This window comes from Pleurodeles waltl, chromosome 6, assembly GCF_031143425.1.
Source record: "Pleurodeles waltl isolate 20211129_DDA chromosome 6, aPleWal1.hap1.20221129, whole genome shotgun sequence".
NCBI classification, from domain to species: Eukaryota; Metazoa; Chordata; class Amphibia; order Caudata; family Salamandridae; genus Pleurodeles; species Pleurodeles waltl.
This window is the reverse complement of record NC_090445.1, coordinates 342,376,989-342,447,850: the sequence shown is the minus strand read 5'-3', so window position 1 is coordinate 342,447,850 and position 70,862 is coordinate 342,376,989. Positions and strand designations below refer to the sequence as shown.

Here is a 70,862-nt window from a genome sequence, read left to right as displayed (position 1 = left end):
TGCATGTATACTTTTCAAGTTATTGACAAATAGCTGTTTTAAAAGTGGACACTTAGTGCAATTTTCACAGTTCCTGGGGGAGGTAAGTTTTTGTTAGTTTTACCAGGTAAGTAAGACACTTACAGGGTTCAGTTCTTGGTCCAAGGTAGCCCACCGTTGGGGGTTCAGAGCAACCCCAAAGTCACCACACCAGCAGCTCAGGGCCGGTCAGGTGCAGAGTTCAAAGTGGTGCCCAAAACACATAGGCTAGAATGGAGAGAAGGGGGTGCCCCGGTTCCGGTCTGCTTGCAGGTAAGTACCCGCGTCTTCAGAGGGCAGACCAGGGGGGGTTTTGTAGGGCACCGGGGGGGACACAAGCCCACACAGAAATTTCACCCTCAGCAGCGCGGGGGCGGCCGGGTGCAGTGTAGAAACAAGCGTCGGGATCGCAATGTTAGTCTATGAGAGATCTCGGGATCTCTTCAGCGCTGCAGGCAGGCAAGGGGGGGATTCCTCGGGGAAACCTCCACTTGGGTAAGGGAGAGGGACTCCTGGGGGTCACTTCTCCAGTGAAAGTCCGGTCCTTCAGGTCCTGGGGGCTGCGGGTGCAGGGCCTCTCCCAGGCGTCGGGACTTTAGGTCCAAAGAGTCGCGGTCAGGGGAAGCCTCGGGATTCCCTCTGCAGGCGGCGCTGTGGGGGCTCAGGGGGGACAGGTTTTGGTACTCACAGTATCAGAGTAGTCCTGGGGTCCCTCCTGAGGTGTTGGATCGCCACCAGCCGAGTCGGGGTCGCCGGGTGCAGTGTTGCAAGTCTCACGCCTGTTGCGGGGAGCTTGCAGGGTTCTTTAAAGCTGCTGGAAACAAAGTTGCAGCTTTTCTTGGAGCAGGTCCGCTGTCCTCGGGAGTTTCTTGTCTTTTCGAAGCAGGGGCAGTCCTCAGAGGATGTCGAGGTCGCTGGTCCCTTTGGGAGGCGTCGCTGGAGCAGGATCTTTGGAAGGCAGGAGACAGGCCGGTGAGTTTCTGGAGCCAAGGCAGTTGTCGTCTTCTGGTCTTCCTCTGCAGGGGGTTTTCAGCTAGGCAGTCCTTCTTCTTGTAGTTGCAGGAATCTAATTTTCTAGGGTTCAGGGTAGCCCTTAAATACTAAATTTAAGGGCGTGTTTAGGTCTGGGGGGTTAGTAGCCAATGGCTACTAGCCCTGAGGGTGGGTACACCCTCTTTGTGCCTCCTCCCAAGGGGAGGGGGTCACAATCCTAACCCTATTGGGGGAATCCTCCATCTGCAAGATGGAGGATTTCTAAAAGTTAGAGTCACCTCAGCTCAGGACACCTTAGGGGCTGTCCTGACTGGCCAGTGACTCCTCCTTGTTTTTCTCATTATTTTCTCCGGCCTTGCCGCCAAAAGTGGGGCCTGGCCGGAGGGGGCGGGCAACTCCACTAGCTGGAGTGTCCTGCTGGGTTGGCACAAAGGAGGTGAGCCTTTGAGGCTCACCGCCAGGTGTGACAATTCCTGCCTGGGGGAGGTGTTAGCATCTCCACCCAGTGCAGGCTTTGTTACTGGCCTCAGAGTGACAAAGGCACTCTCCCCATGGGGCCAGCAACATGTCTCGGTTTGTGGCAGGCTGCTAAAACTAGTCAGCCTACACAGATAGTCGGTTAAGTTTCAGGGGGCACCTCTAAGGTGCCCTCTGTGGTGTATTTTACAATAAAATGTACACTGGCATCAGTGTGCATTTATTGTGCTGAGAAGTTTGATACCAAACTTCCCAGTTTTCAGTGTAGCCATTATGGGGCTGTGGAGTTCGTGTTTGACAGACTCCCAGACCATATACTCTTATGGCTACCCTGCACTTACAATGTCTAAGGTTTTGTTTAGACACTGTAGGGGTACCATGCTCATGCACTGGTACCCTCACCTATGGTATAGTGCACCCTGCCTTAGGGCTGTAAGGCCTGCTAGAGGGGTGTCTTACCTATACTGCATAGGCAGTGAGAGGCTGGCATGGCACCCTGAGGGGAGTGCCATGTCGAATTACTCGTTTTGTCCTCACTAGCACACACAAGCTGGCAAGCAGTGTGTCTGTGCTGAGTGAGAGGTCTCCAGGGTGGCATAAGACATGCTGCAGCCCTTAGAGACCTTCCTTGGCATCAGGGCCCTTGGTACTAGCAGTACCAGTTACAAGGGACTTATCTGGATGCCAGGGTCTGCCAATTGTGGATACAAAAGTACAGGTTAGGGAAAGAACACTGGTGCTGGGGCCTGGTTAGCAGGCCTCAGCACACTTTCAATTGTAAACATAGCATCAGCAAAGGCAAAAAGTCAGGGGGCAACCATGCCAAGGAGGCATTTCCTTACACAACCCCCCCCCAAACGAAAGAGGATGAGACTAACCTTTCCCAAGAGAGTCTTCATTTTCTAAGTGGAAGAACCTGGAAAGGCCATCTGCATTGGCATGGGCAGTCCCAGGTCTGTGTTCCACTATAAAGTCCATTCCCTGTAGGGAGATGGACCATCTCAACAGTTTAGGATTTTCACCTTTCATTTGCATCAGCCATTTGAGAGGTCTGTGGTCAGTTTGAACTAGGAAGTGAGTCCCAAAGAGGTATGGTCTCAGCTTCTTCAGGGACCAAACCACAGCAAAGGCCTCCCTCTCAATGGCACTCCAACGCTGCTCCCTGGGGAGTAATCTCCTGCTAATGAAAGCAACAGGCTGGTCAAGGCCATCATCATTTGTTTGGGACAAAACTGCCCCTATCCCATGTTCAGAGGCATCAGTCTGCACAATGAACTGCTTAGAATAATCTGGAGCTTTGAGAACTGGTGCTGAGCACATTGCCTGTTTCAGGGTGTCAAAGGCCTGTTGGCATTCCACAGTCCAGTTTACTTTCTTGGGCATTTTCTTGGAGGTGAGTTCAGTGAGGGCTGTCACAATGGATCCATATCCCTTCACAAACCTCTTGTAGTACCCAGTCAAGCCAAGGAATGCCCTGACTTGAGTCTGGGTTTTTGGAGCTACCCAGTCCAGAATAGTCTGGATCTTGGGTTGGAGTGGCTGAACTTGGCCTCCACCTACAAGGTGTCCCAAGTAAACCACAGTTCCCTGCCCTATCTGGCATTTGGATGCCTTGATAGAGAGGCCTGCAGATTGCAGAGCCTTCAAAACCTTCCTCAGGTGGACCAGGTGATCCTGCCAGGTGGAGCTAAAGACAGCAATATCATCAAGATAAGCTGTGCTAAAGGACTCCAAGCCAGCAAGGACTTGATTCACCAACCTTTGGAAGGTGGCAGGGGCATTCTTTAAACCAAAGGGCATAACAGTAAACTGATAATGCCCATCAGGTGTGGAGAATGCTGTCTTTTCTTTTGCTCCAGGTGCCATTTTTATTTGCCAGTACCCTGCTGTCAAGTCAAAGGTACTTAGAAATTTGGCAGCACCTAATTTATCAATGAGCTCATCAGCTCTTGGAATTGGATGGGCATCTGTCTTGGTGACAGAATTGAGCCCTCTGTAGTCCACACAAAACCTCATCTCTTTCTTTCCATCTGTGGTGTGAGGTTTGGGGACTAAGACCACTGGGCTAGCCCAGGGGCTGTCAGAGCGCTCAATTACTCCCAATTCCAGCATCTTGTGGACTTCCACCTTGATGCTTTCTTTGACATGGTCAGATTGTCTAAAGATTTTGTTCTTGACAGGCATGCTGTCTCCTGTGTCCACATCATGGGTACACAGGTGTGTCTGACCAGGGGTCAAGGAGAAGAGTTCAGGAAACTGTTGTAGGACTCTCCTACAATCAGCTTGCTGTTGGCCAGAGAGGGTGTCTGAGTAGATCACTCCATCTACTGTGCCATCTTTTGGGTCTGATGACAGAAGATCAGGGAGAGGTTCACTCTCTGCCTCCTGATCCTCATCTGTTACCATCAACAGATTCACATCAGCCCTGTCATGGAAGAGCTTAAGGCGGTTCACATGGATCACCCTCTTGGGGCTCCTGCTTGTGCCCAGGTCCACCAGGTAGGTGACCTGACTCTTCCTCTCTAGCACTGGGTAAGGGCCACTCCATTTGTCCTGGAGTGCCCTGGGAGCCACAGGCTCCAGAACCCAGACCTTCTGCCCTGGTTGGAACTCAACCAGTGCAGCCTTTTGGTCATACCAAAACTTCTGGAGTTGTTGGCTGGCCTCAAGGTTTTTGGTTGCCTTTTCCATGTACTCTGCCATTCTAGAGCGAAGGCCAAGTACATAGTCCACTATGTCCTGTTTAGGCTCATGGAGAGGTCTCTCCCAGCCTTCTTTAACAAGGGCAAGTGGTCCCCTTACAGGATGACCAAACAGAAGTTCAAAGGGTGAGAATCCTACTCCCTTCTGTGGTACCTCCCTGTAAGCGAAAAGCAGACATGGCAGGAGGACATCCCATCTCCTTTTGAGTTTTTCTGGGAGCCCCATGATCATGCCTTTTAATGTCTTGTTGAATCTCTCAACTAAGCCATTAGTTTGTGGATGGTAGGGTGTAGTGAATTTATAAGTCACTCCACACTCATTCCACATGTGCTTTAGGTATGCTGACATGAAGTTGGTACCTCTGTCAGACACCACCTCCTTAGGGAAACCCACTCTGGTAAAGATACCAATGAGGGCCTTGGCTACTGCAGGGGCAGTAGTCGACCTAAGGGGAATAGCTTCAGGATACCTGGTAGCATGATCCACTACTACCAGGATATACATATTTCCTGAGGCTGTGGGAGGTTCTAGTGGACCAACTATGTCCACACCCACTCTTTCAAAGGGCACCCCCACCACAGGAAGTGGAATGAGGGGGGCCTTTGGATGCCCACCTGTCTTACCACTGGCTTGACAGGTGGGGCAGGAGAGGCAAAACTCCTTAACCATGTTGGACATATTGGGCCAGTAGAAGTGGTTGACTAACCTCTCCCACGTCTTGGTTTGTCCCAAATGTCCAGCAAGGGGAATGTCATGGGCCAATGTTAGGATGAACTCTCTGAACAGCTGAGGCACTACCACTCTCCTAGTGGCACCAGGTTTGGGGTCTCTGGCCTCAGTGTACAGGAGCCCATCTTCCCAATAGACCCTATGTGTTCCATTTTTCTTGCCTTTGGACTCTTCAGCAGCTTGCTGCCTAAGGCCTTCAAGAGAGGGACAGGTTTCTTGTCCCTTACACAGCTCTTCCCTTGAGGGTCCCCCTGGGCCCAAGAGCTCAACCTGATAAGGTTCAAGCTCCAAAGGCTCAGTTCCCTCAGAGGGCAGAACTTCTTCCTGAGAAGAGAGGTTCCCTTTCTTTTGCTGTGTTGCAGTTGGTTTCCCAACTGACTTTCCTTTTCTCTTGGTAGGCTGGGCCATTCTTCCAGACTCCAGCTCTACTTGTTCACCCTGTGCCTTGCATTGTGCTCTGGTTTTCACACACACCAGTTCAGGGATACCCAGCATTGCTGCATGGGTTTTTAGTTCTACCTCAGCCCATGCTGAGGACTCCAGGTCATTTCCAAGCAGACAGTCCACTGGGATATTTGAGGAGACCACCACCTGTTTCAGGCCATTGACCCCTCCCCATTCTAAAGTAACCATTGCCATGGGATGTACTTTTCTCTGATTGTCAGCGTTGGTGACTGTGTAAGTTTTTCCAGTCAGGTATTGGCCAGGGGAAACCAGTTTCTCTGTCACCATGGTGACACTGGCACCTGTATCCCTCAGGCCCTCTATTCTAGTCCCATTAATCACGAGTTGCTGTCTGTATTTTTGCATGTTAGGCGGCCAGACAGCTAGTGTGGCTAAATCCACCCCACCCTCAGAAACTAGAGTAGCTTCAGTGTGGACCCTGATTTGCTCTGGGCACACTGTTGATCCCACTTGGAGACTAGCCATACCAGTGTTACCTGGATGGGAGTTTGGAGTGGAACCTTTCTTGGGACAGGCCTTGTCTCCAGTTTGGTGTCCATGCTGTTTACAGCTATGACACCAGGCCTTTTTGGGATCAAAGTTTTTACCCTTGTACCCATTGTTTTGTGAAGAGGCTCTGGGCCCACCCTCCTGTGCAGGTTTTTGGGGGCCTGTAGAAGACTCTTTACTATTTTTAGTTTTGGTTGTCTCATCACCCTTCTGCTGGGGAGTCTTTGTGACCCCTTTCTTTTGGTCACCCCCTGTTGAAGTCTTGGACACCCTTGTCTTGACCCAATGGTCCGCCTTCTTTCCCAATTCTTGGGGAGAAATTGGTCCTAGGTCTACCAGATGCTGATGCAGTTTATCATTGAAACAATTACTTAACAGGTGTTCTTTCACAAATAAATTGTACAGCCCATCATAATTACTTACACCACTGCCTTGAATCCAACCATCTAGTGTTTTCACTGAGTAGTCAACAAAGTCAACCCAGGTCTGGCTCGAGGATTTTTGAGCCCCCCTGAACCTAATCCTGTACTCCTCAGTGGAGAATCCAAAGCCCTCAATCAGGGTACCCTTCATGAGGTCATAAGATTCTGCATCTTGTCCAGAGAGTGTGAGGAGTCTATCCCTACACTTTCCTGTGAACATTTCCCAAAGGAGAGCACCCCAGTGAGATCTGTTCACTTTTCTGGTTACACAAGCCCTCTCAAAAGCTGTGAACCATTTGGTGATGTCATCACCATCTTCATATTTAGTTACAATCCCTTTAGGGATTTTCAACATGTCAGGAGAATCTCTGACCCTATTTATGTTGCTGCCACCATTGATGGGTCCTAGGCCCATCTCTTGTCTTTCCCTCTCTATGGCTAGGATCTGTCTTTCCAAAGCCAATCTTTTGGCCATCCTGGCTAACTGGATGTCCTCTTCACTGGGGCTATCCTCAGTGATTTCAGAGGTGTTGGTCTCTCCTGTGAGGGAACCAGCATCTCTGACTATTATTTTTGGAGTCAGGGTTTGAGGGACCCTGTTCTCCCTAGATAGGACTGGTAGGGGGGAATTGTCCTCCAAGTCACTATCCTCTTCCTCTGAGTTGCCACCCTCAGAGGGGTTGGCCTTTTCAAACTCTGCCAAAAGCTCCTGGAGCTGTATTTTGGTAGGTTTGGGGCCCATTGTTATTTTCTTTATTTTACAGAGTGACCTTAGCTCCCTCATCTTAAGATGGAGGTAAGGTGTGGTGTCGAGTTCCACCACAGTCACATCTGTGCTAGACATTTTGTTTCTAAAAGTTGGAATACTTTTTAAGAATCTACAACTGTTTCTAGAATCTAATTTCAAACTTTTAACAAACTTTTAAACTCTAAAAGACAATGCTAAACAGGGACTTAACACACAAGGCCCTAGCAGGACTTTTAAGAATTTAGAAAAATTTCAAATTGCAAAAATCAATTTCTAATGACAATTTTGGAATTTGTCGTGTGATCAGGTATTGGCTGAGTAGTCCAGCAAATGCAAAGTCTTGTACCCCACCGCTGATCCACCAATGTAGGAAGTTGGCTCTGTATGTGCTATTTCAAAGTAAGGAATAGCATGCACAGAGTCCAAGGGTTCCCCTTAGAGGTAAAATAGTGGTAAAAATAGATAATACTAAGGCTCTATTTTGTGGTAGTGTGGTCGAGCAGTAGGCTTATCCAAGGAGTAGTGTTAAGCATTTGTTGTACATACACATAGACAATAAATGAGGTACACACACTCAGAGACAAATCCAGCCAATAGGTTTTGTATAGAAAAATATCTTTTCTTAGTTTATTTTAAGAACCACAGGTTCAAATTCTACATGTAATATCTCATTTGAAAGGTATTGCAGGTAAGTACTTTAGGAACTTTAAATCATAAAAATTGCATGTATACTTTTCAAGTTATTGACAAATAGCTGTTTTAAAAGTGGACACTTAGTGCAATTTTCACAGTTCCTGGGGGAGGTAAGTTTTTGTTAGTTTTACCAGGTAAGTAAGACACTTACAGGGTTCAGTTCTTGGTCCAAGGTAGCCCACCGTTGGGGGTTCAGAGCAACCCCAAAGTCACCACACCAGCAGCTCAGGGCCGGTCAGGTGCAGAGTTCAAAGTGGTGCCCAAAACACATAGGCTAGAATGGAGAGAAGGGGGTGCCCCGGTTCCGGTCTGCTTGCAGGTAAGTACCCGCGTCTTCGGAGGGCAGACCAGGGGGGGTTTTGTAGGGCACCGGGGGGGACACAAGCCCACACAGAAATTTCACCCTCAGCAGCGCGGGGGCGGCCGGGTGCAGTGTAGAAACAAGCGTCGGGATCGCAATGTTAGTCTATGAGAGATCTCGGGATCTCTTCAGCGCTGCAGGCAGGCAAGGGGGGGATTCCTCGGGGAAACCTCCACTTGGGTAAGGGAGAGGGACTCCTGGGGGTCACTTCTCCAGTGAAAGTCCGGTCCTTCAGGTCCTGGGGGCTGCGGGTGCAGGGCCTCTCCCAGGCGTCGGGACTTTAGGTCCAAAGAGTCGCGGTCAGGGGAAGCCTCGGGATTCCCTCTGCAGGCGGCGCTGTGGGGGCTCAGGGGGGACAGGTTTTGGTACTCACAGTATCAGAGTAGTCCTGGGGTCCCTCCTGAGGTGTTGGATCGCCACCAGCCGAGTCGGGGTCGCCGGGTGCAGTGTTGCAAGTCTCACGCCTGTTGCGGGGAGCTTGCAGGGTTCTTTAAAGCTGCTGGAAACAAAGTTGCAGCTTTTCTTGGAGCAGGTCCGCTGTCCTCGGGAGTTTCTTGTCTTTTCGAAGCAGGGGCAGTCCTCAGAGGATGTCGAGGTCGCTGGTCCCTTTGGGAGGCGTCGCTGGAGCAGGATCTTTGGAAGGCAGGAGACAGGCCGGTGAGTTTCTGGAGCCAAGGCAGTTGTCGTCTTCTGGTCTTCCTCTGCAGGGGTTTTTCAGCTAGGCAGTCCTTCTTCTTGTAGTTGCAGGAATCTAATTTTCTAGGGTTCAGGGTAGCCCTTAAATACTAAATTTAAGGGCGTGTTTAGGTCTGGGGGGTTAGTAGCCAATGGCTACTAGCCCTGAGGGTGGGTACACCCTCTTTGTGCCTCCTCCCAAGGGGAGGGGGTCACAATCCTAACCCTATTGGGGGAATCCTCCATCTGCAAGATGGAGGATTTCTAAAAGTTAGAGTCACCTCAGCTCAGGACACCTTAGGGGCTGTCCTGACTGGCCAGTGACTCCTCCTTGTTTTTCTCATTATTTTCTCCGGCCTTGCCGCCAAAAGTGGGGCCTGGCCGGAGGGGGCGGGCAACTCCACTAGCTGGAGTGTCCTGCTGGGTTGGCACAAAGGAGGTGAGCCTTTGAGGCTCACCGCCAGGTGTGACAATTCCTGCCTGGGGGAGGTGTTAGCATCTCCACCCAGTGCAGGCTTTGTTACTGGCCTCAGAGTGACAAAGGCACTCTCCCCATGGGGCCAGCAACATGTCTCGGTTTGTGGCAGGCTGCTAAAACTAGTCAGCCTACACAGATAGTCGGTTAAGTTTCAGGGGGCACCTCTAAGGTGCCCTCTGTGGTGTATTTTACAATAAAATGTACACTGGCATCAGTGTGCATTTATTGTGCTGAGAAGTTTGATACCAAACTTCCCAGTTTTCAGTGTAGCCATTATGGGGCTGTGGAGTTCGTGTTTGACAGACTCCCAGACCATATACTCTTATGGCTACCCTGCACTTACAATGTCTAAGGTTTTGTTTAGACACTGTAGGGGTACCATGCTCATGCACTGGTACCCTCACCTATGGTATAGTGCACCCTGCCTTAGGGCTGTAAGGCCTGCTAGAGGGGTGTCTTACCTATACTGCATAGGCAGTGAGAGGCTGGCATGGCACCCTGAGGGGAGTGCCATGTCGACTTACTCGTTTTGTCCTCACTAGCACACACAAGCTGGCAAGCAGTGTGTCTGTGCTGAGTGAGAGGTCTCCAGGGTGGCATAAGACATGCTGCAGCCCTTAGAGACCTTCCTTGGCATCAGGGCCCTTGGTACTAGCAGTACCAGTTACAAGGGACTTATCTGGATGCCAGGGTCTGCCAATTGTGGATACAAAAGTACAGGTTAGGGAAAGAACACTGGTGCTGGGGCCTGGTTAGCAGGCCTCAGCACACTTTCAATTGTAAACATAGCATCAGCAAAGGCAAAAAGTCAGGGGGCAACCATGCCAAGGAGGCATTTCCTTACAGATGGTGTCAAACAGATGGAGAAACTTCATATCTGCATACCTCAAGGCAATGTGGAATGAATGTTGAGTGATTTATATGTTCACCACCCCATATCACCACAAGAAAATGGTTCAGTTTAGAGATTCAACAAAATCATGAAGGGCATGATTGGATTGCAAGATTGCAAGACTTCTTGATAAACTCAGAAGGGGATAGGACATCCTGTTACCTTGTCTGCTTTTCGCCTGCAGAGAAGGGCCACAGAAGGGAGTAGGTTTCCCTCTTTTGATCTTTTCTTTGGACATCCTCTAGGGGACCATTGTGTCTAGTGAGGGAAGGCTGGGAGAGACCTCTCAAAAAGCCCAAGTAAGACATTGTGGTCTATGTGCGTGGTCTACATTTTAGGATGGGTGGGTTCATGGAAAAACATCCAAAAACCTTGAGGCCAGCCAACTGCTTCAAAAGCTCTGGTATGATCAAAAAGCTCCCATGGTGGAGTACCAAACAGGGCAGAAGGTGTGGTACTTGGGCCTGTGGCTTCCAGGGCACTCCAGGACAAATGAAGTGACCCTTACCCTATCCTTGAGAAGAAGAGTGAGGTCATCTATCTGGTTGACGTAGGCACTCCTTGGAACCCTCACAGGGTCATCCATGTGAACCGTCTAAAGCTCTTCCATGACAGAGCTGATGTGCCATGCTGATGGTCACTGATGAGAATCAGAAAGGAGAGAGTGAGTCTGCTCCTGACCTCCTCTCCCACAGCCCCAAAGATGGACAGTTGATGGAGTGGTATTTTCAGACACCCTTAGTGCCCAGCAGCAAGCTGACTAAATGCAAGTGCTACAGCAGTATGCTAAGGTCTTTTCCCCCTCCGCCGGTAAGACTAACTGGTGTGTCCATGATGTGTACACTGGCGATCATCTGCTTGTCAAAAGCAAAATGAATAGACAGTCTGACCAAGTGCACGATAGCATCAGAGCTCAAGTAAGCAAGATGCTGGCGTTAGGGGTGATAGAGCCCTCTGACAATCACTGGACCACCCAGTGGTTTTAGTCCCCAAACCTCATTCCAAGGGAGGTAAACCAGAGCAGGGTTTTGAATGAACTACAGAGGTCTCAATGCTGTCACCAAGACAGATGCACACTGTAGGAAAGCACCCTATGTTCACTTGGTTAGCCCCCACTTTTTGTGTGGTTTCTGATGTGGCTTTGACTCTTAGTGCACTGGGTTCTGCTAAACAGGTCATCCAGGTCATCCCCAGCCTGCTGGTGAGAGAAAAGACAACACCTACTGCAACAACTGCACCTGTAACCTTTGACGCCAGCTGAGGTGGGTCATTGATGCCAACGATGTCCCCTGTCTCCTGAGAGCTTAAGTCTACCCTGGGTTCACCCCTGGCAGACTCTCCCATGATGCCTCACTCACAGGACCCCCTGATTGCGAGTGCTCCCGGACACCCCTGCATCTGTTGCCCCTGGGCACAGGAGAAGAGGACCAACGGTGCACCTATTTCCCCGAGCGCCCCAAGTCTACTACTTACCTATTTGTTGACCCCGACTGGCTTTCCAGCCATAGCCTGCAGCCTGTTTGTCACAGGGTCAAACTCCCATAGGAAACCATCGGGCAGCCGATGCCTTACTGCACCTCTGAACCTCTGCACTCAGCTGCCCCAGTGCCAGCTGGTATGACCTGTTGGTGTGGTTCTGATCAGTGCCCAGTACTTACCTTAACTCCCTGAGATTGTCTTCAAAAGTCGCTGTTAACCCTGCGTTTCCTGAACATTGTTTTTCCTCCATAGGATAACATTGAGATAACTCTGAAAATTGCCCTGTCTATTTTTGAAATTGCAAAGTATTTATGCTTAAAAGCCTACTTACCTGATGACGTAGTTCTTGGGTTTGAAACATATAAAAATAATTGTTTTTCTAAACTGGTCTCAGATTTATTCTTTGAGTGTGTGTCTCATTTTTTGCCTCTGTGAGTACAACAAATGCTTAGCACTACCCTCTGATAAGCCTAACTGCTCGCCCACACTATCAGCGGTAGAGTCTGCGACTTTGCATGTGCTGATACCACTTGGTCAATAAGTGACTACATGAGTCAATTCAAAAATTGCCTTTAGTTAAATTGCATTTTTTGAATTGAGTATTTTCTAAATTCATAAAAGTACAGTTAGGGCCCTGGTAAGGTCCCTGTAGCCTCACCGTAAAAATCTTAAAAACTTACTTCAGTTAGGACTGCAAAAACTTGTTAAGATTTTTTCTCTAGCTCTAAAGGTCCTCACTTTAGTAAAATAATGAGTACCTCAGAGGACAGGGTTGTGGAGCTCAACATCACCCCTTACCTTCAGCTTTCCCACAAGCAGTTAAGGGCCCTCTGTAAGGGGCACAAAATAAAAACAGGCTCAAACCCTGTCAGTGCGAAGCTCCAGGAGCTACTGGCAGAGTATGAGCAGGACCATCCTATAGATGAAACTACTGACCCTGTAGATCAGGGCAGTATAGGTGAGGGGGAACTGAACCCCCACCTCTTGAAAGAGTGGACCCTGTATCCCAAGTGTCTAGGACACATCCCTTTAGTGAGGAGGACTCAGGTTCGTCACTGTCCAGAGAGACTCACTGAAGAAGAGATGCTTTTAGAGAGATTAGCTAGAGACCTACCCTGAAAGACAGAGTGCAGAGATAGACTCCTAAAACTGAATGAGAGAGATGCAAGGTCCCATGACCTCATGAAGTGTACCCTGATTGAGGGCTTTGGGCTTACTCCTGAGGAGTAGAGATTCAAAATCAGGGAGTCTTGAAAAATCCACAGTCAGTCCTGGGTTTATTTTATATACTTCTTAGTGAAGACACCAGGGGGCATATTTACAAGAAAGTGGCGCATCATAGATGATGCACCACTTTTTTTGCGTCCCTCCCCCACCAGCACCTAATGACACCATGGTTGCGCCACATTTACAATACAGCGCACCATGGCAGTTGTTAGCACAATAGCATCAAAACTTTTGATGCTATTGTGGCGCTTGGCTGCACTAGCATAACATTTTTTGATGCTAGTGCAGAAAAGCACAGAGAGGCCCATTGAATATAATGAGTGCATCATTTTAACTCCTGCTCTGAGCTGGCGTTAAAAATGATGGAAAAAATGGCGCAGTGAAATCTTGTACATTTCAATGCGCATTCTTTTTGGGCCTCCCTGCTCTGGAATGCTCTCTTGCATACATTATGCCTGAAACAGGCATAATGTGGCGCAGGGGGGTCGAAAAGTGGAGCAATGCATGCATTGCACCACTTTGGAAATATGGTGCGGCAGGAAAGCCTGCTTAACGTAAAAAAATGAGGCTATGGCACTGCTAAGGTGGCTCAAGGGACTTGTGAAAAAGGGCCTGGGTGTCTGGTTAAAAGGTAACAATGTTTATGATCATGAAGGACTTTAAATTTTAGTAATGAAAGAGTATGTGTTGAGTAATTGTATACAGGAAAAGCTACATCAGTACCTGGTAGATCTCGGTCCACTTTCTCCTCAAGAATTGGGGAAGAAAGCAGACCACTGGGTCAAAGCAAGGGTGACAAAAACCTCAACTGGTGTGGGAGACCACATAGGGAGGCCAACCTCCTCCCTGCCCCCCAAGGGAAAGAGGGTAATTAAAACAAGGATAAAATCAAGGAGTCTTTTAAAAGCCCACAGAAATCTGCACAGGAGGGTGGGCCTCAAGGCTCTTCCCCGCCCTAGGTTTGGTACAAGGGTAATAATGTGGATCCCAGGAAGGCTTGGTTAATACCTGCAAAACCAATGGGCACTGAATTGGAGATCTTAATTGTCCCAACAAAAAGAATGCATTTAGTGCACTTGCAGTAGCTTCCAGATGGGATTTCAGGTTGGCCCGACCATGTCAGTGAGGCAACTATAGTCTCAGAGGGTGGGGTGGATGTAGCTCCCCTGGCTGGCTGTTTGGCCTAGAAATCTGGAGAGATACAGACAGCAGCCTCATATAAATGGGATCCAAGTGTTGAAGCACTGAGTGACACTGGTGCCAGTGTCACCATGGTGACTGAACAACTAGTGTCCTCAGAACAGTATCTGACTAGTGAGACATACGCAGTCCTCAACGCTGATAATGAGGCTAAGGTACATCCCATGGTATCCTTAGAATGGGGAGGGGTACTGGCCAGAAGAAGGTGGTAGTATCTCCTGCTATACCTGTGCAGTATCTGCTAGGAAGTGATCTGGAACCCTCATTATGGGCTGAGGTAGAACGAAAATCCCATGCAGCTATACTGGTATCCCTGAATGGGTCTGCGTGAAAACAAGTGCACAAAGCAAGACCAAGGATGAAAAAGCAGAGTTAGAGTCTAGAATAATGGCCCAACCTACAAGGAGGAAAAGCAAAAAGTATGGGAAGGCAGCTTCCAATCAGACACCATACCAGGTCCCCTCTCCTCAGGGAGAAGACCTGCCAGCCCCATGGGTAACTGAGCCTCAGGAGCTTGGGCTGTACATGGCAGAGCTCCTAGGACCAGGGGACCCTCTAGGGAGGATCTGTGCCAGTTACAGAGGACCTATCCCACTCTTGAAGTCTTGAGACAGCAAGTGGCTGATCCGGGAAAATGAGATATCAGTGTCTCCCACAGGACCTATTGGGAGGAGGGACTCCTTTACACTGAAGCCAGAGACCCCAAACCTGGGGCCAATAGGAGAGTGCTAGTGCCTCAGCAGTTTAGGGAGTTTCTCCTCACTTGGGTTCATGATATCCCTCCAGCTGGGCATCTTGGCCAGGCAAAAACATGGAGTAGGTTGGTAAACCACTTCTACTGGCCAGGCATGTCCCAGAAAGTGAAGGAGTTTTGTAACTCCTGTGCCACCTGTCAAGCCAGGTGGCCACCCAAAGGTCCCCTTAATTCCACGTCCAGTGATTGGGGTTCCCTTTGAAAGGGTAGTGAATGACATTGTCGGTCCCCTTGAACCTCCAGCAGCATCAGGGAACAGATGTGTAATGGTTGTAGTGGATCATGCAACAAGGTATCCTGAAGCAATTGCTCTGAGGACTACTACTGCCCCTGCAGTAGCTAGGACACTTGTTGGTGTATTCACCAGAGTGGGCTTTCCAAAGGAGGTGGTATCAGGCAGAGGTACCACCTTCATGTCTGGCTACGTAACTAAATAAGGGCTGAGCGTGGTGTGACCTATAAGTTCATTAGCCCCTATAACCCTAAAACTAATAGCCTTGTTGAGAGATTCAACAAGGCATTGAAAGTTATGATTGGAGGACTCCCTGAACAACTCAGAAGGAGATGCAATGTCTTACTTCCATGCCTGCTTTTTGCTTACAGGGAAGTGCCACAGAAGGGAGTATGTTTTTCTCTCTTTGAGCTTCTGTTTGGGCCAATAACTCCAGAAGCTGTGGTATGACCTAAGAGCTGCACTGGTGAAATTCCAACCAGGGCAGAAGGTATGGGTGTTGGAGCCTGTGGCTCCTTGGGCCCTCCAGGACAAATGTAGAGGACCCTACCCCATCATAGAAACAAATGGCAAACTCATCCATCTGGTGGACTTTGGCTCTTGCAGGAGCCCCAAAAGGGTTATCCATGTAAACCTCCTGAAACCCTATCATGACAGAGCTGAGATGGCCATGCTCGTGGTCACTGATGAGGGACAGGAAGCAGAGAGTAAACCTCTCCCTGATCTCCTCCCCAGCAGCCCACAGATAGCTCAGTTGAGGGAGTGGTCTTTTCAGACACCCTCACTGGTCAACAGCAGGCTGACTGTAAGTAAGTCTTACAGCAGTATGCTGAGCACTTCTCCTTGAACCCTGGTCAGACCACCTGGTGCACACATGGGCCCTCATTACAACATTGGCGGTAAATGCCGCTTACCGCCGTGCAGAAGACCGCCAACACACCGCTGCGGCTGCGGAATTCTGCTACAGCTATTACGACTCACAGCTCGGAATCCGCCAAAATCTAGACACCCACACAAGTCCGCCACACCAAAGGTCAGTGATAAACTGGCGATAACAAAACCTCCACCGTCACGCCAACAGGAATACGCCCACACTATCACGACCCACGAATCCACGTGGCGGTCTTTCAACCGCGGTTTTCCATTGGCGGTACACCCCTCTGCGCTCAAAATACACACACTCTTACAAAACACAGCCACATTGGACAAATTGAAAAAGACACACCTGATACACATACACACACCACTCCCACACACCCAATACAATATAAAACACACACAAACCCTTACAACCAGAATTGCGACAGAAGGCCAGAGAGAGACACCACCATCAACAAACTAGCATCCACAGGCACTCAACACCATCACTCATACAACATTCATGCCCCTCACACAACACACACAACACACACAAACCAATGACCTCACACATCACACCACACACCACCTCACACATCACCGATACCACCCCATGGCACCGCAAAGACACCCCAGGTTTTCTGAGGAGGAGCTCAGGGTCATGGTGGAGGAAATCATCCGGGTAGAGCCACAGCTATTCGGATCACAGGTGCAGCACACCTCCATAGCTAGGAAGATGGAGCTATGGCGCAGAATCGTGGAAAGGGTCAATGCAGTGGGACAGCATCCAAGAACACGGGATGACATCAGGAAGAGTTGGAACGACCTACGGGGGAAGGTGCGTTCCGTGGTCTCAAGACACCAGATTGCAGTTCAGAGGACTGGCGGCGGACCCCTACCTCCTCCCCCACAACTAACAACATGGGAGGAGTAGGTTTTGGCTATACTGCATCCTGAGGGCCTCGCATGAGTAGCAGGAGGAATGGACTCTGGTAAGTCAAATCTTTAACTACCACATTCCCCACCCTACCTGCATGCTATCACATACCCCCATCACTCCAACACCTCACATATGTCCCATTATCACAAACCACACATCCCAACACCAAGCCCTGCATGTAACAACAAAGCATGGACACCCATCACCAAAGCATGTCCACTACAGATACCCACACAGACCCCAAAACAATTATCAAACAAGGTCCTACACAAGAATGTAAGACTGGGGTACAGGGTCACCCACCCATTGCAGAGAATGTAAGACTGGGGTACAGGGTCACCCACCCATTGCACACAATGGCACACATAGATGCAATAATCATGCCTGTACACCCCTGCAGGACCCCTACCCAACGTCACCAGACAGGAGGTTCCAGACATGTCCACCCCCCCCAACGAAGAGGCCCACAGTGATGACAGCAGCTCTGTCCAACTGGATGTAGATGACCAGTCCGTCCCATCTGGGCCCCCGGGACAGTCGGTTCCCCTGACACAGTCACAAGCCACCACAGAGCCTCCCCCTCAGGAAACACCACCACAGCACCCACCCAGTGGGCCCATACCTCTGTCCCAAGGACACGTCAAGTAGCAGTGTGTGCACCACTACAGAGAACCCATGCAAACCCACCAACCCAAGAACAGCAGGGACCTGGGGGCAGTGGCAGCGGGCACACGGTTCAGGGGACAGAGGCACAGGAAAACCGGGGAACTGGGAGGTCTGCTGTGCGACAGGGGAAGGGCAGGCCCATGGAACCCACCCTCCACAAGGCACTCTCCAACATCATGGGAGCGTACCATCATTCCCAGGAGACGATGGCAACGGTACTGGCCAAGTTTCAGGAGACCCAGCGGCTGCAGGAGGAACAGTATTTGGGGATCAGGGAGGAACTGAAGTCCATCAACACCACCCTGGTCACCATTGTAGGGGTGCTAAAGGACCTTGTGAACACCAGGAGGGACACTGTGGCACAACAAGGGGCCCCTGACACTAGTCTGGGTGATGAACTGCCCACCACCTCCGCTGGCGCTAGTGGAAGGAGGCACCGCCACAGGACCACGACACCAGCACCCCACCCCCTGCAGATGGAGAACCACCCCGCAAACGGACCCTGAGATCCAGGACAAAAACAGAGAACAATGCCAAGACCCCCGCCAAGAAATGAGACCACCCTGAATGTCATCCTTCTGTCCCACTTTGTCGCCCTGTCCATCCTTAAACTGCCCTAGCTCCACTTCCTATGCTCCCTTGGACAATACACATGTGAGACAAATAACTGGACTCTGCCATGGACATTCCTCCACCATCCGGTTTCTGTACACCTGTTCACTCCTGCGGGGGGGCCCAAGGCCACATGTGTCCCATCAATGGCACCTATGATGTTGGGGATATGTCCAAGGGCATAGACGTCACCTTTCACTGTAGGCAAATCCTCCACCTGAGGGAACACGATGTAGCTGCGCATGTGTTTCAGCAGGGCAGACAACACTCTGGACAAAACGTTTGAGAACATAGGCTGGGACATCCCTGATGCTATGGCCACTGTTGTTTGAAAAGACCCACTTGCCAGGAAATGGAGTACTGACAGGACCTGCACCAGAGGGGGGATTCCTGTGGGATGGCGGATAGCTGACATCAGGTCTGGCTCCAACTGGGCACACAGTTCCTGGATTGTGGCACGATCAAGTCTGTAAGTGATGATGTGTCTGTCTTCCATTGTCGACAGGTCCACCAGCGGTCTGTACACCGGAGAATGCCGCCATCCCCTCACCTGCCCCGGCGGACGTGCCCTATGGACGAGAACAGCGAGCAGAGAGTCAGCCAACACTGAGGTATAGTAAAAACAAATTATTGCACACATTTGTAAATCCCCAATGTGGCTGTCACTGTGTGTATGCAAGGCCTAGATAGGTGTGACGCATTTAAAATTAATGCCATGTGTCCCCCTGAAATGGCGGCTGCCTGACCTGTAATGTGGGACAAGGGGATATGAGGTAACTGCACTGACGTTCTACACCGTTGCGGTAGGCGGTCGAAGACCGCAGCGCAATCCTGCATTGGTTAACACTGAACCCTATGGGTCCGAGGAGCCAATGACGACGCATGCCAGCGGTGACGGTACGCACTGCCACGGACGTGACCGCCATTTTCTGTCTGTTCACTCACTTGATACCTGACCTTCGACAGGAGAGGACCTACACTGCAAGTGCTGCTGTGACCTCAGTCTGGAAGCGACGATGGCTCGTGTCTGGGGAAAGGGCCCCTGCCTTCACTTCGGAGGAGTTGGAGAAGTTAGTGGATGGGGTCCTCCCCCAGTACACGCTACTCTACGGTCCTCCAGACAAACAGGTGAGTACACTGTCAGCATGCTGTATGGGCAATGCCTGTTTGGAGTGGTGTGGATGGAAGATGGGGGGGTACTGAGGCCTGCATGAGCGGACGGTGAGTGTATGTGTGTCAGGGCAAGGGTGGGAACGTGGGTCAATGACTGTGACGGTCCGGACGGTTAAAGATTATCCTTTTCCCCTGTACTATTCCTCTAGGTCAGCGCCCACCAGAAGAAGGATATATGGCGTGCCATCACCAAGGACGTCCGGACCCTGGGGGGTCCAGCACAGACAGAGCACCCACTGCCGGAAAAGATGGGAGGACATTTGTCGCTGGAGCAAGAAGCCGGCGGAGGCCCAGCTTGGGATGGCCTCCCAACGTGGGAGGGGTGCCTGTCGCACCATGATGTTTCGGATCCTGGCGGTGGCGTATCCGGAGTTGGATGGGCGCTTGAGGGCATCACAGCAGCCACAAGGGGGTGAGTACAATGTCATTCAGCTGACTCTGCGCGCATTACGAGGTGCCTGGGTGGGGGAGGTGGGCTGTGGGTTCACCTAGGCCAGGGCGAGTTTTGTAGGCAAGGTCCCTTCGTGAGGCAGGCTATGTGGCACCCCAACCCCACCAGTGATAAGAGCTAACTACACCTAGTCAGGCTCCTGTGACTTCCATATGTGCAGCAATCCTGCATAGGCCTTGTACCCCTTGTCTCTGTGATTAATTAGGGAACTCTAAGTGCATGGCGTAGTGCAGAGGGCTGCTGTGTCTGTAGTGTCTGCCAACTGTAGTGGTATTTCATGCACTGAACATGTCTTTCTTCTGTCTCCCCCCCCCACTTTTTGTGGTCTCCCTGTTCTTGTGTGCATTAGCTTCATCAGGCGGAGGAGCAGTGCCACAGGAGCAGGAGGGAGCTGCATCCCACATGGCCCTGGAGGGCGCGACAACACAGTCTGAAGCCACCAGTGGGGTGGAGGGTGAGGGGAGCTCCACGGCGGGGACAGGAGGTGACATCAGCGACAGCGACTCCTCCTCTGATGGGAGCTCCCTTGAGGTGGTGGGCCCCTCTGTGCCCCCCGCATCAACAGGTACAGCCTCCACCCCCCTACCAGCACCACCCTCCCAGCAGCCCCTCAGCGTGTGTCCCGTGGCCGCTCACCCAGGAGGGTGGGCATCTCCTTCGCCCCAGGCTCCACAGGCCCTGCCCCAGTCAGCCCTGCTGCCCTCAGTGAGGAGGCTATTGACCTCCTGAGATCCCTCACTGTTGGGCAGTCTACCATTCTGAATGCCATCCAGGGTGTAGAGAGGCAGTTGCAGCAAACAAATGCATACCTGGAGGGCATTAATTCTGGCCTGGCAGCCCAACAGAGAGCATTTCAGGCTCTGGCCTCAGCACTGATGGCAGCCATTGTCCCTGTGTCCAGCCTCCCCCCACCAACCTCCTCCACCCAGACCCAATCCCCTGTACCTCAGCCTATCCCAAGCACACCATCAGACCAGCATGCACACACCTCAACACACAAGGGTGGCTCTGGCAAACATAAGCACCACACATCCCACAGTCACTCACACAAGCATCATACCCATGCACACATACCAACATCCACTGCCTCCACTGTGTCCCCCTCCTCCACATCTCCCTCCTCCCTCCCTGTCTCATCTCCACTCACACCTGCATGCACTACATCATCAGCCACTACCTCCATCACCAGCACGCCCATCACCACACACCGCGCTCACGTACACTCACCACCCCCACTACCATTCACACATCCCCTGTGTCCTCTCCCAGTGTGTCTGTGAGCCCTCCTCCCAAAGTACACAAACACAGCCACACACCAACTCAACAGCCATCCACCTCACAACAGCCTCCAGCCCATGCACCTTCACCCAAAGTCAGCAAACGTACACCTCCTACATCCACTACCTCTACCTCCACTCCCAAACCCCCTCCATCTACCCGTCCCAGTGTGTCTAAAAAGCTTTTCCTATCTAATGTTGACCTCTTTGCTACACCTCCCCCCGTCCATCCAACAGGGCTGCCAGTGTTCCACGGAGCGAGGGCAAGGACATTCCGCCACCTCCAAAAGTCAAAAAGTTTCCCACATCCTGAGGGGAGAAGGCAAATACACCTGCCACCAAGGGTTCAGGCAAAACAAAAGTGGATAGTGGCAAGACAGTTGTGCCACCATCCAAGGTGGGGAAGGGCCAGAAGATCAAGGGCAGGTCCACGTCGACGCCAACCTGCACGGCGGACAAGACCGCCACCAGCACCGCCACCAGCACTGCCACCAGCACCACAGTCACTGAGCCCGCCACCAGCACCGCAGTCAGTGAGCCCTCCACCAGCACCGCAGTCACTGAGCCCACCACCAGAACTGCAGTCAGTGAGCCCGCCACCAGCACCGCAGTCAGTGAGCCCGCCACCAGCACCGCAGTCACTGAGCCCACCACCAGCACCGCCGCCACAAAGACCGCTACCAGCACCGATTCCACAGAGCCCGCTGCCAGCACCGATGCCACAGAGCCCGCCGCCAGCACCGATGCCACAGAGTCCGCTGCCAGCACCAATGCCACTGAGGCAGCCACAAGCACCGCTGCTACTGACACCGCCGCCAGAACCGCCAGCGGCCCCGCGACATCCTGAACCAGTGGCACCACCGCAGGCATGGCTGCCATCCTCAGTGGTTAGCCGTCCGAGGCTGGTGGTCAGTTCCAGGAGCCTGGGCAGCTTGCATGTTGCACCACCGTCAGTGGAGTGTCACATGCACCACCTCAGTCCTTGGCAGGATGAAGCACTCTGGGCACAAAGCCCCCTCCAGAACCAGTGGAGAAAGACATCCACTGCCTCAGTCCTTGGCAGGATGAAGCACTCTGGGCACCAAGCCCCCTCCAGAACCAGTGGAGAAAGACATCCACTACCTCAGTCCTTGACAGGATGAAGCACTCTGGGCACAAAGCCCCCTCCAGAACCAGTGGAGAAAGACATCCACTTGAGAGACTGGGGCTTTGCACTCCCCAGGCTAAAGCAGTGGGCAAACCACCCACTGGAGAGACTTGAGGGACTGTGGCTTTGCACTCCCCAGGATAAAGCAGTGGGCAACCCACCCACTGGAGAGACTTGAGAGACTGTGGCTTTGCAAACCCCTGGATAAAGCAGTGGGCAAACCACCCACTGGAGAGACTTGAGAGACTGTGGTTTTGCACTCCCCAGGATAAAGCAGTGGGCAAACCACCCACTGGAGAGACTTGAGAGACTGTGGCTTTGCACTCCCCAGGATAAAGCAGTGAGCAAACCACCCACTGGAGAGACTTGAGAGACTGTGGCTTTGCACTCCCCAGGATAAGGCAGTGGGCAACCACCCACTGGAGAGACTTGAGAGACTTGAGAGACTGTGGCTTTGCACTCCCCAGGATAAAGCAGTGGGCAAACCACCCACTGGAGAGACTTGAGAGACTGTGGCTTTGCACCCCCCAGGATACGTCAATGGGCATGGAGCCCCCTCGTGGAGCAGGTGTCGTGCACTCATCCAGCTGAGGTGCCCCCCCATTCCCTTCCCCCTAAGGGGCCTGTTTCATTTCGATCTGATGCCCCAGCAGTGTTTGGAGTCTGGTATCGAGTGTGGGCCTCGCCCATGCATTTTGGCCCAGTGGTCCACGAACTATGAATGGTGCACTATCCGGACTTGTATAGTTGGTGTACATAATTGTTTATACTGTATTTAATGTTTTGACTAATGGATTTGTCATGATTACAATTGTTCAACTCATTTCCTTTTGTCATTGCATTCTTCCAGGGGGGGTAAATGTAATGTTGCAGCATGTATTTGTGTGTATGTTGTGGTGGGTAAGGGTGGGGGTGGGGGTGTTGCGTGTTGCGTGTGTGTGTCCCTTTCTTTTCCCTCCCCCCTCCCCTGTGTTGTAGGTGCAGTACTCACCGTGGTCGTCACCACCGTCGTTCGTGCTCCTGGTAGAGGAGCAGGAATACTATCGTAGGGAGTATTTGGAGTTCTGGTTCCATGGCGTCCTGGTTCCTTGTGGAATGTGTAGAGGTGAGTGTTTTCCCTTCCGAGTCCTGTTTCCACCGTGTTTTTGTTCGCATTGGTTCCGCCCCGGAAAAGGTGGCGGATTGGCCTCTCATATTAGTGTGGGCGGTACATTGTCTTCTGCTTGTCTGTTGGCGGTGACCGCCATGCTGTTTGTTTCTACCGCCGTGGCGGTCGGAGTGTTAAAGTGGCTGTCTATGTTGGCGGTTTCCGCCATGGTCGTGATTCCATTTTTTTTCCCGCCGGCCTGTTGGCGGTCTTACCGCCGCTTTAACACCGACCGCCAGGGTTGTAATGAGGGCCATTGACTGGAAAACATAATTTCCAAATTGTGAAATGATAATTGTTTCCTATAACAAAAAATGCTTAATTGTATTGAATTGTTATATTTTTGGAGTGTTTTCCACGGTAGCTATATGCTAAGCGGAGAAGGTGGGGTGGAACGGGAGCGGATCACCGATGGGTCTGGGAGAGTTGGGCTGCCTTTCTAAAATATTAACGTTATTCTTAATGGCATTAAATGTAATGACACTTAAGCCACAACTTACAGCATATTCCCACATAATATATTATCATGCATTTGCAAAGTGTTGTATAAAGGTGATAGATGTTTTATTTGTTCTTGTGTACTTTGAAACGGTGCTGAAAATGTAAGTACAATTATTGGGTGCAGAAGAAAACACCTATGCAAGGGCTATTGGCTTTCCCAAATAGTTTTAGCCATCTGTACACCAGTGTGGCTGATTTTCAGCATGTCTAAAAGTTAATCATAGAGTGGAGTGTCTTAAAGTAAGGTGGCATAGAGTGGAGTAGAGTGTCTTAGAATGGAGCGACATAGGTGGTAAAAAATGCCAACCGCCGTGGCGACGGCTTCCAAAAGACCGTCGCTGGGGCTACCAGCCATCCGCCGGACTATGACCACAGCCAGATTCCCGCCAGAAGGATGGCGGAAATCCAGCTATGGCCATACCGGCAGATGGCGGTAAGGTGGTGCTGCATCCAGCAGCAGCACCACGCCTGTAGACCGCCACCAGCCATATAATAAGAATAATACGGCCTGACGGTGTTCTGCTGGCGCACGCTGCTGATGGCAGCAGCGCCCTATCCCATCTCCTGCCGGAGGACCCCCTGACTACAGGTAAGTCCGGTGCTCCGACATGGGAGTAGGGGTGTTGTGTGTGTGTGGGGGGTGTGAGTGAATGTTTGTGCATGCGTGTATGCAGGTGTGTGTTGCTTGTTGTGTGTGTGTGCATGTATAGATGTGTGAGTGTGTGTATGTTGAGTTGTGTGAATGCGTGTGTGCATGTATATATGTGAGTGTGGATGTGTGTGTGAATGGATGCATGCATGCATGGATGAATGTTGAAATGGGTGTCTGAATCTGTGTGTGCGTGTGTGAAGGGAGGGGCGTGCATGGGGAGGGTCTGGAGAGGAAGGGAAAGTGGGGGTGAAACCTGTGGAGGGGGCGGGGAAGACCCCTATCAGTGATAGGGAAGGGATTCCCTGTCACTGATAGTGCCTACCGCCATGGTTTTCATGGCAGTAAGGATGCCACGAAAACCATGGTGGTAGGTTATAATCCCACAGGCTGGCAAGTGACGGCCGCCGGGCTGGAGAGTGAAGTCTCCAGCCCGGCGGTCGTTACCGCCATGGTGGTTGGTGTGGTACATTGGATGTTTGGCATTAGCCAAACCACCAATGTCATAATATGGAGAAAAGTACCGTCAGCCTGTTGGCAGTACTTTCCTCCATATTTACGTCGACCCCCGGGGTCATAATGAACCCCATAGTGCCAAAGGGTAGTGACAGAGTAGAGTGGAGTATCGTGGAGTGAGTGGAGGGTCATATAGTGGAATGGCATAGAGTGGAATAGCTTAGAGTGGAATAACGTAGAGTGGAGAAAACTAAAGTGTACTAAAGTGGAGAAAACTAAAGGCTGGAATGGAGTAGAGTGTTTTATAGTGGACTGAAACAGGGTGTTGTAGAGTGGAGTACAGTGCCCTTGAGTGTGGTGTCGTAGAGTGGTATAGAGTTAAGTGGAGTAGAGTGGAGTGCTTTAGAGTGGAGCAGCACAGAATGGTGTAGAATGGCATAAAGGGGAGTAGAGTGTTGTAGAGTGGACTGGCATAAAATGGAGTGGTGTAGAATGAAGTGGTGTAGAGTTTTGTGGATTGGAGGAGTCTACAGCTGCATAACTTAAAATGGAGTGGTGTAGAGTGAAGTGGCGTAAAGTGGAGTAGAGTAGAGTGGTGTACAGTGGATTGGTAAAGAGTGGAGTAGTGTCATAGAGTAGCAAAGAGTGGAGTAGACTTTTGCAGAGTGGAGTGGCATTGAGTAGAGTGTCATAGAGTGGAGTGGCATAGAGTGGAGTAGAGTGGCATAAAGTGGAGTGGCGTAGAGTAAAGTGGCATGGAGTGTCGTAGATTAGAGTGGCATAGAGTGGAGTATTGTGGGGTAGAATGGAGTGTCGCAGAGTGGAAAATACTGGACTGCAATGGAGTGTCAGTGTTATAGAGTGTCATAGAGTGGAGTGGAGTGGCATAGAAGAATGGAGTGGTGTAGGGTGGAGTAGTGTCATAGAGTGGAGTGGCAAACAGAGGAGTAGAGTGGAGTAGTGGCATAGAGTGGAGTAGAGTGGCATAAAGTGGAGTAGAGTGGTGTAGAGTGGCGTCAACTAGAGCGTTATAGAGTGGAGTAGCATAAAGTGGATTAGAGTGATGTAGAGTGGAGTGGCATAGAGTGGATTGTGTAGAGTGGAGTACAGTGGCATTGAGTGGAATAGAGTGGAATGGCATAGAGTCAAGTAGAGTGTTGTAGAGTGGAGTGGAGTAGAGTGTCGTAGAGTTGAGTTGCATAGAATGGAGTATGCATGGTGTGGTAGAGCACTGCTATTTAAGCAAACACAATTTCAATTGAAATGACCATTACATTTGCACAGTCGCAGTTTTACTGATAAAAGTATACAGCATACAAACAATAAAATATGGAAATTGGTATCACCTAGTGTACTGATTTATTTTGAACCCATTAAACATTTGTTTTCACCACACTTTAGAATTACAAAAAAATTGCTTCATGTGGGCTTTCCTAATCCTGATATAGTCTAAAATATTTGTACAGTTCATGTATAGACGTTCACATTTTGTTGTATGTTAGAAACAATTACTATCCTACAGCCTTTCTACATTTCCATACCCAGAAAGGTTGTCACATAAATCCTCTCACTTTATTCTTCTTTCTCCACTGCAAACACCGAGTTCCCTGGGAAACAAAGCCAAACATTTAACCTCTGTCTTTGAACGCACAGCAAATGTGACAAGTTAAAAACAAAATTTAAAGGCCTGTTTATTGTCCATTCACTTCTGAACCCCTGTACTGTTATTTTGGGGGTGTTTCAGGCCCCCACACTCATTTACATCCAGTGCCTATTGCATGGGGGCAAAATAGAGGATGAGGATTGTTTAAGTTATGCTATTAGTAAAGAGCACTGCAAAAATAAACAAGCTTGTAGACAGATTTGTTCTTCACAGACATCTAGTCAGATCTGTGAATGAGGTGGATGTTTGATTTGTCAGGGGTGTAGCTTCAGGGGGTGTTACACCCCCTCCTCCTCCCAATAAATGTATTTTCTGATAAATAGTTCAGTACAGGTGCTTTCAGTCGAGTATGGTGAGGTGGCTGCCAGGCAAACCTGAAGCTCATCCCCCCGTCTTACTGACCAGGGTATGCTTCTGCATGTAACAGTGGAAGAGATAAGTAAAATCAATCAAGCAGAAATATGGGAGGCAGGAAACATTTTAAAGAAATACAGCAGTTTATTGCTGTGAACCAGCATACAGGAGACAGCTTCAAATACACATACTTTCCTAGAGTGCCTCATTAAGAAAAAAAAGGAGTTACCAGAAAGTGAACACTCACTGAAGAATAGAAGGAGCCAGTCAGAAAGTTATTGAGCATACAGTGTTCCACGGAAAAGCAAAGACACACTGGATAGAGCAAAGCAAATAAAGCCAGCAAATAGAAAATAAGCAGGTGTGAGTTAAAAACCAGAAAGCCAATAGTAAGCAGTAGGCGGGATGCATTCTCAGGGAAGCTTTCAGAATGTCTCCAAAACACCTTTTGTAACCAGACAGCTGTGCCATCTGGTAGGCTTAGACCTAAAAAGGGCAGACACACAGGAGGAGTGATGTCGAGCAGAGCCAAGAAGAGTTAGCCTATACATCATTTTGGCAAATACTGTCCCCAAAGAAATTCAACAAGGAAATATGTGATAGTAGAGATTTTCTGGTTTACATAATTGGTCATAAGTAGACTACATTTTAAAATATCTGAAAGCGTTCAGTAGTGCTTCGAGGTGGACTGATGTAGATAGAGTTATGGACTGTAACTAATCATCATTCACATAGTTTGTGTGGTCTCTGTTACTAAGGGTGTGCCATTATACATTTGGCCTAAAATCACATTGGCCCTCCCTTTCTCCTGTTTTTCTTCTCAGTCACTTCTCTCTGTCGTATCATTCTCTTATTATTTTTCTACTCTTCTCCTGATCCTTCCTCTACTGGTCTCTCCCTTTGCCTCTTCTTTTATCTCTTGACCTCCTCTTGGTTCTGGTCCTTTCTTTTTGCTGTTCCTGTCATAGTTAGGCAGGTGATGCTCATACTTCTGGTCCTGACCTTCAGCTTCCTGGTCTTCTTCCTTGTGGGCCTTCTTCAGATCCCACTATTTAGGCTCTTGGTCACTCTCCTCCTGGTACTGGTTCCCTGTGATGTTCTTTGTCCTGGTCCCACTAATCTTACTACTTGTTTCCTCTTGAGCTTCATCCTTCACCAGGCCCTGGACCTCTTACTTGTCCTTATCCTGCTCCCTACCTGGTAGTCCTACTAGGCCTGTACCCGGAATATTTGGTCCTCAAAGACCTGAATTTATTGGACCCTCTTGTTCTAGCTTCCTGGCCCGCACACTCTTAATCTCCATAATCCATGTCCTTCTGGCTGCTCTGTATCCTATTCTAGGGCCTTCTATCCCTGGGTCTACTAGTCATGGTCCTTCTCCAGGACCTGGTCCTATTCTTGGTCCTCCCGACCCTTGTCCTGTTTCTGGACTCTCTAGATCTGGTCCTGGTCCTCTTAATCCTAATCTTCCTGATGCTGGTCCCCATTATACTGGTACCCTCTGGTTCTGTCATACCCAGCACTGGTCCTTGCCTTCCTGGTTCTCTTGGTCTTGCTAGTATTGGTCCTCCCTGTCCTTGGTCATCTTGCTCTTCCTGGTTCTGATCCATCTCCTTCTGATACTCCTAGCACTGGTCTTTTTGACCCCAGTCCTGTTTCTCCTCCTAGTCCTGATCCTTTTAGGTTTAGCCCTCCTGGTCCACCTGGTCTTTTTTATTTCCCTGCATCCAGGTTAGCAAGGTACCATCTTCAAACCTGTCACTTAGTTTTTATATACATCTGTTTTATTATGCTGGAGGAGAGGGCTTGAGAAAAGATGCCCTATTTTGAGGGGTTCCTAAAGGACACTGCATGCTACTGCCTTGAGGCAAAATTGTTGTTTTCTCAAAAGGGCATCTGGAAAACTGTCAAGACAACTTGTGGGCATCCAAGTCATAATGCCCATTCTGGCATATTAGTGTAGCATTTTCCAACTTGTAGGCATCCATTGGTTATCCACTCTTTCGATTCTGCTGGCTCTAGCATAATAGTAGTAATATGCTGTCATAATGAAGATATCAATGGTATGCTGATTCTTACAGAATGGTGATCATTCTTGACAAATTGTGCATATCCACGACGCAGTGGCTCCCAACCATGGCTAAACTGTAGTCCTCGCAGAATTGTGGTAAATCTTGGTATATGTGGGCATCCAATGCATATAGGAACTCAAGTGTGGCATACACCTTACGCTGGCACAATGGTTGTAATTTTTGAAGTATTGTGGACATCCATGGCACAGTGATGGTTCTATCATTATAGTGGTAATTCTTGACATGTGCGAGCATCTTACACACAATGGTTATAATTCATGGCATCTCCACCTACTATACTCCTGCATTATGGTCTAATTCATGATATATTGTTGCTTGCATGGCATAGGTCAGTGGTTCTTAACCTACGGTCCAGGGACACTGAGGGGTCCAAAAGCCTACGAAGAGTTTCTGCAACTTCTAAGGAAATTAAATAATATTAACAGATTTTTAAAGGGTATATAAATAAAGAAGCAAAATGTGAAATCAAAAATTTTAAAACATTCAGGCCCATATTTATACTTTTTGACGCACAACTGCGCCAACGCAGTTGTGCGTCAACATTTTACCGCCGGCTAACGCCATTCCAACGCGCCATGCGGGGGCCTTAATTATGGAATGACGTTAGCCGGCGCTGCAGACTGGTGTGCGTCAAAATAAATGACTCACACCAGGCAGCGCCGGTGTATGGGAAAATGGGGGTTGTGCGTCAATAAATTGGGCAAGTCAGGTCTGAGGCAAAATTCAGGCCTCAAACCGGATTTGCGCCATTTTTTTTTGACAGAGAGTCACTACGCTTTGGATATTCCAGCAAGCTGTGCATTGGTATTGCAGTAAGTGCTGCTGTGTGCTGATACCTGCAATGACTTGGCCGGTAAACGTAATAAAAATAGCTGAAAATCCTGTTTTTTTTTTTTTTTAGAAATTATTGATTTGACTAGTGCAAGACCCACAGCGCTTCGTCGACCACTATTTGAATCGAGGGTCACGGCCCTAAGCAGGCACTGCGCATGATTGTCGATCGCCTTCACTCAGGACTGCGAGCTGTGTGCAGGGAGAAGCTGCGTAGCTGTGCGCACGTCAGACGAGGGGAAAGTGAGCACAGAAGAGGAGCACGCGACCACGAGGAGGCACGCTGAGTGTTAAGGACACCAGCCGCGCACCCTTCAGAGCATCTTTTAGGAAAGGTTTTCAACCAGAGTAATCATTTTTGTTAGGTTTCAGTCCGCAATGAAGGTTATGTAAGCACAGAGTGATGGTGAAAACTAAAGTATAATATCTTTAGCAAACAATTTTAATTTAGATTCCAAATTGGAGCAAGTGGTGGGTATTTAGGGGGAGTTGCATAAACCATATGGAAGCTCTTTTTTTCCTTGTTTAAATAACTTTAATATGTTTTTTAGGCCTTGCCTACCAGACAGCACAAGCTGTCTAACTGTCAACGACCTATTGCTTACATTGGGCTTAAAAGCCTGCCCATCGCTTACCATTGGTTGACTTTATTTTCCATCTCATTTACCTTTTACTTGATGCCTTTCTTCCCCATCTTGTTCCATCTTGGGCCTGCCATTTCTCTGGAGCATGGCCTCTTTACCATTCTCTTGTTTGGCTGACCTATGTTTGCTTATTGTTTTCCCAGCTGGCCTCCAATGTTCCTCTTCCAAGAATTACTAAGAATATGGTAATCAGTGGCTGTCAGTGAGCATTTTTACTTATCAATAACCACTAGTAAATGTGCATGTTTCAATGGAAAAGCGTGTCTCCTTGTTGGTTTCAACCTGCCACATTCAAGATTGCACCTGAAATTCTCACAAATCACTTGGGGCCATATTTATACTTTTTGACGCAAAACTGCGCCAACGCAGTTTTGCGTCAAAAAGTTTAACGCCATTTCTTTGCGCCACCTGGGTGTCAAATTTATACTTTGACGTTCGGAGGCGCAAACCACGGGTTAGAGTCTTTTTTTTACTCAAACCAATGCGCCATGTCGTAAAGAAAAACAAAGTTAGCGCGGCAAAAATGACTTTAATCCGGTTTACGTAATGTAATTACATTATGTAATAATATAACTCCCTCAGCCCCTAACCCACTTATACTAACTAAACTAACAGCCTATTGTAACCTAATGTCGCAAACCAGATACACGCCTTTTTTTGCCGCAATAGCATCAAAAAGCGGCGCAAACCCAGCAAAATGTTCAAAAGAGCCCCAAAATGGATTCCAGAAGCCATGAGAGACCCCAGGAAGATGACAACCGGCCAGGAACCAGCCAGGAGGACCCACACAAGACCCAGGAGAGGGAGTAGAAGAAAAGGAAGTGTTGGTTCAGTGCAGAGGAGCATGAAATACTGGTGAAAGAGGTGACGGAACACCAGCATCAACTTTTTGTCACCGCTAACTTGCCAATTGGGAGGAGAGAGGCAATTTGGCAACAAATTGTCGATAAGATCGACAGTGTGGCAGAAGTACAGAGAACAGTCACAGAGTGCAAGAAACGCTGGCATGACTGCAAGCGCAGGACCAAGGAAAAGATGGCAAGGAACAGGAAGGCAGCACTGCAGACTGGAGGTGGGAGTCCAGCACCGCAGGAGGCCTTGGACCACATGGCACGGCACGGGTGCATGGGCTGTGCAGGGGAAAACAGGGGCACAGCACAACACTACATCAACAACCTTTGCATGGGGGTACTCTGCCATGCCAAGGATGTTGGAAAGGCAAAGCCAGTCCAGGAGGGTAGGGTACAACGTAAAACTGGCCTGCTGTCACACAACAGCTGGTATTGTCGCTACATGTAATAGGGCTCAATTTCCAGTCTCAGGCCATATCCGCAAGTGGTATTTACCATTGACAAAAGTTACCACTACCACCTCTGCTGTGTGTGCAGGTCGAGTAGCCAATGGCAGTTACGTGTCCATGGATCAAACACACCCAAAATAGAGGTTTCCGGATGACAACGTTATCAATCCCCTGTAATTAATAAAAATGTTGTGCAAATCCTGTCAAATGCTTATGTCTATAGGCGCTACAAACATCAGGTATTGTAATTAACATTATGAGGTACACAGCAGTAATGTCATACCCATGCTGCACATGTCCGGGTCTACCCTGTGCCTGTGTTACAATAGCTGCAATGACACCATGTAACATCTCAAGTGTCATAGTGCTACGACAACAGCATTGAGGGGGAGGACATATGTTTCTAGCTAGTGAAACACACCCACACAGTCATAAGAGGAAATGGAACACTGCTAGGACCATCAGTGCAATCCAATGTAGCACACATCCCCCAACATCAGCAGTACACACTACCAATGCTGACACCTGTATCGTGCCATGCCAATGCTTTACATAGTATATGCTAGGTCTCAGCAACATATAGGTGGATGTGAAATATCAGAGACTGGGTCAGTTCCAGATTGTTAAGTGTGGTGCAAGTGCCATCAGAACACTCACAGCCAGTGGAAGGCCACACCATGATAATGGAAGTAGACGGAAGGGTTGAGTAGTACAATAAGGTGGCAACATACAATCTGGACAGAACCTACACCTAGAGAATGTGACGCAGACATTTCCCCAAACTACCCACACTACATGTGACATGCAGGTGGGGCATAGGCCTGGGAGAATGCTAATATTAATGACAGTAACAATGAACAGGAACCAAGATCACAATGTGCAACTAATAGGAAGTCAGGAACGTCACATTACAAATGCCACAACACAGACACACTAATTGTACAATATTTCATTGCAGAGGACGAAGGCTCCCCTGGGGATATGCCTGTCCTGGGCTTCCCTGATGACATGGATGACGAGCTGACAAACATTAGCCATCAGACCCCCAAGATGTCCTTGGAAGCCTCCAGACCCCACCTTCAGTGGCAAGGAGGAGCACAGAAGTATCAGCCATCACAGAGGACCCACCCACCACCCCAGTTGTACGACCTGCCAGTCCAATCCAGCTGAGGAATCTGAGGACACTGGTACCACCTTTGAGAGGACCGTAGCTGGAGTACAGCTGGAGCTGGCCAAGGAGGTGCGGGTGGGGATGCAAAATATGGCAACCAGCCTTGAGGGGATGTGTTCGTGCATGATGTCATCTGCACAACAGGCAGCAGCCATGCAAGCGCTAACATCCATCCTGCAAGAACTACAACAAAGTGTAAAGGAATTCACCACTGCAGTAAGGGAGTTGCCACAACACCTCGCACCCCAAACCTTTCACTGCGTGCACGAATGCAATCATGACCCCCTCAGGGCCTACCTGGCTGCCTACCACAGTGATGTAGCAGCTATACTGAAGAACCAGCAGCTCCTCCTTGCTGCAGTACTGCCCTTAATAGCCCCACAGTTGGCAGCTACCGGGATTTCTGACTCCACGTCTTCAAACACTGAAGTGTGTGTTGCTCCTTCAAACCCACCACCACCAAGGGCAGAGGAGACAACACACACATCAGAAGATGAAGACGTAGAACAGATCACCTTCACCCTTAAGAGTACCCAGAAGCACATGTCCATGCCACATGGGCACTGATATCCTAGGTCCTGTGCTTGTTAACATGTCAGTCTTGCAACAGCTGCTCACATGCACTGTTCGCCAGTACACTGTTTACCTTGACCCTATGCTCTGTGATTGTCTCTCACTACCTCATTGGCAATTCATGTTCCTCTGCACTGTATGACACTTCACCCCAGCATGTCCAATGACATGTCCCATGCACTTGTGTAGCATCACAATAGAAGACGTCACACTAATGGACTCAAAGTCCTGGACTATGTAAATATTGCACTACAGCACTTTCCAATAAATAGCACTTACACAACAACTTTGTCTCTGTGTAATGTGACACATCAACTGTGTAGGAGATTAATGATGTATGTCACATGTCAATGGCCATAGAATGTCAATACAACTGCGTTGAAAGATTGTGGGCTGATAGCTATGAAATGGGGTCTGGATTGTATCTTCATCTGCGCTTCCTGGGGCTTATTTCTGAAGTAAATTGAAAACTAACAGTATAATGCTGTGTTGGACTGAAAAAGTCCACTTCAAGGTATGTTTAAGCTGAAAATCAATGTGTTCAAAATTTCCTTCAAGACAATCTTTATGTATGTGACACCTGACTATAAACTTTCATCACACACACACACACCACACAGCAGGAATGTATGTGTACGAGTGTCTGGACATTTATGTAACCTGGGAGTACAATGTAAGAAATGATAGGTGTGAGTTATGTTTACAATACTACATAAGATTATAACATCATTCAGCTTTTCAGGGTTCACATGAATATCAGGCTGCAGGCAGATGTACCACAGTGGCCAAGATTCCAAATCAGGTCTCAAACGATGACAAATTTAAAACACGCATTCAAACTTCACAACACATTGGGAACCATAGTAACCTTGAGTTGTGGGTGCAATGGATGGCAGATGCATTGAGAAGTAGCTGTGGTGTAGCTGCCAATGTGACTACACATTAGGAATTGTGAATAACCATGTCTATAATGGGATTCGGATGCAGGATGGTACACAAATGCAAATACTAAATTGACACTGTTCACCCATGCCAAGGCCCTGATCCCCAAGCATATAACACACACTGTAAAGGAATACCTAAATATTTATTTAACAGTAAAAAAGGATAATAAAACTAGGATAAACACCTTAAGGAACCTAACCTATCCTAACTACACATTACCCACAACTGGCCCTAAATACCCTAAGCAAAACTTACCTATCACATTTAACTAAACTCTCTAAACATCAGCCCCCCACCCCCTTATATGATGGGACACATGTAGGACAACATATACTAACCTAAACACATATTATCTTATCCTAAACAAATATATATATTTTTGGGTATTTATTTTTTCATATATTTTCTTTTATACACATAAACCCCAACATCATCCCCCACCACCCACCGAAAAAAACACATGTAATAATATAACCCCCTCCGCCCCAACCCACTTATACTAACTAAACTAACAGCCTATTCTAACCTGACACTAAGCCCCCTAAACCCACTAAATATAAGAACCAGGAAAGAGGAAGGAGGGGAGGGAATCATGGCTGAGGGTCACAAAGTCACAAATTTGCCCTCCGCAGGATCTTCTTTATTCCACGCAGTCTGCTGCTATTGCAGCCTGTCCATCCTGCTCAACATCCTTTGCATGTCACGTCTTGTTGCCTGGAATTCTGCATTGTCTATCACTGCAGCTGGGGTTGTCTTTGTGCCACTAGTGGATGGTAGTGATGGTGCCGGTGCCGTGCTTGGAGGGGGAGGTGCAGGAGCTGGAGCTGGTGAGGTAGAGTAGTTGTCATTCTTTGTGCATCTGTGGTAGGAGTGGTTGTGCTGGTGGCTGTTGTGGGCAAGGATGGCCCCCTTGGGCAAATGCCCTCCAGACCCCTGTGGCTCTCTCATGGCGATAACGCTGTGCCATATTGCGGAACCCAGACTCCACATCTAGTATGGGGCGGTAACGCATCGCCCGCCTCTGGAATTCCCTGATCTGATTGGCATTCATGTTGGCAGCTGTAAAAATGGAGAAAGCCAAACATTAGTGACATGATTGTGTGATACATCTACTGATGATATTCTAACACTTCCTCAAAATTTGCTTAAACAGTCCAAATCATAGTACAGATCATAGAATGTCCCTGAGGAATGACATGCCAACGCAGCCTACACATCTCCTATCCAACAGCACAGCAATGCTCAAAAAGGTGTGTACCTACTTAAATGATCTGTGCATCATTGTTCTGCCATTAGTCACATAACAAATGCTGCAAGTACTCCACATGTGACAGGCCAACTAATGACTATCTTGTGGATGACAATGAAGGCCCACAAGATCTGTGATTTGTAAATGGAATTGCTTGGACGGTATGAAGCTGCTAATCATGAGGGGGTATCCTACATTGGAACAAATGAATGTTGGAATTACATGTCTGTCTTCTACACTGGGATCCTCACAGCTAGCTACACATATTTCATAACCTTAACCCTGTGCCTCAGGGGGTGATGGACATGCAACTCATACTTTCAAACATCAAAGACAGCCAGGAAGCCTTGGACAGCTGGCCATGGGTTTAGTCAATCCACCACAGGTAAGGAGGGCTGTCAACTAGGATTGACATCCACATTTATGTTCCTAATTGTAGACAATTGTCAACATCATTTGATCTCACTAATACCTTTCCAAAAACAAGAACATAGATGCAAGCAGCCATCTGGGCTTGAGCTGCATGCACACCTAAGACATTTTACTCAGGTGCCACATAAACGTAGCTCAACATGTGGAGCCAGATGCTGCTAGGAAGTCAAACATACAGTCCTACATGTTCATTAATTAACAGGGAGGCTCAAGTCTGTGGGTCATACTTCGGCATCACTGGTCTGTGTGAATCAGGGTATGACTTGCTGACTAAATCATGAACATGGCCACCTCCAAATTTATCATTGGCATAAATGTAGCAACAAATATCACCCTGTTCACCTGCCCATGCCTATAGCGCAGCTCTAGAATCCCAAAATATGACTCTCTGCCATTGATTGTCCAACTCAAACATGGAACAAAATGTCAAACACCAGGCAAGTCACATATCAGATCATGTGCTAGCACATCATACCTTGCAATGTGTCCAACACACAAGACTCAATCACACAACAGCTGCAAACACAACACAGAACTAACATATCAACACTTACTGGATATGTCTGGGTCCGCAAATCGAGCCACTCCTCCAATTGTGTAGGGGGCTGGTCCACCTGTAAAACATGGAAGGGTGAAATGTGCTCAATGTCTGCTCACTGTACAAAACGTGGAACAAAAAATCACTGTGTGACATTTCAGATGATAGAGCAGCACCTCAGGCATGTAGACACCCCAACAGACATACCACTGCAGACATGTATTGACCCTGTCACTCCAGTGATTGATAGACACACATATGCACACATGCACTGGCCCTAACAATCGTGTGGTGACAAACATGATTACTCAATTTTGTGCAGAATTCTTTCTAAAGGGTACTCCATTTCTTCATTTGTTGTTATGAGGGACATGCAAAGCCACATTCCTGGTGCACTGCAATACCAGTCACTCAGGTATTGTGGCTTGTGCATCAAGGGACAATCAGTTACTGTGTGATGCTCATGTGGGTTGAGTTTAGTTCAGGAATTATTGTGCTTTCTATGGTCCATTATATGTGGGCCTGTGTTGTCTGTAGGTTACATATGCCATGTTGCCAGTTTACCCAGAGCCGTATACTACCCCTTTGACACCATGATGGCAGGGATCCTCTGTGTTACTTGATGACAATGTTACGCTAAACATGGATTGGCCATTTATCTAAATCAAAACAACAAAGAAATATATGCTGACAGTGTCTAATTTGATCATCCGTGACAGAATGCATGGGCGCAGGTGTAGTCATTGCACCTGAAATGTGTTACTCAGGGCCCTGTGTACCTATATCAGGTATTGTAGATCACAGTTAGCCACATTCATCATCTTACATTCGCCAGTTAGGTGATCTGTGGTTATACAGCGAACTGACACTGTCCCCTAATTGAAACATGGTTTAGCAGATGTCCTACTGTGGCAATCTTGATGAGGTAGGTCTCAATTTGTATGCACCTTGGGAATGGCAGCAGTCACAGGAATGCTGGTTTGCTGATCTTAGCATACACCCATGTCTGTGATAGCCTTCATACTGAGAAGTTAACAATTGTACATATGCTGCACTAGATCAGCAGGGGTGTACCAAACGTAAACTAGCAAACTATTTCATCACTTTAAATGTATGATGGAAGCAGTCAGGGATCCCTTGCACAACATCATGCAAATAAATAATTTGTGACCATGCGTTCACAAACTTCAGGGATCCCATGATGCCACATTAACTTATGAAAATTGCTTTGCTATAAAGTGACACAGATGGCAAATGCATCAGCTCTGTACCAGCAATTGTGCCCAAGGCAAATTAAAACACACAGGAACAATGAACATAGGGCAAGATTTTTTTTTTATGTGTGGCATTTGCTTCATGTTTTTACGCTACAGCTATGGAAAGTAGCACCAAACATTTAGATATTATCCAGTGTGTAGTACTTTGGCATCCATTATTAATTTAAATGCTGCACAAACCAAGTCAAAATATCAGCCTAAGATATTACCAGAGGTTAGGAAGATCTTTGTACGTATGGCCATGTATACAGTTCAGACATGTATTTCAAATAATTGGGGACTACATTTATTCCTTGCTTTAGCATGTGAAATACATCTCATTCCTGGTACACTCAGAGACCATGAATAAAACATGTATTTGTGCAGCATTATCACCATCTATTGACATCAAAGCAGCACTAATTTACAAGATCAAGTTGTGTTTTGTAAGTTTGTGCAGCTTTTGTGTCAACAAATGACGGTAATGTGTAGCAAATATTGCATAAATCAGGGCCACAGTGTGTTCAACTTGCATTCCACACGTCTACAAACATTGCATGCAACATGTCACCAAATCTGCTACTTTCATTTTAGAGCATTTTACTATACACATTAGTCTGATTTATACTCATCAACAGGGCCACCAATTACCACACCCAGGTAGTCCAGCAGGTCTTGCTCTCTGGCCATAAGGTCAGCCAAGCAATGTTTGAGTTGGTGGTCGTTGCGCTGGGTGTTGAATACTCTCTTTAGGTGGAACAGCACCTTGGACCACCTGAGCCTCCTTGCCTCGGTGTGATGCCCCTGTATCATCCTGCCACTAGCCTCTAACATCAGGGGGAGGAAGAAGTACACCAGCCAAATGAAAGCCCATAGCTCCTCCTCACCCAATCTCCCTAGACGTGGCCTGCCCAACATCACAAAAAGTAATAGGGATAGGAAAGGGAAAAGAGGGAAATACAGGGAAAGGAGGTAGGAAAATGAAACTTAAAGAACGCACAAACAGCCCAAAAATACCCAAACTAAAAATACCCACTACACATTCCCAACAGTACAAAGACAAAATTAGACACAAAAAATTACAAAAACACACTTACAATGAATTACTGAGACAATTACAAAAACAACAGATGACAATTGGAATGGCACACAGGAGATAAAAGCACAATTTGGACAGACACAACTCTAAACACAGCCACACAGTCTAGAAGAATCACAGACTGCAAAGTGAAAGTACACCCAATGTACCATTTCTGTAAACAGGATATCCTAGTACATCACTTCCTGTCTCAAATGTGGTGCGTTTTTATTATGATGCGTGAAAATTTATGACGCTCACGGGCTTTGCGTCAATATTTATTGATGCATATGCTTACAAATTACCCCACATTCAAAGATCAATATATTTTTCATGGATAACCAATTTCATGGGGCTCAGTGTTGAAATTAACGCTAGGGACCAATCGATGTATAATGGCTGTGAGTGTCATTTTTTAACGCATATGCGGCATATTTTGATGCATATGTGTCTTTTTTTGACGCGTTTGCGTCAAAATACCTGTCTTCAATATGTTTGTGTCATTTTTCTCATTTTGTAACGTACATGAAAGCTATAACTATACAAAGATAGGCTGTTAGGGCCTGCTGTATGTGTTCCAGTGTTTGGGCACATGTGGCAGACCACACTACTGTGGACCATAATACTCATGTTGTTGTGCCGGATTAGCACTCTTAACTGACGCAACAGCAACCAAACATTTGGAATTAAAATTGGTATTCCCTAGTTTGAGCAGGTGGTGCATCAACAGAGGATAGCAAGGCTGCGCGACTTAAAAAATTCACTCATGGCCTGTGTGTTTATGTCTGTGAATTGGCTATTTCAATTGTTGTTGTGCCTCTGTGTGAACATCACAAGACATGTTTTGCATAGTGTGCTTGTATGCATGTGTTGTAATTGTGGATAACCATCAGATGCCATTCATTGAGGTACATCAGTCAGGATATGTGTTTTTCATACCCGTAGCATCTTATGGTGTGTGAACTTCCCTGACTTTGGGGACAAACCATCTCCCATGACAAACTATACACAGGATAGATAGAGGACGGTTGATAATGGCAATGTTACAAAGGTAAGCCATCACATGTACTGGAATGTTGGATACCACCCCATGGTCACTTCTGTGTATACTATCCATGAGTCAGGCATTTGAACATGCTAGGTAGGCACAGTGTTTATGACACAGAGTCCCAACTCCAATCCAAAAAAGTTATGGTACACCACAGTTTGAGTCATGTAAATTACCTATGTTTCTCCTGTGGAGGACCAGCAGACCATGCTGCAAGTGTTCACATATTTCCAGTGGTTCAGTGCACAACGGTTTCCAGTTCAAGTGTGTGGCCATGTGTACCCTGTGTCAGTATTGGCCTCCATGTTGTCACAGTTTCATGCAGGTCTAGTCATGAGTCTGTGGAGCCCTTCTCTCCATTAACAGAGTATCCTTCAAAGCAGATTTGATCAACTAACGACACACATGGGGATAGTCCAGCTATGGCACTGCAGACCTTTAATAAGGCAGACGACAGGGCAACCTTAGTGTGCTTAAAAACATTTTGGGTCAGTAATTGGAAACAGGCAGGTTTCATCACAACATTTGTACACAGGGTGGCCTCCAAAATTCCCACTGCAACAGGGAACATCCTTGCCTCTGAGCTGTTTAATGTCACAGATAGTCATCACGCAAGCCCCATCAAAAGGTAGCGACAGAAGTGATCTGTGTGTCGATCTTCACGGCACAAACATGTTTTGTCATTACATACACATTGGCAGCCCTTGTTTGTTGTGCTGGAGGCACTGTACCAAATCCATGCATACAGCCACAGCACACTGTCACTGTTTGGCACTAATGAATACATGCAAAACCAGGCAAGGGATGAGGGCTAGATTAGGCTATATGAATACATGTCACAGAACAGAATACTATAAGAAAACTGATTAAACTATACTATATATTTGAGGATTCATTTTGCGGCCTCCTTGCGCTGAAACACCCCATTGCATATATTAAGCCTGGCACATGCATAATGTGGTGCAAAGGGTCGTATAGTGGTGCAATGCATGCATTGCGACACTTCATAGATATGGTACAGAGTTTTTGGCAATCTAACGCCACATTGAGAAAAATTACGCTAATGTTGTGTTATATGGCGCAAGGCCATCTTTAAATTTGGGCCTTAATCTTGCAATTGTCATGCTTCTTTAGCACTCCAGCCAAGCTTAACCCCTCAGGTTTACGTTTGATTGGTTGAAACCAGATCTTGCAATTATTAAAAACAAGCAACGTAGGGTAGGAAACAGATTCTCACATGTATAGTGGTGGGATAATGTTTGCTTCCTTTCTCTTTAATAAAGTCAGGATTTTCTTTTACCATTAGCTAGGAGAATCTGTAATTTTATTACAAGAGAGGCAGCTCTGTGATTAAAGTTTAAAGCATTCCAACTACATTCATGGCAGCATGCTAAATGGGTTTACAATGAGAGGTTTTAAATATAGAATCCCTTGACCACTCTGGTGATTTTAAAATATCTTACCCCGCACTAAGGGGCATATTTATACTCTGTCTGCGCCGAATCTGCAGCAAACATTTTGATGCACATTTGGCGCAAACCTTGCACCATATTTATACTATGACACCTGACCCCACGAATGTCAAAATTCCTCTGTGTTTGTCATTTTCTGGATGCGGGAAACCGCCTTGCGTTAATGACATGCAAGGTAGGCGTTCCCGTCCAAAAAATGACTTAAACACCTGTGTGCCATATTTATCCTACTGCGCAAAAAATCCTGCACGGCCGGGAGGCGGAAAATGACGCACAGCCCGATTTGCGTAAAAAAAATAACGCCTGGGTCAGGGCAGGCGTTAAAATGGGGCAAACACACCAGTACTTAGGGAAAACAAACAGAAGCAACAGCAGAGCTCCAAAAGGAAGACATGGAGGTGCTATTCATCCAGCATGCACAAAGACGCAGAGCACAGGACCAACACCAGCACCTTCCACAGCTCCAGCAGGGACCCCAAAGGCAACGCAGAAGGCAGGAGAGGATATTCAGGACCAGGACAACCCTTCGCAACAAGACATCATCCAGAGGTACAGACTCAACTGGCAAGCCATTCAACAGCTGCTGCGCAACATTGAGCCACAGTTGGAACCCAGCTTGCAGACACCCTAAACCATTCCACCAGACACCAAGCTGCTAGCTGTCCCCCACATGTTGGCAAGTGGCTCGTTTCAAACCACTGGTTCCCTGGTTGCCCGGATCTCACAATCCTCATTCTCTCCCTTCCTACACAAGGTATTGGATGCCATTATCTCCCTCACACCCCACCACATCAGTTTCCCCAACACACAGCAGAAGCAGCAGGAGACCAAACAGGGCTTCTACCAAATCAACGGCTTCCCACACATGCTTGGTGCCATTGACTGCATACATGTACGCATTGTGCCACCTGCCGCAACCGAGCATCTATACCACAACAGGAAGCACACACACTCCATCAATGTGCACACCATTGTCGATCACCGGGGATTGATCACCAACATCGTGGCAAAGTATCCTGGGAGTGTACATGATTCATTCATCTTCCGCCACTGCACCATCAATCAACACTTTCAGGATGGACGATATAGAAATGGCCTACTTGTTGGTAAGTACAGAAACCTACTTATATACACACACTGCACAGCAACCCTGTAGAACACACAACACATACACCACTACATTGACACATGGCTAGGAAGACACTGATGTTGGGACCCTGCTAATCATGTGTAAAATCCTCACCCAATGGGATACACACCTATGGACAAATGACAGATGAAAATAACAACAGATGCCAGTCTAAAGACACAAGGGACCAATTTAAAACAACACAATGACAATGTCATGGCCTTAACTGGCAGTACTACTTTGAAGATTAATCTTTCAATATCACATCAATAACACTCAATCACACCCCTTCCAACCAATACGTACTGTGTAAGGGGTGTGTAATGTGTTTTGCTGCAGGTCAAACACCATGAGACACATAGGGCCTGATTACAACTTTGGAGGACGGTGTTAAACCGTCCCAAAAGTGGCGGATATACCACCTACCGTATTACGAGTCCATTATATCCTATGGAACTCGTAATACGGTAGGTGGTATATCCGCCACTTTTGGGACGGTTTAACACCGTCCTCCAAAGTTGTAATCAGGCCCATAGTATGATGATGATGACTCTAATGAAGGTGACATGGAATCATTGAGGCCATACCAATATCTCACATCACTCCTGCTCTGACATTGCCCACTACCAATAAGCAAGTGGACTGTGCTAAGAACACATATTTATGTGACAATATTGAAAGTGCACATTCCTACACATACGGTTTGAGACAATTACACATATACACAACAGATGTACAGGCATATGGACCTTCTGACACTCAAACCGTCAACCTCACAACCAAGTTAGCCAGCTGAACTGGACCAGGTTCAGTAGTATAGGTACACGTTTGAACATGAGTCAACTCGGTAAGGGCAGATAAATAGGTCTGCAGAGAACTTGTCTTGTCAGAGAATATATGTGCATTGTCAATTGTCAACACGTCAGTGCTGCAAACGTATGGAGATGTGTTGTACAATGTCACCTAGCCAAATCAAAGGGCCTCATTGATGGTTAACAAATTCTATTGCATATGTTAAATTGGATGGGATGTACAGGCCATATAGATGCAACCGTGTTACCACCACTGTGAAATTGATTCTGTGTATGGAAGTATCCGCACGCCCGGCGGGAGCCGCCGAATGACCGCACCGCGGTCAAATGACCGCGGCGGTCATTCTGAGTTTCCTGCTGGGCTGGCGGGCGACCGTCAGAAGGCCGCCCGCCAGCCCAGCAGGAAACCCCCTTCCACAAGGATGCCGGCTCCGAATGGCGCCGGCGGAGTGGAAGGGGTGCGACGGGTGCAGTTGCACCCGTTGCGATTTTCAGTGTCTGCCACGCAGACACTGAAAATCTATGTGGGGCCCCACGACACCCGTTCCCGCCAGCCAGGTTCTGGCGGTGAAAACCGCCAGAACCAGGCTGGCGGGAAGGGGGTCGGAATCCCCATGGCGGCGCTGCTTGCAGCACCGCCATGGAGGATTCCCTGGGGCAGCGGGACACCGCCGGTTTGCCGTTTCTGACCGTGGCTGTACCGCCGCGGTCAGAATGCCCATGGAAGCACCGCCAGCCTGTTGGCGGTGCTTCCGCGGTCGTTGGCCCACCAGGGTCAGAATGACCCCCATAGACACCTCTTTCACATGACATAATACATGGGAGTACACAATGTACTGCAAGTTTACAAAAATACCGCTGACATCCGGTCAATCAGCCGAACACCAGTTCAGATAATGAAACATCCCAATGCCGATGGTACATCCTAGAAGCCTAGGATTCCACACAATAACACAAACACAGATGAGTCGCAGACAACACAAGAGAACATCTGCCATGCAAAATGATAATCATGCTGCAAGCAACATCCAAATTTTCTCACTCATTTTCTCGTTCAGCTGATCAGGGATATGGGATCCAGCCATGGATCATAAACCCATTTGCAAACCCAAGCACAGCATCAGAACATGCCTATAATGAGGCACATCGGAGGACACGCACCATAGTCGAGAGGACCTTTGGCATCCTGAAGTCAAGATTCAGGTGCCTCAACATCACCGGAGGCAGCCTCCTATAGTCACAAGAAATGGTCTGCAAGATCATTTTGATTTGTGCTATCCTGCACAACATTTGTGTAAGGAGGAACATTCCCCTCTATGAACTAGACCCACAAATGGCTAAAGAGGAGGAAGAGGAGGATGCTTTCCATCAACATGAGGGGGACCATCCAAACACTGCAGCAGGATTGCGTCGGAGACAACACATTGTCCAAAACTTCTTTTAACTTTTAACTATAGTCACCATCACCACTGTCTTACCATATGTCATTAAACACCTATTCTAATCACTATATCATGATCTGGGTAATCATTTATGCATCACATTATCCCCAAGATTCATAACCAGAGTGTAGCCTCACGGAGCATTGCAGATATACAGAATAGGATACTGAAAAATCCACATCACATTTGGTGGGTATGAATGTACACCCAACTTCACACACACTATAAATGACATATATCCTGTCCATTTCACATTTGAAGGGCAATATCAGAGGACCACAGCTATGGCACACATACATGTTAGCAACATGGTTCATTGCAGCATATGGCATACAACTAAGACACCATTATTCATAAGGAAAATAAATGCCTCATACATGAGGCAGTGAATGTGCTATTGCATTGGTAACAGGAATGTATGACCAGACCATTGACAGCAGTAAGTGTGACATCAGCTATCTCTGCAAGGAGAATGTGTGACAAGAAGTCCATGTAAACTGCAGATGGATAGCACGAGTGCCCCAGGTAGGACTAGCATTGCTCACAAGACATCCCCTGCACATGCCATCCCAGGTCATAAGTCCTGCCACTGCCATGTTTTCAGTCTCTCACCACCCTTCTCTAGGGTGCCCTGGAAATGGACTATTTGTACCCAGATAATCCTTCATCTACAGACATCCAGACTAACATTCTGACTCCAGTGTGGTTCCCTCTTTAGTATGTCTTGCCACAGTCATAGTTCATCTGTCTGCATGGACTTCTGGTCAGATAATGCGCTGCCTGGTAGTCTTTAGAACCTGTAATCACCTGTCCATTGCTTCACATGTGAAAGGCACTGTTGGACCTTTGAACTTGATTCTCACCTACAAGACTTGTGAGAGACTGAAGCTGCACACACCTGTGAGCACTTCCATGCAGACCAGCCATTTGAACATGCACTGCCCTTGCTGCTGCCTGGAAGGGCATAGAAGCTGCCATTATACAGTATGTATATCCCTGTTATGCATTGCCTTATAAATCACTTGTGTAACACAGGCCTTGGTTTATTGTGTAACGTTGCAGCACACAGAACAAATACAGTTTTCAATTGCCACAATGTTGTTCCAGCTTTGACCAGTCTCAGTCTGCTCACTGTGTATTTGCCTTGTTCATGTTAGTTCCTGACAGAGCCTCCAATCTGTTAGCCTGATTGGTCCCTGTCTTTCTGTGACCTTAAAGGTTCCATGTGGCTACTTTTGTCTCATAATTGCTTTCCATGCCCTCACTTTCCTCTTGAGGTATTGTGTCAGGTAGTTCTACAATGAGTACTCAAATACAATGTATAGCGTAATCAGTTTACTTATCGTATCATGGGGTGGGACATGTCTTCAAATAGCCTATTCACGGCCCATCCCTTGTTTGGGTTTAATGTATGCATGAGTGACAAATAGTGACAGTGTACCATGGCTGTATGCATGGATTGGGTATGGTGCCACCAGCACAACAAACAACGTTTGATAATGTGCATGAAATGTCAAAACATGTTTGTACCCTGACGGTCCACACACTGATTCTCATCGGCCCCAATGTATTGATGGGGGTTGTGCGGTGAATAGCTGTGAGATTAATCAGCACAGAGGCACTGATGTTCCCGGCTGCAGTGGGAATTTTAGAGGCCACCCTGTGTACAAATGTTGTGAGGAAACCTGCCGGTTTTAAATTACTGATCCATTAACTTTGTGAGCACACCAAGGTTGCCCTGTTGTCAGTCTCATAAAACTTCTGCAGTGCCATAGCTGGACTATCCCCAGGTGTGTTCTCAAATCCTCTTTGGCTTTCATTCAATTCAACTTGAAGATTACTTTGTTAATGCAGGGAATGGCTCCACAGACTCATGACTAGACCTGCGCGTAACCGTGACAACATGGACCTCAATAATGACAGGCTACACATGGCCCCACATATTTGAACTGGACACCTTTGTGCTATTAACCACTGGAAATATGTGAACACATGCTGCTTGGTCTGCTGGTCCTCCACTGCCACAAGAGAAACATAGGTCATTTATATGACTCAAACTGTGGAGTGACATTACATTTGTGGGTTGGTTTTGGGACTCTGTATCACAAACACCGTACCCACATATCATTTTCAAATGTCTGACTCATGGGTAGTATCCAAACAAGTGACCAGGAAGTGGTATCTAACATTCCAGTACATGTGATGGCTTAGTCTTGGAACATTGCCATGATCAATCATCCTCTATCTATCCTGTGCATGGTTTGTCATAGGAGATGCTTTTGTCCGAAAATTCTGGGAAGTTCACACAGTATTTGTTGCTACGTGTATAACAAACACATTTCCTTACTCATTTCCACACTGAATAGCATCTGATGGTTATCCACATTGACAACACATGCATACAAGCACATTTATGAAATCACGTCTTGTGATGTTCACACAGTGGGACAACTAAAATTGAAATAGCCAATTCACACACATTGACACACAGTTACTGTATTAAGTTGCGTAGTTGTGTAGTTAGTTTTTCACCAGAAAATGTCAAGAATTAATGTGTCCCCCATTTATTTCTAATACATGTCTGAACTGTATTCTGGCCCATTTGTACCAAGTTCTTTCTAACCTCAGGTAATATCTTAGGCTGATAGTTTGACTTGGTTGAGCCACAATTAAATTATGAATGGATGCCAAAGTAATGCACATGGGTTCATATCTAAATGGTTGGTGCTACTTTCCATAGCTGTAGCACATAAAATGAAGCAAATGATACAAATTGAGGGATAACAACTATCCTTGGCCCTCTGTTCATTGTACCTGTGTGTTTTACATTGGTCTTGGGCACAATAGCTGTAACAGAGCTAATGCATTTGCCATCTTTGTTACTCTATAGCCGTGAACTTCTCATAAGTTATGGGAACACCATGGGATACCTGACGTTGGGGAATGCATGGTCACAATGTATTACGTGCATGATGTTGTGCAAGGGACCCCGGACCAATTTCATCATACATATAAAGTTCCCTAATACATTGCTAGTTTTGTTTGGTACACCCCTGCTGATCTAGTGCAGCATATGTTCAATAACTAACTTCCCAGTATGGAGGCTATCACAGACATGGGTGTATGCTAAAATCAGAAGACCAGCATTCCTGTGATTGCTGCCATTCCGAAGGTACATACAAATTGAAACCTACATCATCATGATTGACACAGTGGTACATTTGCTAAACCATGTGTTAATAATATGACAGTGTCAGTTTGCTGTATAGCCGCTGATCTACCGACTTCGCAAATGTAAGATGATGAATGTGGCTCACTGTGTTTTCCAAAACCCATAATGGGTACACAAGGCAATGAGTGACACATTTCAGTGCAATGACTACACCTGTGCCCCAGCAGACTGTCATGGATGACTACAATATACACTGTCAGCATATATCTCCTTGTTGTATCAACATCTTAAAACTGGTCAATCCATGGCTAGCCTCAAATTGTCACCAATTAACGCACAGGATCCCTGCCATTATGGTGTCATAGGGGGCATATGTGGCTCAGGGTACACTGTAAATGTAGCATATGTAACCTACACACAACACAGGCCCTACATGTAATGGACCATAGAAAGCATGATAAATCATGACCTTAAATCAACCCACAGGTGCGTCACACAGTAAATGATTGTCCCTGGATGCACAAGCCACAATACCTGAGTGACTGGTATGTGCTCCAGGAAAGTAGCTTTGCATGTCTCTCATTACTACAAATGATGAGAAGAGTACACTCCATAAATGAGTCTGCAAGCAATTGATGGAGCATGTTTGTCACCACATGATAATTAGGGCCACTGCATGTGTGCAGATATGTGTATCACTCACTGGAGTGACTGGGTCTGTACGTTTGCAGTGGTATGTCTGTTGGAGTATCATCATGCCTGAGGGGCTGGACTTTGAGATTTAATGTTACACACAGTAGTTTTATTTTAAGGTGTTGTACAGTGCACAGACATTGAGCACATTTCTCCCTTCCATGCTTTACAGGTGGACCTGCCCCCTACACAATCGGAGAAGTGGCTCGATTTGCGGACCCAGACATATCCAGTAAGTGTTGATATTTCAGCTCTGTGTTGTGTTCGCAGCTGTTGTGTGCTTGACTCCTATGTGTTGGACACATAGCAAGGTATGATGTGCTGGCAAATGCTCTAATATGTTACTTGTGTGGAGTTTCACTTTTTTTTCTATCTTTGAGTTGGACAATCAGTAGCGTATAGTCAGATTTTGGGATTGTAGTGCAGCCCTGTAGGCATGGCCATGTGAAGAGGGTGACATTTGTTTTTGAAATTTTTATAAAGAACAATTAGCAGAGGCCCATATTCATGATTTAGTCGGCAAGTCAGACCCTGAATCTCACAGAATAAAGATGCCAAAGTCATACCCACAGACTTGAGCCTCCCTGTTCACTAATGAACATGTTCAACTGTATGTTTGACTTCCTAGCAGCATCTAGCTCCACATGTTGTGCTACATGTATGTGGTGCTTGAGTACAATGTCATAGGTGTGCATGCAGCTCATGGCCAGATGTATGCTTGCATATATCTGCTTGTTGTAAGACAGGTATTAGTAGTATTAAATGATGTTGACAATTGTCTGCATTTACAAACATAAATGTGATGGGATTGTCCAAGGTTTGGGCCTATCCTAGTTGGACTTCCTCCTTAACTGTGGTGGACTGCCCATACCCATGTACAGCTGTCTAAAGCTTCCTGGGTGTCCTTGATGTTTGAAAGTATGTGTTGCTTGTCCATCCCTCCTTGAGGCACAGGCTTAGGGTTATGAAATGTGTACCTAGCTGTGATGATCCTGGTTTAGTACACAGACATGTAAATCTGTAACTCACTTGTCCAAACCTAGGGTACACACTCATGATTAACAACTGCATTCCATCCTGGCAATTCCATTTACAAATCACAGATCTTGTGACCCTTGATTGTCATCCAGAAGATAGTCATAAGTTGGCCTGTCACATTTGGAGGAGTTGCAGCATTTGTTACGTGACTAATGGCTGAACAATGATGCATCGGTCATTTAAGTTGTTACACATCTTTTAGAGATTTGCTATGCTGTTAGATAGGACATGTGTAGGCTGCGTTGGCATTTACTTCCTCAGGGACAATCTGTGATCTGTATTGTGATATGGTCTGTTTCAGCCACATTAGATGTATTGTCTGATTCTCATCAGTAGCTATATCACACAATGAAGTGCCTAATGCTTGGCTTTATCTTTTGTAACAGCAGCCAATATGGATGCCATCCAGATTTGTCAGTTTCAGCGCCGGGCGATGCGTTACCGCCACATTCTGGATGTGGAGTCTGGGTTCCGCCACATGGCACTGTGTTATCGCCATGAAAGAGCTTCAGGAGTGTGGAGGGCATTTGCCCAAGGGGGCCCTTCGTGTCCACAACAGCCGCCACCACCAGCACCACCACTACCACCCAGGTGGCACCAAAGATATCAGCCACCACTGCAGGACCATCGACTTCCACTGTTCCAGGACCACTGACAGAAGCACCTGCACCTCCCCCTACAAGCATGGCACCACCAACCGGACACACATCTACAACTGGCACTCAGACCACCCCTGCTACAGTCATTGACCCTGCAGATTTTAGAGTGATGCACCGTGACATGCAACGTATGTTGCGGAGACTGGACAGGCTGCAGCAGGAGGTGTCACAAATTAATAAGAGGATGCGTGCCATAAAGAAGACCCTGCGGAGTGCGAACTTGTGACAATTATACCCTCTGCCATGATTCCCTCTCCTCCCTCCTCTTTCCTGGTTCTTTTAATTAGTGGGTTTAGGGGGCTTACTGTTAGGTTTGAATAGGCTGTTAGTTGAGTTAGTAGTAGTGGGCTGGCGGGTGGGGTATGATATTTTGAAATGTTATTTTATTATGTGTGTTGGGGGATTATGTTGGTGTTTTGGTGTTTTAAAAAAATACAAAAAAAACAAAAAATAAAAAAATATCAAAATCCCAAAAAATATATACCCTGCTGACATAGATCTGTAGGTGTTAACTGTAGGACGTCTTCCCCGCAGCCAAGGACGCTAAGACATTTAGAAAACCTATGACATCTGAATCAGAGGATCAATGTCCCTCTCCACACACCAGCTACAGCAGGGGTCCCAAGCTGACTTACTAGCTCTAGCTGTGCCTTGTGTCCAAGTTGCTACGACATACTCAGAAGCTGAGCCTGAAAGGTCCAGCATTTCTGGAAATGTCCTGAGATAATCCCAGCCACCAACACTTACTTGTACTCCAGCGCTAGAGTGTGTGTAGTGCCCACCGGGATCCCTCTGCAAAACTGGAAATAGTGGGATTAAAAGTGGATATGGCATTTGCAAAAGAGTTACCACATGAGTCAAACATGAAGAGACCGCTTTAAATATGGAGTTTGTGACCAGGGAATCCATAAATTTGCTTAAGATTTTGCCATATTACTGATGCGGTCTTTTTTCCATGCTGGAGAAAAGTCAGTTTTGTAAGCCTGAGGGAGCTGTATCCTTACCAATGTGTACTACATTTGTATTGTTTGGGAAATACAGAACATAACAAAGACATAAAATACAGCTGAGTGCCTCTGTTCCCCAAAAATAATTGCATACATCAAACAAATTATTCGCGCCATGGGGTAGCATACAAACTTTTGTGTTAGGAAAAAAGAACACTTGCTATGAACAAAGAAAGGACTCTGAAGGAAACCGGTTGAAAATTCCTATCACTGCCCCCTCTTCACTCAGGAGGGGCGTGCTACAAATTAACAAATTAACTTCACAGAAAAGTCTGCCTCGCAGGGGCAAACAGTGTTTAGAGAAACAAACTAACAGTTAAATTAGTAGCCTCTGGACCAAAGGGATACAAGAGCCTTAAGAGATGTAAGAGCTGCCTCTGCAACAAAGGGATACAAACAAGAAACTCCAAGGGCAGCACAGCATCTTGAACAAATGAAGAATGCTACTAATGCTGAAGCCAACATACCTTTGCTAAAACAATACAAAGTAGCTCAACCAAATGAAAGCCAAACACTACAAAACACAGATAAGTGCCACAGTAAGCATACAATTTAACCACACAGCAGTAATATTATCAATGCAAATATTATATGGACAGTAATTTAACTCAGAAGCAGCAAGTCAAGAGCAGGTTTGTTTGGGCCACAACTATTGACAGTGTTGGTGGTACTGCTTTTCTGTTAATGTTTTCTGATTGAGAATTCAGGATTGTGGAAAATGTAGTTTCTGTGAATGTGTTCTATAAATAGAGTAGGAAAAGAGATCGAATAATACTGCCCCCTTGTGAGAACACTAGAAAACAGCTCCAAAGTTCAAGCAGTAAGGAGGTGTTTAAGGAAGTATGCAGTGTATACTTATCACTTAAAAGGAAAAGTTTATATCTAAAGTTGCAAAGATATTGAAGACTGAGACTGACCACTACTTATAGCAATGTTCATGTTATTGGTAAGAGCCTTTGTGTCTGAAGTGTCAACATTGTGAGCTTTAAATGCAGAATGCTGCAAGTCTGACACATCATAGTGTGTGTGAAATCCTGAATACTTTGACAGTTACGTATCACAATTTGTTAAGTAACAACAGGAGTACACACTGTTTTATTGCCCATTATTTACATTGTAAAGATAATCTCTTGTTGCTGAACAAATTATCAAATTTCAATGTAGCCTTTTCTTGGAAACTGTTCCATCCTCTTTTGGATTCTGGGATTGTTTTGCCGTGGCTACTGATGTTAATTTCAACAGAGGCTGCCGCGTGCGTTTCTTTATTTAGATGTAGCCACAGTTGACTGTTTATTACTTTCGCTTGCCCTCTAAGGGTGCACTACCAGCGATTGCTATCAACAAATTTGGCAATGGGTGTCAAGGCACATATTTTATGTATTTCTCCATAGCCATAGTTAAATACTTCTAAAGCTGACTGGTAGGTTGCACTTTCAGTTGTTACCGACAGTAGATCCTGTACTGACTGAAGCAAACTTGCTTTTGCAAACACGCCAAACAAACACCTTTTATGTATTACATAACATAAAAGGTTTACATTTGAAGTAATATGTATACTACTGCGATTGAGACCACTGCCTACAGCTTGAGTCCTGCAAACATTTTCATAGGGGTCAAAAGTATGGTGTGCAGAGTGACAAAGGGCTGCATTGATGCCGCCATGGTGAGGGCCAAAACTCTGTAAGCTGGGAGTAGGGGAAACCAAGCATCTACATGCTGTGGACAGTGAATCGTGGAGTTATTTTGAGGGTCAAACTATTTCCTTCTTATGCCTTTGTCCACTTAATTGCCATTATTTGATATAGTTGGGTGAGCCACAGAAGGCTTGTGCCAAGCTTGAGGCAGGTCTCTGGCTCAGCGCAAGGTTCTCCTGGATCCTCAAGCCCAAAATAAACTGAGCTTTCATGTGGCTTCTGTCTGCCTCACACACTGTACTTTAACCTCAAGTGCCAAGAATTAATGAAAACTAATACCTTCTAATGGAAAGAGTGGGAGGGAAATTGGTACCCAACTTCTGGCTGAATTGCACAATGTGAAACTATAAAACCTGGGACCAATCCTGGCTTCCCAGATTAAACAAATTGTGTGACCCTACACAACTCATTCTTTTTTCTTCATTGTCACGTATGAGAGCACATGAAGTACATGAGTTCAGGATGAAGGCTGCACAATATCTTCTCCTTTGTTTGATTCAATAAACTGTAATGTTGGCCCATGAACATACTAGTGTCTAACTGATGTGAACAAAAACATAATGGGTGGAATGCTTGAATTAATATCAGCCACTGGTAAGTACTCAGGCCACGTCTCAGTTCATTGTTTTTGCCCCACCATGCCACCTTAAATTAGACCAAGCCATATTCAAATCAGCCTCGGTTCTGCTCCAATGGAAACAATTCAGCCCGAACTGCAACACCAGGTCTCTGAGCCGGAACACAAAGAACTGAAGACTAGTTTCACCCTAGTTGAGGCTCTGCAGTAGGGTGCAGCTTAGTTCCATTAGCACAGTGAACACAAACAAAAAAGTGAAGGGGCTTGACTTAATTTCAGCCAACGGTAATTACTCGGACCATATAACAGACCATTATTTGTTTGTCTGCTATGCCACCTCAAATTACATACAGCGATGTGCAAATCAGCTTTACCCGGCTCCAGCAGGACTGCCATTAATGTGGAGGATGAGGAGGTTGTTGATAGGAATGTTATGGTTGAATGTGTTGAATACCAAAGATAGATCTAGTAAAATCAGAATGCTAACACGGCTGCATTCGACCAGGCAGCGAAGTTGACCCACACCCAAAAGACCACAATCTCAGTGCTCAGTCAGGGTCAGAAATTAGTTTGGAACAAATGTAGTCGATGTTTTTTTTCCATGAAGCACAGAAGTTGTATAGTGTACGACAAAAAAATTACCACCCAGCAAAATTTCATCCAGAACAAAAGAAAACATTCAGTTTCTTCCATGTGACATATTTTATACACATTCATCTATTTTGAATTTTACAGTAATTTATTAATTCATACATAATGGCATAGAAAGTATACAAAGGACAACATTTCCTCTATTCCTTGTACCAACACGTGGATGCCATTTTGCCCAACACTTAACTTACCAATTACTTGCGGACTAGTGTTTTTGCCCAACTAACTTTCTGATTCAGTTTTACCACCGAATGCACAGTATTTGCAAAGATTATGTTTGACTCAGCACTAAAGTATTTTGATCCTTGACTTGTTAAAAGGGATGTTTGGGATACTGCTTTAAAGTTGCGTCCTTCTCATACTTTGTATGCCACTAATCCATGAACTGAAATTTGATGATTGTATATAAACTACATGATAGAGCAATAGAATGTTTTCTTTTGTTCCCAGTAAATTTATATGTCTTGCTGGGGTGGTAATATATTTGTTGTATGCTGTATATTTGGCTCCAACCTTCCCCATCCCACAAGACCCTCCACCTTACTTTGAATGAAGTAGTTGTGTAGTGGGTGATTTCTCAAGCAGCTTGGACGGGAAAGGGAGAAGCAATACAGGTCAGAAGTCACCCAAGTTACTGTGGTTCAAAGAAGTTTTATTCTGCAACCTTTTTTAGAAATAGGCTAGAACAGAACCCATCATAAAGTAGGCATTTCAAATATCTCTGAGAAACAGAGTCACTGCACTACAGACACCTTTGTATATTTTGGGCGGAAAAGTATTCAAGGGAGAGCCACACAATTTACAAAAATTTAAGAGCTTACTGAATTCTCGTGGGAAAGTTGTTTGAAAAGTTTCGATGACAGAAGTTGAGGGGGAACAGAGAATATGAGTGGGAAGGGATTCGTAGGGAGATCAGCATGTTTTACCTCTCTTGCAGATTTAATATTGCTTACTTTTCTAAGAACTTGGTTAAGACATCTACCAGCTGATGGATGGGAATGATCTCGGAAGAAAAAAACAAAAGAATAGTGTCAATCAGTGGAAAGACTACTTGTGACTCAGATTCAGAACTGTACTCTAAACCAACATCAGCGAGATTGTTCTACAGTTGGTGCCTGAATATGCAAACTGCCCTGATTTACAAAGCATGGGCAGACCTTCTAACCACACACGATAAATGCTTCCTAGAGGCCAGAATGAAGTTCAGCTACTATGACATGCTTCACAAATGGCACTGGCCACGTCAAAAATGGGGCCAAGTATACATAGAAGTAACAAAAGTCTGTGGGAGATGCAACAAGCCCAGAGATGACATAATACACATAGGCCCTCATTGTGACCCTGGCGGTCCTAAACCGCCAGGGCCGCGGGCAACGGAAGCACCGCCAACAGGCTGGCGGTGCTTCATTGCCAATTCTGACCGTGCCGGTAAAGCCGCGGTCAGAAAAGGGGATCCGGCGGTTTCCCACCAGAATACCCCTGGCAGGGCTGAACCTCCATGGCGGCGCTGCAAGCAGCGCCGCCATTGGGATTCCAACCCCCTTCCCGCCAGCCTGTTTCTGGCGGTTTTGACCGCAAGGAACAAGATGGCGGGAACGGGTGTTGTGGGGCCCCTGGGGGCCCCTGCACTGCCCATGCCACTGGCATGGGCAGTGCAGGGGCCCCCTAACAGGGCCCCAGCATGATTTTCACTGTCTGCATAGCAGACAGTGAAAATCGGGACGGGTGCAACTGCACCCGTCGCACCCCTGCAACACCGCCGGCCTCTTGGAGCGGCCAAATGGCGGTGAGCGCATGGCGGGCGGCGGTGACCGCCATAATGTGGTCATGCAAATCCATTAAAGAATTCTGGAAAAAGATCTGGGAGAAACTGAGTCAAACAAGCAAACATGCACTTCATCCCTCAATAGAGCTAGCCATTTCCACCAAATTTCTAGGCTAACTAACTACAAAAGATGCTGGTGAGCTTCTGTCTTGACTACAGCAAAAATATGAATACTCTGCTGATAGAAGACACCTTTTTCCCCACCTCTGGTTGTAACACCATCGCAGCAATGGCCTCCCATGAATGCTCGCTTAATGTACAAACTTAACAACAGGCTGCATATTTTTGAAGAAATCTAGAGTCTGTACCTGACTTGAAACAACTACAAACATAAACTTACCTCTTGCTTTGGCACTTCACCTTTCCACTATAATTATTGGTAAGATTGTAACAGACCTTGGGCGAGGGCTGAATTTGTACTTAGAAACCCATTTCTTAACTGACTGTTTATAGGAAGGTTGATGGTTATATGGTTCAATAGCTGGATTCATGTACCGTCACTCTGGTACAATTAAAATGTATTGGTTGTTACTGCTTTACCTGCTGGAATTATAACATTTGAATCTTTGAAACAGGAAATGATATTATGTGATCTTCATATTGCTTTGTTAAAACAATAAAATAAAAATAAACAGGAAATAGATTCAGTCAGACTAAGACTGTTTTCCATGGACAAGTCAAGGTGCTGAGAGGGCTATGAGAGTTTTATCTGGGCTGGCCTGGAGGCCAAGGATCTGGGAAGGAAATAACAAATGGCTCTAAGGCCCATGCGCCTTATTTATCCTCCTGTGCAAAAATGGTACACGGGAGGGAGGCTGGCCTAAATAGTGGTGCTAAGCTTGCTTAGCACCATTATTTAACACTTGGGTCAGGGCAGGCGTTAGGGGACCTGTGGGCCTATTTCCATGGTGGAACACCATGGAAAAAGCCCACAGGTGCCCTCCACAGGCCCCAGGGAAACACCCACCCACACCAGAGGGACAACAGAGGATGTGGGGCCCCATCCCAGGTAAGTATAGGTAAGTAGAGGTAAGTATTTCTGTATTTTCATAAAAGTGCTGTTGGGGGACCTGAAATGGGCCCCAATACATGGCACTGGGTGCAATGGCCATGCCCAGGCGACCCTTGTCCCCTGTGCTGGCCCTTGGGTTGGTGGGCATGACTCCTGTCTTTTATAAGCAAAAACAACAGATAATGGACGGAATGCAGAGCAAATCAAACATTCACCCTGTTAGAAATGGGGTTTTTGGTTGGCAGTCAGGTTGCCCTCTGTCCAAGCAAGAACCCTCACTCTAGTCAGGGTAAGTCACACACAATCCAAAATTATCCTGTGCCCACCCTCTGGTAGCTTGGCACGAGCAGTCAGACTTAACTTAGAAGGCAATGTGTAAAGCATTTGTGCAATAAATCATACAATAACATAATATAGCACCACAAAAATACACCACACAGTGTTTAGAAAAATATATAATATTTATCTGGGTATTTGCAGGTCAAAATCGATCAAAGATGCAATATGAATTTGTAAAGATATCACTAAAAAGTGATATGAAGTGTCTTAAGTCTTTAAAAAGCAAACAAAGTCTCTTTCAAGCACAAAGTACCTGGTTTGGAGTGGAAAATCTCCACAGAGGGCCGCAGAAGAAGAGATACGTGGAAAAATGGTGTGTGCGTCAATTTCTCCCCTGCACACACGGACCTGCGTCGTTATTTTTCAAGCGGGGAAGTCGTGCGTCGTTTTCTGGCGCGCGGACAGTGTCTTTCTGTGGTTTGCGGGATTACCAGATGTCCCGAGGTCTGTGCGTGGATTCTTCGGCTTGTTTTCCGGCTGCGCGTCGTTCCGGGAGGCTGTGCGTGGAATTCTCGTTCTCACGGCAGACGTCGCGGCGATTTCCCCTCCGGAAGTCGGCGGCGTTGTCCTTGCGAGGCCGTGCGTCGAAGTTCCTGTCGCCCCAAAGGTGTCGCGTCGATCAGCGTCGGTGTGCGCGATTTTCTCGCCGCAGAGCAAGCTGTGCGTCGAAATTTTCGCCGCACAAAGAGTCCAAATGAAAAAGAGAAGTCTTTTTGGTCCTGAGACTTCAGGGAACAGGAGGCAAGCTCTATCCAAGCCCTTGGAGAGCACTTTTACAGCCAGACAAGAGTTCAGCAAGGCAGCAGGGCAACAGCAAGGCAGCAGTCCTTTGTAGAAAGCAGTCAGGTGAGTCCTTTAGGCAGCCAGGCAGTTCTTCTTGGCAGGATGCAGGTTCTGGTTCAGGTTTCTTCTCCAGCAAGTATCTGATGAGGTAGGGCAGAGGCCCTGTTTTATACTAAATTGTGCCTTTGAAGTGGGGGTGACTTCAAAGAGTGGCTAAGAAATGCACCAGGTCCCCTTTCAGTTCAATCCTGTCTGCCAGGGTCCCAGTAGGGGGTGTGGCAGTCCTTTGTGTGAGGGCAGGCCCTCCCAGCCCAGGAAGACCCATTCAAAATGCAGATGTATTCAAGTGAGGCTGAGTACCCTGTGTTTGGGGTGTGTCTGAGTGAATGCACAAGGAGCTGTCAACTAAACCTAGCCACGCGTGGATTGTAAGGCACAGAAAGATTTAAGTGCAAAAAAATGCTCACTTTCTAAAAGTGGCATTTCTAGAATAGTAATATTAAATCCGACTTCACCAGTCAGCAGGATTTTGTATTACCATTCTGGCCATACTAAATATGACCTTCCTGCTCCTTTCAGATCAGCAGCTGCCACTTCAACAATGTATGAGGGCAGCCCCAGTGTTAGCCTATGAAGGGAGCAGGCCTCACAGTAGTGTAAAAACGAATTTAGGAGTTTTACACTACCAGGACATATAAACTACACAGGTACATGTCCTGCCTTTTACCCACACAGCACCCTGCTCTAGGGGTTACCTAGGGCACACATTAGGGGTGACTTATATGTATAAAAAGGGGAGTTTTAGGCTTGGCAAGTACTTTTAAATACCAAGTCGAAGTGGCAGTGAAACTGCACACACAGCCCTTGCAATGGCAGGCCTGAGACAAGGTTAAGGGGCTACTGAAGTGGGTGGCACAACCAATGCTGCAGGCCCACTAGTAGCATTTAATCTACAGGCCCTAGGCATATATAGTGCATTCTACTAGGGTCTTATGAGTAAATCAAATAGCCAATCATGGATAAACCAATCAACAGTACAATTTACACAGAGAGCATATGCACTTTAGCTCTGGTTAGCAGTGGTAAAGTGCCCAGAGTTCAAAAGCCAACAACAACAAGTCAGAAACGAATAGGAGGAAGGAGGCAAAAAGCTTGGGGATGACCCCGTCAAAAAGCCAGGTCCAACACACCCCCAGTCACAGATCTGGGTTTAATCCATCAGTTTTTTGCTTTCCATGCCATTCCAGTTTGGACCCAGCCATATGCAAATCAGTCTTGACCCTGTTCCCCAGGGAAACAGTCCAGCCCGAACAGCCAGGCCAGGTCCTTCCTGGACCAGAAAAAAGCATCCTGGGACCGGTTTCAGGGCATCACCCTTCATCAGCCAGGCTAGCTTAAATCTGGTGGCATGGCAAGCACAGGACCAACGTCTGGGCATACCCTTCCCACTTGGGGCGACAAAAGCAAAAACAACAGATAATGGACAGAATGCAGAGCAAATCAAACATTCACCCCAGTCTTTTATGAGACAGGAGTCATGTGGTATGGTAGGTTTAGCATCAATAAATGGCGCAAGGCTGGTTGAAGTCATCTTTTTTTACTCTAACCAGCCTAACGTCATTTTTTAACGCTAAATCCACTCCTCCCATACCGCCACCACCATCCGGCTAACATCATTCTCCATGACTTTAGCCCACCCTTTGCACCGGATTGCCCCATTCCATAAATAAGAGGCCTAGCCGGCGTCTTGGAATGGCGCTAGCCAGTAATATACTTTTTGATGCTAAACTGCGTTAGCGCAATTTAGCATCAAAAAGTATAAATCAGGGCTTAATTGTTTAGAGATGCTTGCAGATTCCTTTGCCATTTGTCCTTTCTAAAAGACAGAGGAAGATGCACCATTCTTCTGCAAATTGGACAACCTGAAGGCGGTCAGATATATAAACCGTCTCAGGGATACAAAATCTAACTAAATGTCTGTGGGAAGTCTGTCTACAAAGGAACATTTCTGTCAGAGCAGACTATCCTCCGGGCAAGTTGAATGTGATTGTGGACTAGTATTCCTGACATCTCCAGGATTCAAGCGATTGGTGTCTTCACCCTTCTGTATTCAGTCAACTTTCTTCAATCTATGGCACCATGTCAACAAATCTCTTTGCCTCCTTTATCAACTCTCAGCTTCCCTCCTTTTTTAAGTGGAGACCGGATCCTTTAGCTCTGGCCACCGATAAGTTTTTCAAGTCCTGGCCTCAGGCTCTTCTCTACACCTTTCTCCCTTTCTCCTTATTGCCTGTGTCCTAGCTCAACCTTGCAGACAGCGATCACCTTTTGGCAGGCTCAGTTTTGGTACGCATCTCTGGTAGAACTAGCTTTGGACATTCCAGTTTGGATTCCGCCCTTTTCCAACTTGCTTCTCAATACTCAGGGGTTAAGTCACAACTTAATTGTTAAGGGCTCCCTTTCTCTTATTGCTTGGAGTATTTCAGGGCTTCCTGGGGCACCACAGGAATTTCAGAGGAGGCAATCCGCCTCATCCAACAATCCTGGTCCCCTGGCATGGCAAAACTTTACAAATCAGGCTGGTTGGCCTGGTGTAGCTGGTGTGTGGACAGGGATCAGATCCTCTCTAAGCAAATGTAACCTTGGAAGTTAACTTCCTTGCTTCTTTAGCTTCTCCGGGAAAGCAAATCATACCATTAATACTTACAGATCGGCAATTTCAGCTGAACACATCAAAGTGGATGGAAGGCCCATTGGCTAGCATCGTTTGAACTGTAGCCTGTTAAAGGGAGAATGTTTTGCTAATCCCCCTTGTCCTAAATATAATACCATGTGGGATGTTAATTTGATTTTACATATGTTTGTCATAGAGAAACAATGCGGAGCTTTCGCTCAGTTATCTGCAAAGCTAACTATGCTTTTGTGTTTGGTTTCTTTGAAACATGTTTCTGATGCCAGAGCAGTGGATATGTCTTCTTTTCATTATTCTGCCCTTGGTGTTTATTTTCAGGTTACGAGACGCACTAAAATTAATTTGATGTCTGCTCATTATTCTTTCTTCCCTTCGCAGCCAAAGTTATGTGTTGGAAATTGTTTGAAAACATACATTTCACAAACTGCAGATCTGAGATCGCCTTAAGGTTCCCGGTTACTCATTTCCTGTCAGAAACTCCAGCAGCCTACTCCGCTCCTACCATGGCTCGCTGGGTTAGGTGGGCTATGTGACTAGATGGCATTAATACTGATCCTTTGGCCCCTATTCAGCCACAGGGGCCGTGGCCTTTAGGGCTTTTTTAGGCAGGGGCGGGGCTGCATGCTATTCTCAAATCTGCAGATTGATCAAAATTTAGAATGGTCAGGACTTTTTATTGTAAATCAATTGCTCATTTATCTGACTCTGTAACTTCTATGCTTTGAACTAGCATAATTTGGGCATGACAATGAGATTCAAAGAAGATCGCAACAGTCTTGGTGGGGTATATCTTTTGAAAATAAGGGAAATGCTATTAGGACAATGGGTGGGGTAGAAAGCCTTGTGTCAGAAATAGATGGCCTTGAAGTGGCTTATTTTCTGTACTTCGAGCCAATGGAGTTATTTAGGATGTGTGCAATTGTTGTCAAAGTTATAAATGTCCAGAATCAATCTTGCGGCAGCATTCTGAATTAGCTGCAGTCTGTGTATCAGATAGACTGGAACACCAATAAACAGAGCATTGTACTCATCTAGCCTACTAATGATCAGTGACTGTATCAGTAGCTGTCTTACTATCCGAGGAATGAAAGGTAGAGCCTTTTTAGCACTTTTATAATCAAGAAGCAGGTGGGAAGGTGTTGCAGTGTCAGTGGTTGATCATGTTTGTTGTTGTACTTACTTGAGCTTCGAGGTGGAGTAATTTACTAACATTTTGGGTCCCTTTTTAGGCTGAACATACTAGACAGCACACGCAATGGCCTGTAGTCGGGGTAGATATCTCCAGACAGAAAAAGAGAGGCAGAGGTGTAAAGTCCGCAGATGGGTTTGTATGGGTATTGTATATATATTGAGATTTATTATCTCCAGATAAGTCATTTATAATTGAACCCCATAGTGCGACAGCAGCAAGTGATTCCCTCTCAAGCTCCACATTCTACATGGAACTCCCAAGTACATTCCATCCTTAAAGCTGTCCCATCACCCCAAAAGAAAAAAAATGTGTAGTACTACAAAATGTTATACTGTTCTATAGTACGGAAGGAATTGCAAGGTGTCAGTCTTCAGTGGTGTTTCTGCAGTTGGAAGTCATAACAACCAAGGACATGAATCACTTTTCCCACCAGTGCAGTCGCTGCTGCATTGTAGTAGAGCGAGAAAGACTCTTAAGCTCCTCACACCTAGGGGCGGGCTTCAGTGCTGGGACATTAGAGGGAAAGATAGTGCATTTGGCACCTGGATATCTCAAATACAACTACCACATTCTGCACACATCTCAGACGTGCGGGCCAGTGGCGCAATGGATAACGCGTCTGACTACGGATCAGAAGATTCCAGGTTCGACTCCTGGCTGGCTCGACGATTTTTTTTCATTTCAATGATGTATAAACATTATTTAAAAAAAAAAATCACGTCAGTTAGGGCTCGACTGTGGTTATACTTATCTTTATCTCAATAATGCAACGAAGTATAAACATTATAAAAAAATAAATCAGGTCAGTTATACCATAAAGTTTAGTCCTGGGTGATGGTACAATAAACTAAATTAAAAAATGAGTTTCGCAAACAGATAACTGTCGACTTGCCAAAGGGCATTATATTTTCATGGACAAATAAATGATTGTTGATTTTCGAAAAAAGCTCCTTCAATAGCGTGGTCTCAAAGTGCACACGGACCGTCATGGCTGTCACGGAAACAGTTGCTAGCGAATTTTTCAATTTAAATTGATTCACATTGCGCGGCCTCGCAGACATGGAGTATGGTGGCCACTGTTGCAGAAAAATAAATAACGGAAAGTTATTGTGTCGGGGGAAGAGTCTTCCTTTACAGTAGCAATGCATCTTGTCATGTTGTGTGCAAACAGTTGCATTTCCCGCCACAACGTCCTGTGCAAGTCCACTGCAGCTGAAAAGAGCTCGTAAAGTCGCGAGTTCTGAATGGCTATTTGACCAAATCTAAAGGACGTTGATCCAATCAGAGCAGGTAACATGATTTCCGGCCAAAGTAGCATCGCCACTCCTTCTCGAAGAGAGCCGAAGGTTTTTAAAGTGCTTCTGACTTTTTGCATCAAAGAGGCATTTCTATGTCAGAGGTCCTAGTACTAGTACAATGAGGACAAGGGAAGGAACTAAAATATATTTTCAAAGTATAATTGGGGTGTCCCTTTAACTAGGTATGGAATTCCCCTCCTCCCTTACAACAGTGTGACGAGGAATATTAGGACTCAGGGTAATGAACGTTTACTGGTAAATAACTAAAGTGTTAGTAATACTGAATAAGACCTCACCCTCACAACCAGGGCACGATATCACTGCCAAATGCTAGGGTTTATGAATAAAACAGTTCAAAACGATCACATATGGGACATTCTCCGCTTTTTTGCCTTATTGGAAATATTATAATTTTCCAATCATGCATTTTATAAAAGCATTTTATTTTATTTTCGTGCAGAAAATACTGGACTTATTGTGAGTTCGATCTTCTATAGAGAATATATTGTTGACAAATTTTGAAGTATTCATTATTCCGTCAAATTAGTGCCCCAATCATGCTGTGATCTTAAATAAATAGTTCATTTTACCATGAAAATACTGAGTAACCAAGAAAACTCAATTATGTGCATTTCCATGAATATATTTAGGATCATTTTCAAAGTTTTTATAGCACACCAATACATAAAAAGTAGATGCCACTGAAAGGTTATTTCAATTTAACCTGCACATCTGTTTTGTTCATTTAGATGTAATTTTAAACAAGGTCTGATTCACAGTTTTTTTTAATGAAAGCATTTGGGGAAACATAAATGCTTAAATGATTGAAAGTGCTATAAAAGTTGTAGCCGAGCCAGCCAGGAGTCGAACCTGGAATCTTCTGATCCGTAGTCAGACGCGTTATCCATTGCGCCACTGGCCCGCCGATACTAGGGGTTGATATGATAGGGTGTGACAGATCATTAAGAAGGACACCATGGAAGATACATATTAATTTATCGGAGCGTGGTGAATCCTTTAGTGCACCGAAAAGAAACAAGACGTGGAGAGATCCTTTATGTAAAACACCCGATCAGTACTAGATTGCTGACGAGATGGGGGAGCTGTTGGTGCTTATGTCAAGGCACCTACTCAAGACTTGCAAAGAAACACGTACCGTCTGTGTTTAATGCGAATCGATGTTATGAGGATAAACTGCAGCGGCATCTTTCACTCGGCATCAGTTTGTTTCCTTTGCTGTCACTTTTAGAGAGGCACCATGCCCAAGTCTCCTGACAAAATTACACTTATTACGGAAGGCTGCGAAGACTTTTGTATAGTAAAATAGCCACAAATGGTCATTAAACTGTAAGTCTCTGTAGAGAGAAATAGCCTCTGCATAAGTGCTGCAGCAGAATGTCATCTGGGTGAAATGAATGTTAAAGCTGCTCGGGCCGCATCGTGGCCCCGCCGCAGGCACGTGCTGCGAACTCACCCGTTCCCGCAGCAATGCCCGTCTATTCTTTCACTGGTTGTATTTTTGAATTTAAAGCTTTACACTACAAACCCCAAAACTTAGACTGATGCAATGAATCTGAATCCCATAGTTCAAATTGTGAGGAAGTCGGGCCAGTGGCGCAATGGATAACGCGTCTGACTACGGATCAGAAGATTCCAGGTTCGACTCCTGGCTGGCTCGATACGTACTTTTTCACTTCTTTAAAATAATATGTTGGTAATTTAACAATGAAGCTCAGACATGTGTAAAATAATAGGAGAATTCTGCTTTCGTAAAGAACTCTGCATTTTAATTAAAATATAGGGAGGGTAATGAAACAAAAAAAATGTATTTTTCGTCCCCGGAAGCTGTGTTTTAATTGTAAACGTACGGTTGCTCCTTCTTGATGCACCGTATGGTGTGTAATGACATATTTACATAAAATGGTGAGACTACTTTAATGTTTTATAGATGTATATTTAGTTACCCCTTATCATAAACTCTGACTTTTTCTAAAGATGCTAAAAGAAAATTACCAATCGAGCCAGCCAGGAGTCGAACCTGGAATCTTCTGATCCGTAGTCAGACGCGTTATCCATTGCGCCACTGGCCCGCCGCTGAAAGCCACTTCTGGGGCGGAGCTGTACACCGCAGGGTATCATGAGAGATTGATGCTCCTGAGCATGTAGCTAAAAGCCACACTCAGAATGCTCCAGTAACAAATGGTGAACTCGCAGGATGCATCAGTAACGAGGAAATACCGTATATATTTAACAACATTCTGCCCTGTTGGCAGAACGACCGATGGAGGCGATAGGTAAAATTTGGCCAGAACTTATGACGGCTTCTCCGACTGGATCAGAGTCTCTTAGATATAATCAAACAGTCAATCAGCTCTTAGGGCTTTCCGGCAAAGTACACATGCAAACCAAGGGGCGACGTGCTCCAATTGCAACAGCCAGACGCTGACCATTACGCTGGGGGGTTTGCAGAGTGTCCACGGATTGGATGATCACCCTTTTGAGCGCATGAAAATAGAAACTGTAGACGACATGGACTGACTTACCGTTTTAGAAATCAATCAGGCTTTTTAGCTTGCACAGTTTAGGACGAGATACAGGGCCCGAAAAGGAACTGTTTTAAATGTCTGTTTTAATAACATTCTGGTCTGAGACCCGGAAGGACGCTGCCCGCTTACTCCCCTGCAGACAGGAGCATCGGGCTTATAGTCATGCACTGAGGCTAAGGTGCGATAAACAAAACGTCCACAAGCAGACGGCAGTGTGCGCTTGTTGGGGGAGTGGGCCACGAGAGGGGGGAGGAGGACGTTGCTTAGACATCTGGGCGCAACGTGCGTTTGCGCGGCCCGGGGCACTTCGGTATTCCAGAAGCGGCAGCAGATGCTTGTGCGCCCCCTGCTGTTATGCAGATCACACGGGGACACATAAAGCACCAGCGCTATTATCAGAGGGCATTCCATCATTTGCATGGCGACATGGCCGAGGGGCCATATTACAAATACAGCGCATTTTCCTTCTTTGCACTGGACGTACCTTTCAAAAGTGCTTCCCGAAGGAACAAGGGTAGTGCGCCTTATTAGGATGAATGAGCAGCCCCCAGGGCAGCCGCAAACCTCACTGCTACGGAGTAGCCCCTCCGTATTATCACTGTACAGGCTGCAACTCACCTGTGCCTTTAAGAGAAGTGAGAGATCCCCTTGCAGGCAGCTGAAGTGGGGTGTTGAACCGGGAGGCGACAGTCACCGCGGGGCAGGAGCGAGCGTGGTGGGGTGCTGTTCCACCGCTCGTTGCCAATGTAGTGTTGCTGGCGTAACGCCAGGCGACACTGAAATAAATACGAGGACCCGGTATGCTTTGGTGAAATACCCGCGTCCACATGCGGTTCTGGTGAGCTCAAGCGCAGCACCCCGTTTCCTAGTGTGCCGCCGTTCGCGCCCTCCTGAATCGCCCGTGGCCACGCCTTCTTTATTTATACCCTCAGCACCATGACCTTGAGGCAGACTATAACGGTACTTAGTACAGGTGTAACAAACACGGAGTACCTCGGGACGCGCGCCCATGAATCACCCTTTGCTGCGCCCCTCAGCAATTGGATGTGTCCGGTGGTCGTTTACGTCACCGACCCACGACACTACATTCCTCATTAACCATAACAAAACAAATACAACTTAGACAATGCAATATCAACCATCCCACAGATGATCTCGCATTTGCGTGGAGCGACAGGGATTGTCACGCAAATTGTATCTTGTGGTTTCGGATCACCCTGGGATGGGGCTGGGATCAGACACACAACTTGAGGGCTCAGCCAAGGTTGGCCGTGGTGACTCTTCCCGTACCTCGGCTGAACCAGGAGTGCCACTGCTGTCCTGGGGATGTGACACCACAAAGTCATCGTCTTCACGATCCGGACATTTCCCTGACATAACTCCTCGAGGGGTAAAATCTCTTGAACAGTGACACATTGCGAGTGATTGTGTCTTCACCTCGCTGGGCTACTATTGTGGATCCATTCCTGCGGATGACCGTCCATGGGGTGGTGCTGAATGGCATACGGAATTTGCTCCCGGAGGACGTTTCCTTCAGCAGGACCTGATCCCCTACCGCCAAGTCAGATGGCTTTGCTCGCCAGCCCTGGCTGGCACGCTGATTGATGAGTCTCCGTTTCTCCTGAACTCAGTCCTGATTCAACTTTGTAGGATTCCACGAGGAATGGTGAGGGATAGAGTCAGTTGCTGCTCTTCCAAATGCGATGTGCCCTGGGGATTGATTGGTCGTGGAATGAGGGGTCTGGCGGTAGTTCCGCAGGAATGAATAAATAGCATAGTCACTCATTTGGTTGCTAGCTTGGGCAATACGGATCACCTTGTTTCGTGTCCTCATAAATCTATCGACCTCGCCGTTTGCCTGAGGCCATCTTGGAGTGATTCGTCGGTGTCGGGTCGTATGTTGTTTAGGTATTCTGCAAACTCACGGCTTTGGAACGGGGGGCCATTGTCAGTTTTTATTTCTCTGAGATTAGACCGTGGGTGGCCAGCATCTTTTCTAGACATGATATCACAGTGTCCGGTGTGAGGGTCGGGACAATTTCGACCTCAGGGTACTTTGAGAAGTCGTCTAGCAGCACTAGAGTGTGGCGGCCATCGGGGAGGCTCCCGCAATCCAAGCTGGCAGCTGTCCATGGCCCCTTTGGTGCGGGCTCTTTCTTGACTGGGGCTGGCCTGTCTGGTTCACCTGTGGCTTGGCACCACAAACACGATTTCACAGCCTCTTCAACCTTCTCGTCCATGAGAGGAAACCACACCTTGGCTCTTAGGCGATTCTTTATTTTTACAATGCCTTGGTGGCCGGTGTGTGCTAACTGAACCACTCTGTTAGTGAGGGAGACCGGTATCACTAGCCTATTTCCTCGTAGCACACACCCTTCAGGGTCTGTGGTTAGCTCGTCTCGTACATTGTAAAGGCTTCATAAGGTGCGTCTGGGCTGAACATGGGTAGCTGTTTTTTTACGACGTACCACTGATTGTTTTGGATGACTGTTAAGACTTTCTGCAGGCATTCATCACTTTTCATGGCTTGAGCAATTTCGCCCATAGATATGGGTAGCGGTCGGGACCGGTCGGCTACGTATCTGACGTACTCTTCGGTTTCTCTGGCATCATGCATCTCCAGCTCTGAGGCCGGTCTGGGGTGTTGAGACAAATAGTCTGCAGGGTTTTCCAATCCTGGGCGGTACTCTAGTTGGCACCTGCAATCTTGTAGCTGAAGCATCCATTTTTCAATTCGGGCAGAGGTTTGGATGCTATGCCGTTGAATAGGGGAAGTAATGGCTTGTGGTCGGTAGTTACTATGAAGGGGCGCCCGTAAATGTATATGTGGTAGTGTTTGCAACCCCAGTGCACAGCTATCGCCTCTTTCTCGATCTGTGAGTACCTTTGTTCGGTTTCTATGAGTGACCTGCTGGCGTTCGCAACTGGGGACCACATCCCTTTGGCTTGCTCTTGCAGTAATACAGCCCCTAGTCCTTTCGGCCCTGCATCCACTGCAATTTTTGTGTTCTTCTTGGGGTCAAAGTACTTTAGCGTGGTCTCACTGGAGAGCGCCTCCTTGATTGCCTCAAATGCAGTATGTTCTGTCAGGCCCCAGGCCCACGTTTCAGAAGACTTGGTGAGGTTCTGAAGAGGCTGGGTGAGAGTGGATAGGTCTTTGATGAAGCGGCCACAGTAATTGACCATGCCTAGAAAGCCCCTAACTTCTGTCACGCTCATGGGGGGGTGCATTCTTGACATCGCTTACTTTTGTTGGATCTGGGGCAACCCCGCTTGCTGAGGAGATGTACAAAAAAAAACTGAATTCGGTCCTTCAGAAACTCACACTTCTGACGTGCAAACCCTGAGTCTTGGATTCGTTGGAGTACATTCAGGAGTCGAATATGGTGCTCCGCAATGGTGGGGGCATGGTTTAGGATATCGTCACTGACGTTGATTGTCCCGGGTAGGTCAGTGAGTAATTCCCTTATGACATTCTGGAAGACTTCTGCGGCGCTGGAAATCCCGAAGTTCAACCTCTTGTATCTCCTTAATCCAACGTGTGTTGAGAATGTCGTTATGTAACGTGATTCCTTGGCTAACACTAGCTGGTGATATCCAGACCGAAGGTCCAACTTGGAAAACCAGCAGGACTCACTGAGCTCTCCCAGGATGTCATCGATGGTGGGAGTTAGGTGCCTCTCGCGCTTGATGGCAGTGTTGGGGATGCGCATGTCCAGCGGACTTCCCCTGGTTGCTTGGGTTTGCGCGCTACTACAATCGGCAAAACCCATGGTGTGGGCCCCAATACTTTTTCAATGATTCCTGCTTTTTCTAGGTGGTCCAATTCTTTTTCTACTTGTGGTCGGAGGTAAAAAGCGACACGTCGGTGGCGGAGAGCAACCGGCTGTACTGTTTTGTCAATGTGGAGTTTGATCTCTCTGCCTCGTAGACATCCGATTCCTTCAAATACACCCTTGCACTTTTCCAGCAGGTCTGCCACAGACTCCTGGTGGATGCTGAATGCAAACGTGACCAATCCTAGGTCTTCAGCGGCCTTGCAACCCAGCAGAATTCCTTGCCTTTCTTCTGTTACGTAGACTTTTGCCGGGATGGTTTGGGACCCATGGGTGATCGTCGTGTGGAAAACGCCTTTCAGAGCGAGTGGTGTGTTTTATCTGTAGGCATAGACCTTCACGTTGGCCTTCGTTAGTGCCGGAACTGGCACCATTCGGCAGTGCTCCTCCATGGCTATGAGGATGATCTATGCACCGGTGTCTACCACGGCCACTGTTTCGGGTGTTCCTACGAGGACCTGGCATCTTGGCAGTCTTGTTTGTCGGGTGCTGGTGTGTCCGACTGCGAACAGAGAGTGGATGACGTGTACGACTGTTTCGTCATCATCCATATCACTTCCGTGCTCTGATTTACTTGCGGCAGTGTTGACCGCCTCACTTCTGGTGCGGGCTCTCCCAGATCTGCACACTCTTGCAAAATGGTTTCTTTCCACAGCTGGAGCATGTTTTTCCTTTCGCTGGGCACTCCACTGGTTTGTGTGGGGTTCCACCGCAGTACCCACACTGTTTTGCGTGGAATCTGGTGGGCCGTTGTTTGGTTCTGTTTGTGGTCGGCGCGAACACGCTGGCTGCTTCCTCTTTTATCGGCCTCATCAGGGCCGTCTCCATGTGAGAGGCACGGGCTTTCGATAGTTCTTTCGCTCGGCCCATCTGTAGGATGTCTTGTAAGGACCTTCCCGTCTCCTC

At 47.0% G+C, this 70,862-nt stretch overlaps 1 long non-coding RNA gene and 4 other non-coding genes across 5 annotated transcripts; 2 read left to right on the top strand and 3 right to left on the bottom strand.

Annotated features, from left to right (window-relative positions):
* Window positions 1–34,607: 34,607 nt before the first annotated feature.
* Window positions 34,608–66,998, bottom strand: LOC138299720 (uncharacterized). The gene is made up of 3 exons (XR_011204817.1): window positions 66,739–66,998; window positions 36,722–36,781; window positions 34,608–35,545 (listed from the first exon to the last, which is right to left on the bottom strand). It is a non-coding gene; the product is annotated as an uncharacterized lncRNA (long non-coding RNA).
* On the top strand, window positions 62,869–62,941 carry TRNAR-ACG (transfer RNA arginine (anticodon ACG)). The gene has a single exon. It is a non-coding gene; the product is annotated as a tRNA-Arg (tRNA).
* On the bottom strand, window positions 64,424–64,496 carry TRNAR-ACG (transfer RNA arginine (anticodon ACG)). Its single transcript has one exon. It is a non-coding gene; the product is annotated as a tRNA-Arg (tRNA).
* On the top strand, window positions 65,180–65,252 carry TRNAR-ACG (transfer RNA arginine (anticodon ACG)). The gene has a single exon. It is a non-coding gene; the product is annotated as a tRNA-Arg (tRNA).
* Window positions 65,592–65,664, bottom strand: TRNAR-ACG (transfer RNA arginine (anticodon ACG)). Its single transcript has one exon. It is a non-coding gene; the product is annotated as a tRNA-Arg (tRNA).
* Window positions 66,999–70,862: the final 3,864 nt, after the last annotated feature.